General features: G+C 34.5%; 7 protein-coding genes and 1 pseudogene across 12 annotated transcripts; 4 read left to right on the top strand and 4 right to left on the bottom strand.

Annotated features, from left to right (window-relative positions):
• Positions 1 to 8,849: 8,849 nt before the first annotated feature.
• LOC123924746 lies at positions 8,850 to 13,567 on the top strand. The gene is made up of 4 exons (XM_045977711.1): positions 8,850 to 11,568; positions 11,851 to 11,954; positions 12,045 to 12,216; positions 12,391 to 13,567. The coding sequence occupies exons 1-4, from the start codon at positions 11,425 to 11,427 to the stop codon at positions 13,171 to 13,173; spliced, it is 1,203 nt and encodes a 400-aa protein (XP_045833667.1). The 5' UTR covers positions 8,850 to 11,424; the 3' UTR covers positions 13,174 to 13,567.
• Positions 13,568 to 14,569: 1,002 nt separating this feature from the next.
• Positions 14,570 to 16,264, top strand: LOC123923279 (ethylene-responsive transcription factor ERF054-like). 2 transcript variants are annotated; one of them, XM_045975969.1, is made up of 2 exons: positions 14,570 to 15,528; positions 15,575 to 16,264. In XM_045975969.1, exons 1-2 carry the CDS (start codon positions 14,679 to 14,681, stop codon positions 15,607 to 15,609), a joined length of 885 nt encoding a protein of 294 aa, XP_045831925.1. In that variant the 5' UTR covers positions 14,570 to 14,678; the 3' UTR covers positions 15,610 to 16,264. The 2 variants fall into 2 exon arrangements, with proteins under 2 accessions (XP_045831925.1, XP_045831924.1); XM_045975968.1 differs by having other exon boundaries at positions 14,570 to 16,264.
• Positions 16,265 to 18,221: 1,957 nt separating this feature from the next.
• LOC123921713 (probable polyol transporter 4) lies at positions 18,222 to 20,956 on the top strand. Of its 2 annotated transcripts, XR_006814172.1 has the most exons (3): positions 18,246 to 18,798; positions 19,166 to 20,636; positions 20,683 to 20,956. XR_006814172.1 is itself a non-coding variant. In XM_045974365.1 (2 exons), the coding sequence occupies exons 1-2, from the start codon at positions 18,585 to 18,587 to the stop codon at positions 20,542 to 20,544; spliced, it is 1,593 nt and encodes a 530-aa protein (XP_045830321.1). In that variant the 5' UTR covers positions 18,222 to 18,584; the 3' UTR covers positions 20,545 to 20,956. The 2 variants fall into 2 exon arrangements, 1 of the variants encoding a protein (XP_045830321.1); XM_045974365.1 differs by having other exon boundaries at positions 18,222 to 18,798; positions 19,166 to 20,956.
• A 3,849-nt stretch (positions 20,957 to 24,805) lies between these two features.
• LOC123921723 lies at positions 24,806 to 25,903 on the bottom strand. Its single transcript, XM_045974377.1, has 2 exons — positions 25,724 to 25,903; positions 24,806 to 25,592 (listed from the first exon to the last, which is right to left on the bottom strand). The coding sequence occupies exons 1-2, from the start codon at positions 25,833 to 25,835 to the stop codon at positions 24,931 to 24,933; spliced, it is 774 nt and encodes a 257-aa protein (XP_045830333.1). The 5' UTR covers positions 25,836 to 25,903; the 3' UTR covers positions 24,806 to 24,930.
• Positions 25,904 to 35,654: 9,751 nt separating this feature from the next.
• Positions 35,655 to 44,289, bottom strand: LOC123924350 (lanC-like protein GCL2). 3 transcript variants are annotated; one of them, XM_045977212.1, is made up of 6 exons: positions 44,004 to 44,289; positions 43,736 to 43,914; positions 43,529 to 43,640; positions 37,088 to 37,204; positions 36,659 to 36,976; positions 35,655 to 36,160 (listed from the first exon to the last, which is right to left on the bottom strand). In XM_045977212.1, exons 1-6 carry the CDS (start codon positions 44,187 to 44,189, stop codon positions 35,822 to 35,824), a joined length of 1,251 nt encoding a protein of 416 aa, XP_045833168.1. In that variant the 5' UTR covers positions 44,190 to 44,289; the 3' UTR covers positions 35,655 to 35,821. The 3 variants fall into 3 exon arrangements, with proteins under 3 accessions (XP_045833168.1, XP_045833171.1, XP_045833170.1); XM_045977215.1 differs by having other exon boundaries at positions 43,736 to 43,910; positions 44,004 to 44,145; XM_045977214.1 differs by having other exon boundaries at positions 43,736 to 43,918; positions 44,004 to 44,134.
• A 1,494-nt stretch (positions 44,290 to 45,783) lies between these two features.
• On the bottom strand, positions 45,784 to 47,668 carry LOC123923259 (expansin-A20). The gene is made up of 3 exons (XM_045975946.1): positions 47,356 to 47,668; positions 46,701 to 47,019; positions 45,784 to 46,294 (listed from the first exon to the last, which is right to left on the bottom strand). The coding sequence occupies exons 1-3, from the start codon at positions 47,489 to 47,491 to the stop codon at positions 45,991 to 45,993; spliced, it is 759 nt and encodes a 252-aa protein (XP_045831902.1). The 5' UTR covers positions 47,492 to 47,668; the 3' UTR covers positions 45,784 to 45,990.
• A 968-nt stretch (positions 47,669 to 48,636) lies between these two features.
• Positions 48,637 to 55,278, bottom strand: LOC123923634. Of its 2 annotated transcripts, none has more exons than XM_045976327.1 (9): positions 54,946 to 55,278; positions 54,147 to 54,259; positions 53,692 to 53,820; positions 53,467 to 53,582; positions 52,629 to 52,710; positions 51,686 to 51,745; positions 51,494 to 51,601; positions 51,132 to 51,177; positions 48,637 to 49,136 (listed from the first exon to the last, which is right to left on the bottom strand). In XM_045976327.1, the coding sequence occupies exons 2-9, from the start codon at positions 54,219 to 54,221 to the stop codon at positions 48,922 to 48,924; spliced, it is 831 nt and encodes a 276-aa protein (XP_045832283.1). In that variant the 5' UTR covers positions 54,222 to 54,259; positions 54,946 to 55,278; the 3' UTR covers positions 48,637 to 48,921. The 2 variants fall into 2 exon arrangements, with proteins under 2 accessions (XP_045832283.1, XP_045832284.1); XM_045976328.1 differs by having other exon boundaries at positions 54,147 to 54,253; positions 54,946 to 55,210.
• A 1,418-nt stretch (positions 55,279 to 56,696) lies between these two features.
• LOC123923163 lies at positions 56,697 to 60,019 on the top strand (annotated as a pseudogene).
• The last annotated feature ends 990 nt before the right edge of the window (positions 60,020 to 61,009 follow it).

Raw genomic sequence — 61,009 nt, 5'->3', positions numbered from 1 at the left:
ATTTTTCCCAAATTTAAAACACTAGTTGAAAACTTCTACCAACACAAAATAAAAGTCCTATACACTGACAATGGTGGCGAATACATTGGTCTTCGTCCCTTTCTAAGTACTCATGGCATAAGTCACCACACCACTCCCCCTCATACACCCGAACACAATGGCATCTCTGAACGGCGGAATCGGCACATTGCCGAAACCGGTCTCTCCCTCCTTCACCACGCTGGCCTTCCCCTCACCTACTGGCCTCACGCCATGACCACTGCAGCCTACCTCATTAACCGTCTCCCTACCCCAATCCTCGGGAACCAATCACCTTACTCTAAACTCATCCGCATTAGTCCGGATTATCATAAATTAAAATGTTTTGGATGTTTGTGTTTTCCCTGGATTAAACCTTATGCTAACCATAAACTTGCTCCAAAGTCTACTATGTGTGTTTTTGTAGGTTACTCAGCTGATCAACATGCATATCTATGCCTCGATCCTTCAACTGGACGGATTTACACCTCTCGCCATGTCAAGTTCGTCGAAACTGAATTCCCCTTCCGATCACTGGTGGCCCAACCGATCACGTCCACGACCTCACAGACTGGTCCACTCCAACTGCCCGTCTTGCCGACCATCGCTCCACCTACTGCGAGCACCAATCCCACATCCCCGGATACCTCACTTGTTGAGCCTCCCTCCCCGACTGGCATTTCCTCCCCGACCACATCCCAATCCTCGTCCTCAAATACAACGAGCAATGAAACGACCAGCAATGACCCCCCTTCCTCCTTACAGCCAACATTGCTCCCACAACCACAAACGACCTCTCCCCCCACAACGACCACTGAACCCCATGGCGGTGGGATCATCACCCGGTCCAAAAACAACATCGTCAAACCCATCCACAAACTCAACCTCCATGTCCGTCCCTCATCCCCGATGGAACCTAGTACTATTACCCAAGCCCTTCGTGATCCGGACTGGCGTTCCGCCATGTTGGCTGAATTTGATGCCCTACATCGCAACAACACCTGGGAACTCGTTGGTCGTTCCTCTGCTCAAAATTTGGTTGGTTGTAAGTGGGTCTTTCGCATCAAGAGAAATCCAGATGGGTCCATTGATAGGTACAAGGCTCGATTGGTCGCTAAGGGTTTCCATCAACGCCCTGGTTGTGACTACACAGAAACATTTAGCCCCGTCGTCAAACCAGTAACAATTCGGATCATCCTCGCCTTGGCAGTTCGACAAGGATGGTCCGTCCGCCAGCTTGATGTTAACAATGCCTTTCTTCAAGGGACACTCAACGAGGAGGTCTACATGGCTCAACCACCTGGCTTTGTTAACAAAAGCTTCCCTGATCATGTCTGTCGCCTAAAGAAGGCGCTCTACGGGTTAAAGCAAGCTCCTCGCGCTTGGTATATGGAACTTCGTGTATTCCTGCTCTCCATTGGCTTCGTCAATTCCACCGCCGATGCTTCTTTGTTCATTCAGCGGACACCACGCGCGACACTATACTTGCTCGTCTATGTCGACGACATCATTGTTACGGGGAGCTCCTCGACAGAATTGTCTCGTCTCATTGCTACACTTGCTGCCCGTTTCTCATTGAAAGATCTTGGCTATCTCAATTATTTCCTGGGTGTTGAAGTCATTCCTTCCGCTGCGGGCATGTTTCTTTCACAACGGAAATACATCACTGATCTCCTTCAAAAGTCGGGCATGACAGAAGCTAAACCAGCGTCCACTCCAATAACTGCTACTCCTCCGCTGCTCAAAAACTCTGGTGATCCCTTGCCCTCCCCGACTGAATACCGAGCACTAGTTGGAAGTCTCCAATACTTGAGTCTTACTCGACCAGACATTGCCTTCGCGACCAACAAACTTGCTCAGTTCATGCAGAACCCGAGCACCATGCACTGGTTGGCTCTCAAGCGCCTACTTCGCTATCTGGCCGGCTCTTGCGACAAAGGCATTTTCATCTCCGCGACTGCTCCCCTGAACTTTCATGCGTACTCAGATGCGGACTGGGCGGGTGACAAAGATGATTACATCTCTACCACTGGTTACCTGCTCTATCTTGGCGACACCCCCATCTCTTGGAGTTCCCGCAAGCAACGCTCGGTTGCTCGATCATCCACTGAAGCTGAATATAAAGCCTTGGCCGACACGGCCAGTGAACTCCTTTGGGTACTCTCTTTGTTCACTGAACTTGGTCACACTCCTACAGCTGGTCCTGTCATCTACTGCGACAATCTTGGTGCTACACATCTGAGTGCTAATCCTGTCTTCCACTCCAGAATGAAGCACATAGCCTTAGCTTATCACTTTGTCCGTGAAAACGTTCAACGTGGCCGTTTTCGTGTTTCCTTCGTCTCTACCAACGACCAGCTTGCTGACATTCTCACCAAGCCTCTGCTTCGCCCCCGGTTCGAGTTTCTACTATCCAAGTTGCATCTTTCTTCCAGGTCGCCCAACTTGCGGGAGGATATCAAGCATAATTAGTATTTAATTATTATCATTATTATTTTAGGATTTGTATAAAGTCTATAGAGTCAATCACCTTAATTATTGGAGATATTTGTTCCTTAATTATTGGAGATATTTGTTCCTTAATTTACTCCAATTAGGTTACTATACTTGTGTATATATACACCTCTTGTAAACTCTCAAAAGTAATGCAATATACAACTTTATTCATTCCTTTATAAAATGTTTGGATGATAATAAGGGTTATCCGATATATCTCATGTACAGGCAACAATGATAAGCTTCAAATTAAAGGTAGTAATTTATTTAATATATCTTAAACTTTGGAACCATTTAGTTGACAAAGGTACAGAAACATAGTGGAATAGCCAACTTGATTGATTGGATTTCAAGGATAAATTCGGCATTACATATGTGAAGGAAAGATCGCGAAGGCTGCTGCTTTTTTTAAAGTAAAGGAAAAATAATAATCACAATGAATGGTAGTAAAACTATCATTTTCACGTAGCAATGTTAATTAACGATAGTGTTGCTATTAACAATGAGGTGGAGGTCGAGAAGAAACATTTTTTGGTGGAACGAGGTTTAGTAGATGAGTGTAGAAATTTGTTAACTAATGTGTTTTAGGGTAATTAATTTGGATGATGTGTGAAATTAAAATCAAATTTTTTATTTATCAGTCAAATAAGATTATTTTCTAGTAATCACTAACGCCTAGGTCCGACCCAAGGGTATGTGATGCCTTTGCCTAGAGTTTCAATTTTTTAATTTTTTTTATCTATATAATACTGTCAAAAAAATAAATAAAAGACTATGTCTTTGGGTACATTCTTGTAGAGACTTATGTGTTGTGCGGTTGTTAGTTCACTTCCACTTTCTTTTGTTGGTTCTCTTAAATATATTCTATTCGTCATGATTCAAATTAATAGATTATTTTTAATTTATATAAAAAAAAGTATAGATTTTTTAAGGTTTTTAGTGTAAGAAGTGAATTATTTAGTCCTTTTGTTGTATAAGAAGAGTATATATAGTTATGAGTGCGGAGCCAAGACCATCAATGTGAGAATAAATATAGTGACCTCGACATTGATGATTGTTAGAATAATGACTGCAAAGTCATGATTGACGGTAAATGTCAATTATTTCAATATTGGGCATTACATAAGTGATAGCTTCTATGGCTGATGGGCAGAAACCCGAAACTTTGGATCAACGTATGATTGGGTCGAGCTCAACACGTAAATAGATCGAGCTAAAGCTGTCAAAATGGGCGGCCCGACCAATTTCGGGCCGCCCCAGTCGGGTTTCAGGCTTCGTCGGGCGGGGCTAAAAAGTCCGGATAAAAAACGGACTACCAAAAATAGTGTCCGAGCCCGGCCCGGTACGGGTTGTCGGGCTTTCTTGCCGGCCCGGTTTATTTATTTATTTATTTATTTTTACTTCTAGTGCTCAAACTCAACATTATAAATAAGATTAATAATTCTCGTGTTTCCTATATTTACTCATCCGCTACTTATATATATATATATATATATATATATATATATATATATATATATATATATATATTCTCGTGCGCCGTATTTTTACTCATCCGCTACCTACGAGTTTCTTGCGCCCTATTTTTACGCATCCGCTACTTACGAGTTTCTCGCGCGTCATATTTTTACTCATCTACTACCTACGAGTTTCTCGCGCGTCATATTTTTACTCATCCGCTACGTACGAGTTTCTCGCACGCCCTATTTTTATTCATCTGTTACGTACGAGTTTCTCGGGCGTCCTATTTTTACTCATCCGCTACCTACGAGTTTTTTGGGTGCCCTATTTTTACTCATCCGCTACTTAAGTTCAAATCATTCAAAACAAATTATTTATATTTATTTTTAATTTTAATTTTTTTTAATTTTAATTTTTTCGGGCATGCGGGCTGCCCGCGACACATTTGGGCTAGCCATATTTTAATCGGGCTTTATCGAACCGGGCTAAAAAGTCCGGAAATAATTCGGACTAGGATTTTCAAGACCGAGCCCGAAAAAAATTCGAGCTTGACATGCCGGCCCATTCGGGCTTGACCATTTTGACAGCTCTAGATCGAGCTATGCCAAATTGGACTTAGGCCGAGTCAACAACAGAAATAAAATTGAGTTCTAAGTAGATGTAGTAGTAGTGTATAGTATGTCGTTCTCCAATTCCATCATGCAACTTGTATAAAATTAAGGACAGGAAGGAAGGGACATATCCACCAAAAAAAAACATCTCCAAGTTGGTTGGATCCCAAACCTTAAATGAGAGAGGATACTCCCTATTGATGTGAAGGCATCCAGCTTGATTTTAAAGCAAAACAAAAACTGACTATTTTTTTGTTTGATTCAAATGAAACCAAATTAACAAAAACAAATAAAAGGTTAGAATTACTTCTGCCAAAAAAAAAAAAAACTGGTTGGATTTACAAAATGATTTTAATTGAAATTTATATGATTAATTAACTCAGGCAACCCAAATTAATTATGTGGTCCAGCTTGGTTATTAAATTGGTCTGGTATAAGTTGAGAAAAATTATCTTCCCTCCGCGTTTTTTTTCTCCCAAAAATTTTATTTTTGCTATTGCGTAAAAATTTTAGAATGCATTTTTCGAATTTTTTTTGCCGTTAAAATAATATTTGAACTAAGAACACTTTGCAAAACACGTTCCGAAGTTTTTCACAAGGGTAAAATTGGAATTTCAAGAGGAGAAAAGAAACGTGGGGAATAGAAATTTTCCAAGTTAAGGCTAGCTTTAGATTACTTTCTTCATGCTATTGACACAAGTCCTTCAAATTTGGATATATATATGCTTCCAGATCTACAATATTGATGTTCAAATAATTGATTGAAAGTATAATTGATTGAAATTGAAAGAGAGAGGATATTTTTTTTTATAATGTAGAGGGCTACTGCCTCAAAGAAAAAAACTAAGCAACAATCAATCTAGGGGTAGTGATCCCTAAAACATCAGTTAACATAATGTCCCTAATAGACAATCATCAAAATACATAACATTAAAATCGAGAGAGAGAGAGGGGAGAATTTATGATTAGTTTATGTTTTGAGAAAAAAAAATTATTTTTTTAATCTACGCGACTTTTTAATTTAAATAACATGCATATCGTTTCAAACTCCTCTCTCACCTGTAACAATCCTTTGTGAAGAAGTATCCAATTAGGTTTATGAAATATCGTCAATTTTTTTTTTTAAAAAAAAAGTCATAATTTTTTTTAATAAATATGCATCCTAAGGTTCGATCTCCCGCAACTACGATTAGGAGAGGATGAAATCACTTGATGCCAGAACTGGCCCCTGAACCAGATTAAATGGTTCAGTGAGCTAGATACTAGTGGTGAAAACAAAAAAAAAAAATCTTAAAATTGTTAAGTGAAATTTTGCGATCGTAATTCAAACATGACTATTCCACTTATATGTATTTAATATTATAATTTTGTCTATCTTCTATCTCGGAGTGTTTACCATTTGCTACCTTCATCTCTAATTATAAGATTTCATTGAAAAAATTGTGGAGATTAAGAAAATTGGTTGTGACATTAAAGTTATTTTTACTATTTTATCCTTCAAGAAAGAAAATAAGTTATTATTTTTCTAAAATATTTATTATAGATGGTAGAAAAATATGCACTTGAATTAAGGGTGTCTTGGTATAAAAATAATTAATGCCCTTAAAAATTTGAAAATGTTATAAACTAATGTAAATATGAGCAATAATATAGATGAAGAAGAGAGAAAAAAGAGAAATAATAGTGTATGTTATTCACTATTAGCATGTATGTTATTCACTATTAGCATTAGGGTTACAATATAGTGATACATAGTATCTATATATATGTAAGCATAATGAGCCAACTAGAACATCGACCTGTGCGGTGCACAGGTCTAATTAGCCGTAAGATATGTAATTATAAATTACGATATGATAATTGCAATAATATAAGGTATGTGAAAAATTTTGAGTAACATTAAATGATAGTTCAACAATAATTTTGGATAAATATTCATACAAATGAATGTATATTACGGAAGACTTCCTTATAGACCACATTCAAAGTCTTAGTCGTATCTTCGCCGCTATCGTCGATGATCAATATTTTAATCCTTCTCTAGAAGTAACTCTTGAAATCGCAACATACAGATGACCATGTGAAAAACACTGGCGACAGAAGATATATCCCAACATGCTTTAAAGATTATTAATAGTTATCGCAAAAGAAATCATTAAAGAAAATTGTCTCCGTTGAAATTTAAAAGGAATTATTACGTCAGATGGTGTCAGGGAAAATTTAGGTATGAAAACCTGATCAACAATATTACTTCCTGAAATATTTTTTTCTTCAAGAGCACGTTTTTCCAATCTTGTAATAATAAATCTTGTTCCATTACATAATCCTAATTTTTGATTCAAATTCCTTAATAAGATAACAAGAACTCCAACTTTAAGTTTCAACTTGTGATTTGGTAGTCCCGTCGTAAAAATCGTGTTAAAAAATTCGAGAGTATGAACATCATCCACTATTTGACCATCTACATTCTGTGCGAGTGGAGTATCATAACTCAAATATGTTTTTTCTTCACCAGGAATTAAATCCAACATATAATCATTTATTGCGTCGACTATTGAATTTTTAGGAGCTAATATAGCTCTATTTTGGAAACACGTTATATCGTTCATGTTTTGTAAAAGTTGGGGATATGTGCTTTTAACGATAGAAGCAAGATTTGTCAAAAAAAAACGATAGAAGCAAGAGGATCACCTGAATTTGGAATCAATAAATCTTATGGAATGTCAAGTTCTAAACCATCGTCATTGTCATCTTTAATTTCTCCATCGCCAACACCCAAAATTCATTCAGAAAACAATCTTCTTTGATCCGGAAAGGTTATGATACATTGTTAGCAAAAGAAACAAATGTGAATTAGTGATTTTTTTCGTAATTAATAATATAGTCACGTTGATATATACCTGGAGTCAACTACTATTTACATAAATATCACCATGATATATATATATATATATATATATATATATATATATATATATATATATATATATATATATTTTGTAGTAATACGATCAACCATACTCCTCAACATGAACAAACTTTTAAGTTCAGAAAGACATAAAAAAAGTATATTTTTCTTAGCATGTTTAGTTAAAAAAAAGTAACTTTTAAGTCCAATGATTTTTTTCTTTTCGTAAAAAAAAAAAACTATTAAAATGGTTAACATGTTTAGTTAATTAGTAAAAAATATTGAATTAGGATAAAAAAATTTAAATTTTTTCGAAAAACAAAACACTAAGAAAATGTATGATTTGATGATTTGCTAGATTTCTAATTATCGATTTTTAATTGTTTAAACTGTGCAATGTAATTTGATGGTGTTTAATTGTTGTATGAAATCTTTCCTATGAAAATCGATGGTTCTCATCAATTATTGCAAATAATTTTAATCACAATTGGTATACTTGCGATAGTGATTGAAAATATTGCCTTACATTAAAGGGTTGTGAGTTTGAATACTAGTCAAGACAAAATTTTATTATTTTTTAATAAAAATTGCAAGATAAAAATGAAGGAAAAACAAATTAGGTTTAGGGTTTGCTTGTGTCTACAAGCTTATAATATATAAGAGATAAGAGATTACATGAGTCAATAACCTATATGGACATCCACTAATAATATTCATCGAAAAAAGTTTTATAAAAAGAATAAAGTAAAATTTAAAGAGATCTTATATTTAGAAACCAAAAATAATATTTATCAATTATATACGTAGTTTTTAAAAGCATTCTAGATTGTCTACTTCTAGTCTTCTAGTACAAAGTGAGTGATGAAATAAAACATAGACATAAAAATGTCATTTTCAGCCAAACGTTTATATTGATTAAATGGAATTTTTCGACGAATTGATTTAAGCTGGTCAATGGTCAATAATGTTAGCCGGAAGGTTGCTTATTTTCGTCAAGCTTGACAGTCAAGGTCAACATTGCAAACACTAGTTCAAATGGTACAATAATTAATTGATTCACCAACAATGTAGTCACCAATAATGAATTTATTACTATTGATAAAAAAATAATGAATTTATTAAGTAGTAAGAATTTTAACTCCTTAAATAGATTACTAGTATTTTAAAATGTGAAACCGTAAATAATTTGAACTATCCAATCTTAAATAAACGGTGAGATTGCCAAAAAAAACTGCAAAAAATTTCTACTATCTAGGTCCTACAAAGTGGTGATGAGCACAACAACCAACCAACCACAAGCACTAAACTAAATCATATAAAATTAGAGTATTTTAAACATTAAATACATACAAATGACATTCATGCGCCCACCAAGCAAGAAAAATAAAGAAGAATGGTCAAACACACTATTACACCAATCTATACAACAACATTAAAATATCAACACATTATTCAACACAAACTAGAAGATAGCTAGAAACAACATATAAACAACCCTTTATATTGTACAAGAGACTATCAAAATTGTAATCATAAAAAACCCTCTTTGTGTTCTGTTATCTTTTGAGATTCAGTTGCTGTAACAACAATGGACACACTTGTTAGAAACACCACTCTAACTTTCAGCCGGAGATACAAATATGAAGTTCTTGGTTTACAAGGGAAAGAAAAGACTCTTAAGTCTATTAGCTACAGAAAAAGAAGAGCTAAACAAAGGAAAATCTTTCTCACAACTTATAAATTATCTTCTTTGAATCATTTTGTTGAGCCTAAGAAGCCTAAGATCAAAAGGGTTGCTGTTAAAGTTAAGAAAATTGTTAACTCTGTTTTGTTGTTTATGAGAACTGGTTCTTTTAGATCCTGTCGTTCTAAGTCTGCAATTTCTGCTAAATCACCTGTTCCAATTAGGAAAATCCTTTGAGATTAGGGTGATTTAGTAATTTCTTAATTTCTTCCTAGTGTTAATTATTTGTTATTGTTTGAGCAATAAGCAAAAGTTATTATACTTTATATGGTTGATCGATGATGATGAGATGTGAAGCACAACACTCCTGGGTTTAGATGTGTTACGGTGTCAAACATGCAACAATATCTTGACACCGACACTTATGATTACATTGATTTATGTCATTTTCTCAGATTATTATCAGTGTTGATCAATGTCCGTGTCTGTGTAATTTGTTTCATAGATGATGAGAGCTTGCTAGGATATATTATTGGTTATCAATTGTTCTGTAAATAAAGCTTAATCTAATATATATACTTTTACCATTCTAATATAAAGCTTGTTAGTTGTTAGTATATGTTAGTTTTGTCTCCTTTGCCAGGACTTGAACCCTGAACCATCTGCTCATTAACCCTTAGCTCAACTAGCTAATTATTAACTTCTTTGGTTCCTCAAACTTAAAAGACTGTCAAGATATCTGCAGCTAGCAATTCGGTTCTGCAGTATGTTAGAGTAATCTTCCATTTACTTACTTGATTACGAAGAAGAAAGTGGAATTTTGTTTCTATATGCTTACTTCGCCGTTGAAATATAAGAATTTTTAGTTAAATTGATGGCAGATTTGTTGTCAACCATATGCGCTCCACTTCTTTTCCAACCTTTATTTCAGACAACAAAGGTTGGAACTAAACTCCTTGACATACTACATTGCAAGCAAAGATATATTGAGCTTTACATTATGACAACGCCACAACAGTTTGCTTCTTCGAACACCATGAAATTGGTCAGTTGAAGAGATTGAACACATATCCGACAGTACTTATTTCTACTCTTCGAACGCCACAACAGTTTGCTTCTTACTTCTTCTGATAATGGCTTCCTCGTTCGCGAAGGCAACCATTGTGCTGATTTGATAGCTAAAGCTGGCTGGCTGCTGGTGCTTCTTCTGATAATGTCTTCCTCATTCATGATTCTCAGTTGTCTGGTCTCACGGATTTGCTTACCGCTGGTTCCTCCGCGACTTTTTGCTTAAGAGTGTAGTTTATGTTGTTTTCTTTTTGTTCTTTTGGTTCTCTTGCTTAGCTTTGTAACCAGAAATATAACCAAAATAGATTAAATGAAATAAACACAAGGAGTGTAGAAAATGCAATTATCTTGTTATCGATTCAAAATACCAAAATAGATTAAATATTTTTTTAAAAAAAAAATTAAAAATGAGGTACTATATAGTACATACAAAATCAGATGGAATATTACATTGCTCAATTGGTAGGAATACCGTATTATATGTAAAAACAGTTAAAATATGATCTTAAAATTTGAACTGTCCGATCAATCGGACGGTCCATATGTCTTGACTGCATACAATGTGACTGAACACAATCTAATTTCCAGTTATTCACTTTAAAAGATAAAATTCTAGTCACTAGTCAATTTGAAAAAAAATAATATTAAAGATACCCTAATATTGTATTATTGATAGTAGTATAAACAAAATCTAATCTTTTTTTAAGTGATAGTCTAAATCCAAATCTAATTATCATAAAAAATGAATACAGTTATACAGCAAAATTTGATGTGGGAAAATATGCAAAATTTACTACAGCAAGATGACAAGTGTTGTAAAGAAAACCGTTTGAAAAAGAGTGGAGGGAGAGAGTGATGCAGTTTTAACAAAGACACCACCACTACTTCCCTAGTTGGTTGTCCTGTTTTCAGTTTCATGCCTCTCAATCAACCCATGATCATCAACAATCCTATCCAAAAACTGTCACTCTCATTTTATATATTTCATAACTTCTTCACTCACTCTTCTCTCATTTCCTATTTTTTGCATTACTCTCATCATATTAACATGTTTGGCATCTCCTTTGGCTGGACAAAAGCTTCTAAATTGTAAATGTGCTACCATACAAATTTAGTTCACATTTTTTTAGTTTAGCTTCACCATTATATATATTTTTATTCTAAATTAAATATGTTTTATGAATTTCAGAAAGAAAGCAATAAAAACAGCAAGATGCAGGCTCATGCATTTGAAGAACAAGAGGCAAACAATAGCAATGCATTTGCGCAATGACTTAGCAAATTTAATACTCAATAGCCCTCAAGATATTGCTCTCAAAAGGGTATGTAAATTTATACAAAATTCCTAGTGTTTATTTATTTAGTTTTTTGGTAGATCATTTCCTAGTGTTTAATTCCATGCTTATTGTGAAAAATATGTATTATGTGCATGTACATTTTAAGTTTTTAGTATAAAAATCATCACAAAGAAAATTTAGTAATTTTTTTTTCTTTAAATTAACAACAACAAAAAATTTAATTTTTTTTTAAAATTTAATTTAACTTAATTTGAAAGTGAACTTAAATAGTAGTATATGCACATTTTGATTTTCTGGAAATTTCAGGTTGAGCAGCTTATTCAAGATGAAAGACTAATTGCTGCATATGAATTGTTAGATCACTTCTTTGAATTTATCCTTAAGCAACTCTCATATATAAGAAAGCACAAGTATGTATTATTTCTTATCTACCTTCATAAATTAAAATGTGATTGTCACACCTACCCTTTCTCATGATAAAAATAATAATTTTATGTTAGGGACTGTCCAACTGATATAAATGAAGCAATATCTAGTGTTATATTTGCTTCATCAAGATGTAGAAATTTTCCTGAACTCTTCCCCATCAGAAAGCTCTTCGCGCAACGTTATGGTAACGATTTTGTAACTGCTGCTGTTGAGCTTTTACCTGGAAATCTTGTTAACACAAAGGTAACTTTTTTTTCATTCTTTTAAACAATACTCCCTCTGGTTCATTTTATGTATCTGGTCTATAATATAAACCAGATACATCAGTTATTAAAGTCAAATGTTTCCGGAGATAGTACTACAATTTCATGTTATTAATGCATGTATGTATATTCATAAGTTTTTAAATCATGACAGTTACAAGAGTGCTTCTCAGTGAAGTTTGTATCTGATGACTTGAAGTATAGAGTGGTTGAAGAAATATCTAAAATGCATTCTCCTTCAAAAATTGATCAAGGATTGGTGGATTATGTTGACGACATTGATGAATGTGAGTATTTTTCATCAAAAGATAGTTGCAGCCAAGACCAAAGACTAGTATTATTCAATTCTAGTGAAAGTGAAATGAGTCGAGATGAATCGAGCACTGAATCAAGCATAAGGTCATCATCCTATGCTTTGCAAAAACGTGCGTCGAAAAAAAGATTAAGAAGAAGAACATCACCTTTACTTGAAAGAAAAGGTATAGTGGAAATTGGATACACTTTACATTATCAAACACCAAGTCCACAATCAAATTATCCCAAAAAGAGATTAAAGCAAAATTCAAACTCAGATTCATGTCAAAGCCAATTAGAAGATAGTGAAAGAGATAGTTTGGATTTTAACATGACTGAATGTAGCTGCAATTTGGATAGTCCTTGTTATTGTTTTGTTTACAATGAGATAGAAATGTTTGAGTATCAAGGAACCTCTTCTTCTACCAATGTTTTAAGTCCAAAGACTTGTGATTGCTTAACAACTACTCCATTCTTAAGAGCCTTGTCTACTATGCCTTCAAAATGGTTGGAAAATTACACAGACAATTTGTTAAGGACATTTTCATCTCCTTCTCAAAGGCCAAAACATGTTCATCCTAAATTACCAGAGTATGATGAATTTGTTGCTACATTTATGGCTCTTAAGAGAGAGCATGCTTAGAGTTAGAGTTAGAGGACAGTGATTTTGTTGTAGGGTAACAAAAACTATAAAGTAGAGTAGGTTTTAACACATTCATGTTAAAATAGTTTCTTTCTACCATTGATCCTTTCATATGAGATTTATAATGATTAATCATTTTTGCAGCCTTATCGAGTTTCTGTTAGCTTTTAGTTTTTTAGTCATGTAATAAGTTTAGGCTTATGGTCACATCATATTGGACAAGTCAACAAGAGTGGTCTAAAACAAGAAGCAATGTATGAACAGTTATAAGAAAGGAAAACACCTTTTTAACTATAGACCATAGCATAATTGCAATTTATGCTCTTGCTTATATCTATAATTTGTAAGGAGAAAAAGGCGGTAAAAGAGAAAATAAAATAAAATATGAGCATTGATCATGTACCAAGCAATTATTTGGATTCTCCTATGGAAATTTTAATTCTTTCTATCAGTTCTCTTTATTGAAGATAATCTTATTTGAGATATTATCGGATATTAAATATGGACATATTTTACATTGACCAAACCATGATTTCCGACAAAGAAAAAGTTAAAATATGTTCTTCAAAATGTGTTATATATTTTTATTAATAGAAGTGAGGATTACTGTTACCTTTTAAACTCATTTCAGGTCATCTCACATCCGATGTGAGACTCTTTTAACACAGTATTTCACGTCCAACACTATTTGGGTTTGATGCGTAAATATAAACGGTGGATGATATAGAAAACCTGATAGTAGCTGGTCCAACGTATCTTAAAGGAGACTCTGGTAGTCTCTTAAAATTATGAGTTTGAACCCGACTCAACTCTACAAACCGGCTCTGATACTATATTAGTATTGTCTATTTTATTCAGTATTCATGGGACTCTCTTAACATATTCAATTATGGGACAGGACAGGATCATGGTCCGATCAATTAGTGGAAGGAACAGTCAGTTGCAAGGTATTGGAGAACACCAGCATAATATCTTGGCTTTACCAAGTCATCATCCTCTGTTTCCGCACCATTGTTCTCACAAACAAACAATTATGTTACTGTATACTTTCCCTCTTCACAAATGCATCTACTTATTTTCCAACAGTTGGAAAGGTTAGTAGTTACTTCTAAGGGGAAATAAAATATAAGGAAGGACAGAATTACGACAACAAATATGACAGGGAACAGTGTGAAAATAATGTAACCATAATAGAGTAGTCAGCACATGTAGCATTTCATGCTAAAGAAGCAATGACGTGGGACCCAAGTTTTCTAACCAGTGACAAGATTTGTTTCATATTTTGTCTAATTCTTTCTGTAGTGATGCTTTCATTAATTAACACAAAAAAAGTTTCATTCTATTTCTATGATTTCTTATATAAACTCTTTTACTCTCATTCCTTCCCTGCATTGCATTTAACACTTACCAGACGTGTTTGTGTCAGTGTTATGTTCCGTGTCTGTGTTTATGCTTGATAAACTTGGTTTCAACCTCGTTGTGGTTTGCTTCATTTTTAATTAGCAATGAAGAGTGAAAAATCGACCGAAGATAAAAAGAGTGTTGATGAGATTACCAAGGTGATTAATGAAATTAAAAGTAAACAATGTGAGATGGAAAAGGGAAAGGAAAAAATGTTTGTTGAAGATGTTTCCATGCAACATAGTCCTCTCAAGAAGATTTGTATCTCTCAACACCAAAACACAAATCAATCATCCTCTCATCAAATTCCTTCATCTAAAATTGTTTTCCCTTTTGCTTTTGAAGGTTCTCAATATCCAATATCATTCCCACACAAATCAAGAACAACAAATTTTTTGCCTCCTTTTTCTCCACCTCTTCACCCAACATCACCCTTATCAGCTCCTAATTCTGTTTTACCTCGCCAACGACAACAGATTCAGAATAAGCAGCTTCTTAGGCCTCAAGCGCGGCCTTTGAATGCTGGAAAACTGTATAGAGGAGTGAGGCAACGCCATTGGGGAAAATGGGTGGCTGAGATTCGTCTCCCTCGAAATAGAACTCGTCTCTGGCTTGGAACATTTGACAATGCTGAAAATGCTGCCATGGCATATGATCGCGAGGCTTTTAAGCTAAGAGGAGAAAATGCTAAGCTAAACTTCCCTGAACTCTTCCTTAACAAAGATAAACCACCAACATCATCATCATCATCATCCACAATAGCTCAAACTCCGTCTGCTCCTTCGCTACATGAAAGTTCGAGTTCAACATCAACAAAATTCCAGAACCCAAATCAACCAGAATCGATTCATGACAAGTATAGCTTGCAAGCTATCAATGATTCTAAAACCGGGGAAAATAATTCACAGCTGGTTTTGGGAGAAATGGCTGGTTGGTTGGAGGCAATTCCAGCAGGTTGGGGTCCAGGTAGTCCTATATGGGACGATTTGGACCCCAACAGTAATCTTCTTTTGCAGTCACAGTTTCCTTTTTTGAATCCAAATCAGCAAGAATTTCATGTTATAAGTGATGCTGCTCGGAGACAACACGAAGATAACACAGGACCAGGCTCTACCTCTTGAGTCTGGTCCCTGATGGTTATTTTCTTGTGTTTATATAACGAAAGTTATGTCAGAAATATTTTTATACAGAGAAAACTATCCTTCAGAAAGGTCAAAATTGAAATTCTAGATGCATACTTCCGAACAATTTATGCAGTGCGGATGCAGCCTTCGGTTTCTGTTTGTTTCCGACTTCTATTTAGATGACTACAAGTGTAGAAGGAAACGTTTTAGTAATTTCCTTCTCATATAGAAGATCAAAATTCTGCAACTGTTGTTTATGCATGCTTTGCTTTCTATTATATTGATCTTCTTTCAAAAACAGCTTTCTATTATTCAGTGATAAAGTAGAAGCCACAATGAACATGTAATGCTATAGTCTGCTCTCTGGAGTTGCCATCAAGATCAAACTAAAAATGGTTTATTTTAGGTTTCTTTAAAAAATCGTGTAGAGAAAAAGAAAAAGAAAAAAAAAACCTTTTCTTTTGTTATGTCAAGTAGTATGAATAAGTGAAAGAATCTCGAATTCAAACTTCAATCTCCGCATATTGTAATATTCATACCAACTGAGTGCCCTTGTATAACAAAGTTTCTACAGTTAAAGGGCCATCATATAACATTAGAAAATTAGAAAATTTGTGTTAACCAAATATATCCTCTACCTAAAATTGCAGAGACTACTGATTCTCAAATTTTATAGGACCCAAATAAAAGTGGAGGATCGATTCTAGGACTTTATAATTTAAACTACAAGAAATTCGCATCATCTCATATAAACACTCTTTGGTGAATTTAAGCTCCTTTATTACATACTATAACAATGGTTTCTCAACATTTGTTAAGATGCCAATGATTTCTCTAACAAGGTTGGGAAACCAAAATAGTGAAAACAAATAGAATACTCTACCAATGATTCCTCGTTAATATTTTTACTATTTTTATTTTTATCTCTTATATATTTTTTTTAAACAGTCAAAATTAGTATTATTAGTTTTTGCTTTTATAAAAAAAAAAAAAAAACCACTCTCAGCCACCAAATCATCCTTACAACTTCCTTTTTATCTCATATTAATTAATAATGCTAAAACTCTTTACCGTAACAAAATTATTTAAAGTATTTCACATATTTTTGGAAAATTATTAATTTCAAATATTTAAAGGTAGAATAACTTTTGTTGACTTTTATTATAACAAAAAAATGTTGACTGTTCTTTAAATAAAACTTTTGTTGACTAAATCTCTTTGATTATCTTATTTTATTTTTTTACATAAAAAAATTCAAACCTTTTTATTAAACGATAAAGTGCAATACAAGGAAATAACAACTCAAAAATATAACGACAATTACCAAAAAAATAGCCACTTTAACAAACGCGTTTGAGTAACTATGTTCACTTGTCGGTTGTCGCTTTATGAATTTAACCACAAAGTTCAAATTTAAAGACAATACATTTTTAATCTTGAAAATTAATGAACAAAGTTTTGAAACATCAACATGTAAGTTGTGAATTGCATTTACTACATTTTTTGAGTCGATTTCAAATATGACATTATAATTAGTGAAGCCTCTTTGTTCTAACTCTTTCATAGCTTCAAGCATGACAAACAATTGATTCACCTTCAATTATAGAACACTTTCCTTGAACCCAAGAAATTTCAGGCATCACGAACTGCCCCATGTGATCTCTAACACACCAACCCACGCTTGTTTTGCCTAAACCATTGTGGAATCCCACAACAACGTTGCATTTGTACCATTCAAAATTCAGCTTCTGCCAATGTGTATAATGTTGTTGTTCGGCTTGCACAATGTTGTTTCAGAAGCTTTGCATTGTGCTCACCATTCGTTCCGTAAGTACAACGCTTTATCCCTTGAGTTATGTCTGGATCCCTTCATATTATTCCAAACATTGTTATTTCTACTATTCCACAATACCCACATCAACATTTTAAATTGTGCGGCCACCTCTCTAATGACAAATATTCATAATAACATCATTTGATGTGCTATAACGTTGAAATCCTGAAGCTATAACGCTCTTAATCCCAGCTATTTGTCGCGCTAAAATATGGTCATTTCAGTTAATTAAAAAATGTCAATCATTCTCATTACGATGCTCACAAAAAGGACATACCAAAGGGCAAGGGACACACCTTTCATTTAATCGGACTGGTTTGATAGACACACCCTTTACATATTCGTCAAAGCAAGTGTTTAACCTTTAGAGGAGTATTTAGTCCCGAAAAAAAAAACCTTTATAGGAGTATGCACCTTCCAAAGCCAATTCCAATCATATTGCATCATATTATAGGTCAAATTTATTGGTTTTTCAATATATAGACATAATTTTTACTTATAATAGTAACTATCTGACATTACATTTGAGTCAAACAACACAACAATTAATAATAAATTTAATAAAAATGCATTAAAAAGTTACTACTAAGCTTAGTACTTTGTTCCCGGAAAGCGCCATTTAAGCTAAATTAAAGTTTGGAATCAAATCATTTAAAACCTTGTTGTCAGCATAATCCATTCTCCAAAGACAAATCAAATATCAAAAATTTAAAATAAAAATAAATAAAAAATAAAAAATTGTCAAGTTGGGTTGCTTCTTTCTACCATTGCTTGCGTGACAAAAAGGGGTTGGCCCTTCTATTGTTGCTTAGTCACATTTTTTTGATTTCAACATTTTCATTCTCTCAGTTTCAGATCTAAAACCTCAATCCAACATTCCATGTTTTTCAGGTTTTGTTAATCTCAGATATTACTATGTCATAGTATAGTCCAACCAAAAAAAAAAAAAAACAACCTCGTTCAGACACAAAGGTTGCAACTTCTTCCTACAACTTTGTTGTCTGAACAAAACAAAAACGATAAAAAAACAAGTCTTTCACCAAATTAAAGAGATGATGTTCCAAGAAAACGGTAATGGTGAAATGGGTTTATCTGGAATTCCATTGGGAACAAAGAACAAGTACAAGAGGATGAGTTCTCAGCTTCCTGATGATAATGATGATGTTTTACACCAACAACAATTGGAAGATAAGAGGAACAGTACTAGGAAATATGTTATTGCTTGTGCAATCTTTGCTTCTCTCAACAATGTTCTTCTTGGCTATGGTATGTTTTCTTTGAAAAGTCTTTGACTTTGTTAATTTTTTTGCGTTGACTATGATCCTATTTAGATTGTTCTTGATGATAGTTTTTTATAAACAATTTAGATCTACCAATATGGTGGTTTTATTGTGGAGATGATTTTGAATTTGATTTTGAAATCTGAATCTGGGGCTTGTACTATTCTATGAAGCACGAATACTCCTTGAATTAGGCATGTTGACCCCTACACCGACACTTATAATTACCTTGAATTATGTTATTTTCTCAAATTATGATCAGTGTTAGTGTGTGTCGTGCCTGGTGTCCATGTTTGTGTTCGTGCTTCATAGGTACTATTAGAGAAGTTGATTTAGTTTGTTAATTTTTGCAGATGTGGGTGTGATGAGTGGTGCAGTTATATTTATCAAAGAAGATCTAAAGATAACTGAGGTACAAGTAGAGTTTTTGATTGGTATTCTGAGTATTGTTTCTCTATTGGGTAGTTTAGGTGGTGGAAGAACATCAGATATTATTGGTAGAAAATGGACAATGGCATTGGCTGCAGTTATATTCCAAATGGGTGGAATTACAATGACTTTTGCTCCGTCATATCGAGTATTGATGATTGGAAGATTGTTAGCTGGGATTGGAATAGGGTTTGGAGTTATGATTTCACCTATATATATTGCTGAGATATCACCAAATCTCACTAGAGGTTCTCTTACTGCTTTTCCAGAGATTTTCATAAATGTAGGAATTATGCTTGGTTATGTATCCAATTACGCGTTTTCCGGTCTTTCGGTACACATAAGTTGGAGAGTAATGCTTGCTGTGGGGATTTTACCCTCAGTGTTCATTGGCTTTGCTCTTTTCATTATTCCTGAGTCACCACGGTGGTTGGTAATGCAGAACCGAATTGATGAAGCGAGATCGGTGCTTTTGAAAACAAACGAAGACGAGAAAGAAGTGGAAGAGAGGCTAGCAGAAATACAACAGGCTGCTAGTTTTTCTAATTCTGATAAATACGAAAACAAACCCGTTTGGCGTGAATTGTTGTTTCCTCCTCCTGCACTTCGTTGGATGCTGATTACTGGTCTTGGAATTCAGTGTTTTCAACAGATCTCAGGAATTGATGCCACTGTGTATTACAGTCCAGAAATTTTCGAAGCAGCTGGGATTGAAGATAAATCAAAAGTTCTAGCTGCTACTGTTGCCGTAGGTATAGCAAAGACAGTTTTTATTTTGATCGCCATTGTTCTTATTGATAAAGTAGGAAGAAAACCCCTTCTCATTACAAGCACAATTGGGATGACAGTTTGTTTGTTCTGTATGGGGGCTACTCTTTTATTTTTCGATAAAGGGCCATTTGCGATTGCATTGGCGGTTCTTTTTGTTTGTGGAAATGTGGCATTCTTTTCAGTTGGACTCGGCCCTGTGTGCTGGGTTTTGACATCAGAAATCTTCCCTTTACGAGTGCGTGCTCAAGCATCTGCACTTGGAGCTGTGGCCAATAGGGTTTGTAGCGGCCTTGTAGCCATGTCTTTCCTGTCTGTATCCAAGGCAATTTCTTTCGCCGGAACGTTCTTTCTGTTTTCTGCTATTTCTGCTCTTGCCATTGTCTTTGTTTTCACAATAGTACCTGAAACCAAAGGAAAGTCATTGGAACAAATTGAGATGATGTTTCAGAATGAACACGGGACTCAAGAAAAAGAAACGGAGCTAAGTGATGTTGAACAACTAGTGCAGAACAAAACCGAATTAACAAATTAGTTAATCATTCCACACATTTACATGACTCTGATGGATCTGTCTTTCCAAAGCTACGCATATTTCATCTGTTATGTCCACGGCTTTAAGAATCCCACATGTGTGACTCCGCGAGAAGAGAATTCTATATCTGATATAGGACATGAGAAAAACTGAGACAAATTGCATTCTTATTGTATACTCAAACTTTTACTACTTGTACAATTTTTCTGTTTCTTTTAGTTGCATTTAAGTCAATAATAGGATTGTATATGCATGGAGAAATTTTTGGTGGAGATGATCCTGTCTCCACAGTCTTTTGAGATATTCAGAAACAGTTTATAGTACTATATCATTAGCCCATTTTACAATGTACTCCATGATGGATGTAATTCATATGAAAATTCTTTAATAGATTAAATTCTTTTAAATATTAGTATCTTGATTGTTGTCTTTTTTAGACTTTGAACTCTAGAAGCATACATTGCTCTCGTTAATTTTAGCGTCTGTTGGGAGATGTCAATTCTTTAAATAGACTTTAGTACCTCAAATTTCAAGAGATTAGTCTCTGACTCCCCGACGAACTTAACAGAATTTTTTGTAGATGTTAACACTATTATATATATTATCAGTATATGTATACTTGTGGATCTACTTATAGCAAGAGTTTGTTGCATGAAAATAATAGTTAATGGTTACTACACTTTTTCAGTCAAAAAGAAGGTTGTTATACTGTCATAGAATTGATTTTATCTTAATACTACTCTGTCCCAAAATATAAGGGAAAATTGGTCAAAGAAAGTTGATGTATTTGGTTAAAAATTTGGACTAGATACATCAACTTTGGTTGACCAATTTTCCCTTATATTTTGGGATGGAGGGAGTATATTTTTATCTTTTTAGTTAGTTTATAATATTTTTCTACTTATATACAGAATCCCATTAAAATGTGAAAGGGAAAAGAATGGAATAAAAGAGTGGCCATTTATTTATTACAACCCCATGAAGATTGGATATTAGGTAGACGACCGACACTAAAATAATCTCCCCAGTCCCCACCACAAGAATCATGATTGTTGTACCTATCACGCCCTTTTGTTCAGTAACTCAGTTTAACAACTAGCAAAGAAAAGTGAAATAATTTTTTTTTTTGTGGATAGGCGAAATGACAAGCCATTGAAAACTCACACACACACAAAGTAGAGGATCAGGGTTCGAACTCCGGTCATGACATCTGACACTGCAATTTCGGCATTTCTGCCGGTCGAGCTAGGATTTGTGGACAAGTGTAAAACAATTTTATTATACCAAAAGAAAAAGGCATGACTCGTGATAATACTCAAGAATTTTTTTTTAGAAAACTGTAATCATTTGTATAGTTATTAATCTACCTTGTTATAGCAACCACTAAGACTACTCAATCTTAGATTTCTTGCTCCCAATCTTAGATTAATTTCTTGTCCCTACACAGAGGGCTTCAACCAGATGAATCTTCACCGGGATTTTCTTGCCCCAAACTACGTCTAAAATTAGAAGACTTGCTTACCTTAAACTAGGAGATTTCTTTCATGTTTTCTCTTCCGACCCCGTGTTTATTTTACACTCCCTGAATTTCCAATTTTGCACTTGCAAAAAACTTTGGTTTGTAGAAACTAAAGTTTTTTTTGCCTTGAAAATAAATTTCAGTTTTTAAAAACCGAAATTTACTCTGAATTTGTACTAGAAAAAATTCAGTTTCTGCGAACCAAATTTTTCTGCAAGAACAAAATTGGAATATTGGAGGTTTAAAAGAATCACGAGATAGGAAGAGAAAACATCGAATTCTTTTACATAGAATTTGCTTACAACAACTTAAAGAGAGGTAAACAAAAGTTAAACGCAATTTACAAGTGTGATAACTTTTCTAAGAGAATATTAGTACTTTGTTATTGTTAGTTATAGTTTTAGTCTCTTATTTTTAATCTTTCACTAAATTTGTCCCCTATTTTAAAATCACCCTGTTTTAATTCCTCCGTTACATTTTTGTACTTAACAATAATGATTTATCATTTTTTAAATAATGTGCCATAGTGCCATACAACTTGAAAAGTCATAAAATTACAACAACAAAAAAAGAACTTATTAAAAACTTCAGTTTTAATTTAAAAAGTTAGTCAGTTTTTGTAATTTAATTAATGAAGTGTAAATAACTAATCTACTTGGATAAATCTACATTATCATATCAATTGTATATAATGTCATTTAAAATATGTTAAATCACTATGTTTAACAGTTTAAGTACAAAAATCTAATAGAAGGATCAAAACAGTGTAATTTTAAAATAAGAGGATAATTTTGTGAATGAGTTAAAACAGAGGGATTAAGACCGTAATTAAGTCTTTGAACTTATAATGTATGGTAAATATTTTCTTTAAGTGTCGATACATCGTTATTATACTCTAGATATTTATAATTGAGCTTTTCATTTTCCATCGCATTCTTACTCCATCTTTTGCAAGACATTTTCTGACCACTGCTTCCACACTCAAAAATCACGATTTATACAAGTCGTCAAAATCAGATTTCAAAAGTAAAGCATAGAGCGAGCACAAGGCTTAGCGATGATGATTAGGAGATGTGGTAATTTACCAGTGCGGCGGAACAACCAGCATCGTCGTATAGTCAATGGACGAAGGAGAGGATGGCGTTGCTTTTTGTTTGAAGTAAAGAGTGACTGTGTGTGTGTGTGTGTGGGAAAGGGAGTGACGGAGGATGTAGAGAAAAGAGACCCTGACTCTGGTTCAGGATGACAAACTGCTGTATACAGTATACACAATTTCAATTGTTTATATAAGGCTCTACTTACTTTTTTGGCAAGGAGCAATGATTTCGGGGCATCTACGGAAATCTTGCAGCTGCTGTGTGACTGTGCCACTAGAAAGAGTGCCTCTGCTATCCAGAAGCACCCCCACAAGGACCTCTACCTTACCAGATTGTGTAGCACTTACAATACCCATCTGGTACAATAACTTTTATGCTCCTTCCAACGTGTTGATAGAATATTATGATCCCATTTCAGGATCCTGGGAGGGCTGAAGCAGATTTTGGCCACTTTACTGTGAAAAATCAGTGGTTGCAACAGCAACTAATAATCAGGAAAACATGGAATTGTTTATCCCATCAACTCCCCCAACACCATGGCTCTCTGATCAATACCTTCCAACCTATGCATCAGTATATGAAAATTTTGAATTCAAATATGCACTGCAGATTCCTTATATATATAGACTACCTTTGTTCTAAATATTTTCTAGACTGATAATAATTATCCATGCGGGAGTCAATGAAATAGTAGCATAAGTGACCCGAATGTTATGCTATATTAGGTTTAATTTTGGAAAGCTCCAAAAGTATCTTGAAACCGAAGAAACTATCCTTTGGATCCCAAAGGAACAAAACTTGAAGTCAAACAAGCCCTATAATATAACTTTTCACACCTTTTTACCTATTAAAACACACACGGAGACATCCCTTATCAGGTATTCTGGTGTAGACAATCTTTATCCTTTTATGCATGAACAAATCCCAGAGAAGGTGAACCAGCTCATCATTGAGTTCCTTGATAAAAAAAAAGTATCTAATCTAGTATCTGCTTGTAGGCTAATTGAACGTTTGATCAAGGTTGGTTTATTTTCTAGGCTGCATAGTATTACAAACATTGTGCAATATCTAACTGTAGTGGAGAGGATTCATATCAAATGAAATCCAAAACTTTGATCTCTGGTTGATGGGGTGAGTATTTTTATATAAAACAGATTACTTGATATAAACAAGAAAAAAATTTAGGGCTTGGTAATTTAGTCCCTGAAATTTTAATGAAATTTCAAAATGATCTCGAATATAGAAAAATCTATGATCACATAAAACAACTTTAGAGACTAAATTGACTGACCTAAATGAACTAATGCAATCAATGTTTTTCAATTTGATGAGTTATTCTGATGTATCATTAGTTTTAGGGACTAAATTGTCCGTTGTCTACAATCGGAGATTCACTTAAAAAAATTGTAATCAATGATCAGTTTTAGTACACAATTTTCATTCAAAATAGTCTAATTCTACCCCAAAAAAAAGTAGAATGTGAATGCCCAAAATGAACAACCATTCCTTAACTCCAATCTCAGTGCATTCTAGGTTAACAACTCATTTCTTTCGTAGATTGCAGTGTGGTTCAGTATAAAGCAAGAAACACATGCCAATGAGTAGTGGAAGCAACAAAAAAATAAATCAAATTAACACAAAATGCAAGAAAATCAATGAACTAATAGTTATGACTTACGAATCCTAGTTGGTGAATTCACATAAACATCAAAGTGAATGAACAAAAGTAAAAGGGTTCAAAATTCAAACCAAGTAAAAGAAACCCTTTTGTCATGTATGCACAAGCGAAAGGCTGCATATCAGTACAATAGCATAGACAGCACAATCGATGAAAACAGCATCAACCACAGTCTTTACCACCATGCCAATTTCCAATGTTTTAGCAAGTTGATTCCATTGATCAGAAGAATCGGCGCTGCTCTGTCTTCTCCTCGACCTCTCATCAGATCCTCGTTGTTTTCCAGTAATAATTTTCGCAACAACAAAAGTTGAATTTGTTAGCAGAACCAAGTAAAGTGGTCTAAAGCTTATCACAGTATTAATCAAAGAGAATCCTAGATAAGATGCAACAACCAATAGAGCCACTATAATCGAACAACAAAGACGTGTAACCCTCGAAGCATCAATTGCATTACTCACATCACTCGGGATTATGAAATTGAAACTTCTAGGCTCCTCGGCATGCGGTTGTTGCCGGGAAATTTCATTAGATGAATATGGAAGTGTTGGTGATAGTGATTGTGGTTGTACATGTACATTTTCAGGTTCAATTTCAGAACTTGGGATTGTTGAAATCTCACTCTCACCGCGTTGAATTTCAGAACTAGGTTCAATTTCAGTTGGTGTTTGGGTTATGCTTCTATCAGAAGCAACGTGATTCTGCAAAATGGAATTCGAGTTTTCTTCTTCTTCTTCTGCGTGAGGCAAATTATCTGAAGAAAAGCGATTAAAATTGAAATTTAGAATTAGTTATAAAGCGATTAAAATCTAGGGTTTTGAAATTGGGGAAGCAACAAGAAAATTGAAATTAGAGGATTGAAAGAAACAAAAAGTAGGTACTGACCGGGAGAAGGGAGGGTTTGGATTTGACCCTTGATGAAGGCTAAACGGTCGGATCCTTGTTGGAGGATTCTTCTTCTTCTTCTTTGGGACTCTCTGCTGTTTGCTTCTGCCATTTTTTCTTCCTTTCTTCGCTCTTCACAGTACCAGTTTGTAGTATATATTAGGATTTAATTACATTTTTAATCCTTTATCTTTATTTTAGTTTAGGTTTTAAATTGGTTCATTATTTTTTAAAAATTTGAAGTTGATCCCTTATCTTTTCTACATGTTTCATGTTGGTCGCTCCCGTTAATTTTTTCACTTTCTCCGTTAAATTTGGACACGTGTCATCTTTTCAAATGTGATTTCCGTTTGCCACGTGTCCAAATTTAACGGAAAAAGTGAAAAAATTGACGAAAGGAACCAACATGAAATCTGTAAAAAAAAATAAGGGATCAACTTGAAACTTTTAAAATATAAGGGACCAACTTAAAACTTAAAATAAAGATAATGGACCAAAAATGCGGTAAAGCATATATATATTATAAATCTAAATTTGTTTTTTTTAAAACCACTAAATTAAATTAAATATAGAAATTATTGTCGAGTGGTTAATGAGTTATGTTTAAAATAAATTATTGGTGAGAACATTTTTTTGATTAGACTATTTTATCAGATAGTGAAACTCTCAATTATCGAATCACTTTCTCTAAAAACAAGAGATTAATAATAAAAAATCCACTAAATTTTATAATATTTTTTGACAAAAACCTGCTAAATTATTTAAAGGACAAAACTTATATGCATTTCTTTAGATGCAATTTTTCCCGTTCCTCTCATAAAAAGGTAGTTATTTATATTTTTTAATTAAAAAAAGAAAAAGAAAATTGTTTTTAAATAAAAATAATTTCTCCCATGTATCCAGCGCAGTAAAGAACTGTGTATATAGAACTGTACATAGGTTTGGTCCTTATTTAAAAACTTTGTAAAATGTTCTCAAATAGATCAGGGAGATAATGAAGGAATATTTTAAATGGTTTTGGCTCTTTTAATTTTGACTCGTTAGTTTTTACCATAACTTCGATACATGCGGTGCACGGATCTAATTTACCTAATATTAACAAAAATATATATATAATAATTGTACGTAACATTAAAAATTAGTTCAACAATAAATTTAGAAAAATGTTCATACAACAGAAATTATAGTATATTACGACATACTTTTTTATAGGCTAGGCTACATTGGAAGTCTTATTCGTATCTTTTTCGTCTTCGTCGATAATCAATATTTTTAATCCTTCTCTAGAAGTAACTCTTGAAATCGCAACATACAAATGACCATGTGAAAACAATGGCGACGGAAGATATATCCCAACATGCTTAAGAGATTGTCCTTAACTCTTATTAATAGTCTTCGCAAAAGAAACAATTAAAGGATATTGACTTATTGAAATTTAAAAGGAATTCTTACGTCAGATGATGTTAGAAACAATCTAGGTATAAACATCTGATCACAAATATTACTTCTTGAAATCATTTTTTCTTCAAGAACATGTTTTCCCATTCTTGTAATAATAAGTCTTGTTCCATTGCAAAATCCTAATTTTTTATTCAAATTTCTTAATAGCATAACTCCAACTTTAAGTCTTAAACTTGTGATTTAGAAGTCCCGACATATAAATCGTGTTAATAAAATTGGGAGCGTTAACATCATCCACTACCTGTACATTGTGTGAGAATGGAGTATCATAACTCAAATATTTTTTTTTCACTAGGAATTAAATCCAACATATAATCATTTATTGTGTCGACTATGGAATTTTCAAGAGCTAGTATAGCTCTATTTTGGAAATATGTTAAATCTTTCATGTTTTGTAAAAGATGTGGATACGTGCTTTCAACGATAGAAGCAAGAGGATCACATGAATTTGGAATCAGCAAATCTGATGGAATGGTTCTAAATAATTGTCGTTGCTATCTCCAATTTCTCAATCGCCAACACTCAAAACCCATTCAGAAAATAATCTATTTTGTTCAACGTTTGTACTTGAAGCACCACTGAGAAGCCTCGTGTTTATACTCAATGTTAAAACTTCACAAAAATTCCAAAGAACCGAAGAATTAATAGTAGCATGAACAACTTTTGACCTTGTACCTTTGGGTATTACTGGTATAATTTGTCTGAAATCTCCGCAAAAAATAACAGTTTTTCCACCGAAGGGAATGTATTTATTTTTCATACCACGAGACTTGAGAATGTCTTTTAAAGTTCGATCAACAGCTTTGAAGCAGTGTTTATGCATCATTGGTGCTTCATCCCAAATAATGAGAAATATGAGAGATTTTGTAGTTCAAATTTATTGAAAAATAGAGTTAACATATTAGGATTCTTGACTTTTATCACGATTGAAACACATGCTTTAGTGGTTGAAAGACTTATTGTAAGCAAGAGATACAAGTTTGATTCTCATTGTAGACAAATTTGTATTTTTAAAAAAAAAAATATAAAGCTACAATAAAAAGAGACGGAAAATGAGAGGGAAAAGAATTAGGTTTAGGGTTAGCTTATTGCAAGCTTATAATATATATAAGAGATAAGATATTAACACTTTGATTCAGATTTAACATTTTATGGACATAATTTTAATCATAATTGGTCTATATATTATAGTGGTTGAGATGTTATATTGTAATAAAGGGAAGGGATGCGGGTTTGAATCGTAGTCAAGACAAAATTGTATTTCTTTTTTCAATAAAAAGCTGCAATATAAAAATGGAGGAAAAAAAATAGATTTATGATTTACTTCTATATACAAGCTAATATTATATAAGAGATGAGAGTAAGAGGACAATTATGATACTAAAAGATATAGCACTTCATTAATTAGAATATGTTTAATACAATGTGATGTGTCTGTCAAAATTTTGGGAGTAGTTGAAAATATATGGCTGTCATAATTAAATTATTAGCAATTTTATTTGTTAGTCTATAAGAAACTCAACGGTGGAATTGCTATAGTGTTCACGTATGTAAACATATATGTAAACACAATATGAGTACAATAGGTTAGTTGCTTTCTTTGAAATTTCTTAGTAGATTTCAAGAGTATTCTAAAAAATGACTAGGGCTAAATACTGTTGGTATTTCAAGTGTGAGTTGAGTCCCACATCGGATGAAACAGTGAATGTTGAATGGTTTATAAGTGAGAGGACCCATAAACCTAACACCTTAAGGTTTTGGGTTAAAGTGTGGTGTCCAACTCACTTGTGTAGTTGTTCAAGGCCCGATGTGATGATCCCCCGGACCCCCTCATTACCCGACAGTGGTATCAGAGCCGATGGTTGTTGATCCGGCTCCTTGTGTCGAAAGTCTTCCTGACAAGGTGTTCAGGCGGCGTGTCCCGTTGAGGCCAAGCAACAGCGGTACAAGTGGATGAAAAAGCTTCCGTTCGAGGAGGAGCATGCCCAAAAAGTAATGGATGGACTCACAGTGAATGTTGAATGGTTTATAAGTGAGAGGACCCATAAACCTAACACCTTAAGGTTTTGGGTTAAAGTGTGGTGTCTAACTCACTTGTGTAGTTGTTCAAGGCCCGATGTGATGATCCCCCGGACCCCCTCATTACCCAACAAATACACTATTTACAATATATTGATATTGATATCTTCATTTTCCTCCTAACCGTCTCCTTTTTATAGACCATCACTCCATTAATGGGTCTCTCTTTGGATTTGGATGTTCAGAACAAATAAGTTATGACTCTGATATCCACATGCACTCGTTCGTACAGGACACGTTGAGCTGAGGCACGTGTAGCATGGTTGAGCTGAGGCACGTTGAGCTGTGCAGATCAAGTGGAGTTGGAGCATGCGTGTTCACGTCACTATGTTCATTTATAGAAGATGTGTGGCGGGCCAAGACGGGGTCTCGATAACTTGCTTAGTTGAACGAAGTATTGAGCTCAACATCTGAATGACTACGCTGAGCTTGTCGTGATGCAGGTTGGACTCATCATGACCTAAATGATCAAGGTGGGGTAGATATATTGAAGGTGGAGCTCATGAACTCGGTGATGTAGACATCTCTTCTTAAAATTATTCTTTTTATTTATTTTAATAAATTTTTGACATTATGTTGACCAATTTTTTTTTTTTTTTTACATTATCAAATACTCCCTCCGGTCTTAAATATAAAGTTTGCTTTTTAGATTCATTGAAAATCTAATGTATCTGGCCTATATTATGAACCAAATACATTAGATTCTCAATAAATCTAAAAAGTAATTTTTCTCTTATATTTAGTACCGGGGGGAGTAATAAGTCTATGAATTTATCTATCAATTCCATTACCTTATCCTTACCCATGAGTTTCCAACATTTGATCCTTTTTTTTTTTCCACCCTCTAGTTTCTAAGGGAAGGGGACCCTAGTAGTCCAGAGTTCGGGGTGAGTTCTGGCATCAAGTGGTTCCAGTCCCCTCCCAAATGCAGTTGCGGGGGATCGAACAATGGTCCTCCCTACCAAGTTCAGCGCCAATCACCACTGAACCAACTAACATTTGGTTTCCAACATTTGATCCTTAATTGACCTAGGAGTGGTTCCCGGGCACCCTAAAAAAAAGGTTATTAAAAATCCCAACTCTATCCCTTGGAAAGAAAAAGGTAGCACCGAAGAAAGGAAAAAGCAAGATGGTGGTTTTTGTTGTTCCCGCGAAGCGAAGATCATTCGCTTGGAGAATGAAGTGGGTCAACCTCTTTTTGGCTTCGGTCAAACACTTTTTATCGCTGGTTGAGCTTTCTAAACACAAAGTAGGAAATAAGAAAATTAAGATATTTTTGTGTCAAAATAAAAGGGAATTAATTAAGATTTTTTAAAATAAATTTTGTGATGTACTCATGGATATATTGTTTATATTATAACTATATATATATATATATATATATATATATATATATATATATATATATATATATAGACACACACTATACTATATACGATATTTCATTCAGGCACTCACTAGTATTTCGCTTAGTTCTACAAAGAGCATGTCTGAGAGCAAGATTTACGAAGAAGAGAGATCCCAAAAGATCCATTATTTGATGAAAGAGATGTTTCACGTTTGCTTTGAATGCGGCAGAACCTTCAAAACTTTGCACGGTTTGCATATCCATGAAAGTTCTCACAGTAAAGCACGATGTGACCAATGTGGAGAAATATTCTCATCCCCTCAAGCTTGTGGTCGTCATAGGAGTACTCATCGAATAATCGAATATCATCCACCACCACATCCACCAATTCCACAAATACCATTCCAGTGCAATTATTGTACAAGCAAATTTTCTACTGCGGAAGAACTTGACAACCATGTGGCTAACCGTCACCGATTTGAAGATTTGTGGAAGAAAGGTTCGAGCATGCATTGATTATATATTTTTCAATAATAAGTCAATTATTTTTATTTATTATAGTTTAGGGTATTAACTTAATAACTACTAGTGTACAAACAACCGGCCGCCACTTAGAAGAAAACCCTAATTCGTCTTGCTTCTTTTTTCTTGTTTATCGATTAGAGAGGAGTGATTTATGTAGAATTAAAGTAGAATTTTTATTTTATTTTATTAATTTAATTAAGAAATAAAAATAAGAGAAAATAGTTTTAGGTAGAAAGTAGAGCTTTTAGTAAAATTAAGGAAATAAGGGGTGTACCGTAAGCAATAGAATTATTTTGTGATTGTAGTAGAATAGCCCAATAAGCATATGTTTAAATAGAAAAGGAAATAAGGTAAAGGGAGAGTACGTAGAATCCTTACCCTCTTTCCTTTTTCTCTTCTTTTTTTCCTCCCTTCCTCCATGATTGAATTTGTTTGGAGGTTTTGAGGGTTTGTTTATAATCCCTCTTGATTTCTATTATCTACTATATAATAATTCGTCTATGTTTATGTTAAAATTCGTGTGAAATAGTTGTTTCAATTCTGTAATTAATATGGATGTTGTTATTTGAAGGTGTTAAATATGATGATGATTTCGTGAATTTAATGATGTTAATTCTTAAATAACCGATTATCCCAAAAACTTAAGCTGTTAGGATAGAGCCATATCAATGGTTTTATATTATTTCTAACACGCCCTCTCACGCAAGAGCCCATTTGGGCTTGAAACATGGATAATGCATAGGCCCACCTACCATATGCTTAAATCCCGCTTTTTAATTAGAAAGTGAGGGGAGCGGGGATCGAACTCTGGACCACTTAGTCATAGAGGCTGTGATACCATCTTAAAATGGTATCAGGTTTCCGTTATCGGGCTACCTACCGTTTATATCCACGCACCAAGCCCAATAGTGCTGGGCGTGGGGGTGTGTTAAGAGTCTCACATCGGTTGAGAGATGGTCTGACTAAGTGTTTATATACTAGAGGCAATCCTCACCTTACAAGCCGATTTTGTAAAGATGAGTTAGGTCCAATACTTATTTCTAAGATTAATTATTGACTTTTTATTTAAGTTAATGTGTATTCGATGTGTCTTAACCGTGTATTTTGATTTATGTAATTTTGGTGTGCTATGGAATCAAAATCAGAGTTTTTAGGATACTTCAATGATAGAATTGCATTATGCATTTTTTGTTTCTAGTTCTTTCGCCTAGCGAGAGTGGAGGCTCGCCTAGTGAGTCCTCCTGGGAAGGGAATTATTGGTATTGGGGATGAACGCTTGCCTAGCGAGGAAGAACCCCGGCTAGTGAGACAGTAGCTCGCCTAGTGAGTAGTGTTTTTTCCAGAAAAGATGAGCCTCTGCCAGAGCTCACATAGAGCTCGCTAAGCGAGCATGTCAGGATATGAAATTATTGTTTTATTCGATTTTTTGTGTGTAATCCTATTCTGGTGTTTTAAGATGTTGTTATGATGTTTCCTTAGCGTTCTAGTTTTAAAGATGATGTATCGATTGGTTTAATTTCTTTTAACCTTGATAATAAGATTATGCCGAGGTATATGTTGTTGTATTGTTGTTATTGTTGTGTCGTATCCATGCATCATGTTGAGTCATATGTTGTTGTTATGCTGAGTTGAATTGTTCAGTAACATACATCTGACACTGGCTTGGGACCTGGAAATGTGCTCCTCCTTAAGGTTTTAAGTTCGATTCTCACTAGTGTCAATTTGGGTGGACTAATTTAGCTTCTTCAAAAAAAAAATAATCATACATCGACATTCAAAACGTTTGTGCGAGTCTAAGGATTGAATACATTGCATAAATGCCTATATGTGTATGTATGATTTGTTGAGCGTGAGCTACTTTCTTTATTGTATATGTTTGTGATATTATAGTTGTGTGCTTGATTATATGATTGATGAATTGCCATTAACATTACTATCCTTGCTGTTTATGCACTATAATTTATATGAATGTATTCTCACCCTGTTTCTTTCTTGTGTGTACTCTACTCAATGGTGCAGATACTCAACTAGAGGAGTAACCTAAGCTGCTCAATTTCAGAGGATGGTGTAGTTAGCCGTCTTTGTCTAGCTTATTATTTAAGTCATTTAGTTATTGGAGTCGCTCTGATGGTGTAACACTAGGAGCGGTGAACTGATCTAATAAGTTCTATTTTGAATTGCATTTGTTTATTTGAATTAAAGATATTATTTCCTTTATGAAGTTATTATTTGAGAAGACAATTAAAGTTGTTGAGTTTTAGAGTGTTTTGTGTTGCAAAAGTTTAAATAATTGATGAATATGCTATTAGGGATGTCAATTTCATCTGTAATGGGGAACCCCGCAGGGATTGCTCTGTTTGGGGACCTAAAGAGGGAATTATTTTTTCCCATGGGGATGAAGGAGAAAGTCCTCTCGAGAGAGGTTTAGGGACGGGACGAGATTTTATCCCCGCCCCACGGAGACTCTGTCCCTAAATTTTTTTATTAAAATAATATTCATAAATGTATATTTAAGCACTTTAAAAAAAATTTAATTTTAAAAAAAAGTACTTTATAAATTATTTTTTATTTTATTTTATTTTTATTTATATTTTCATACAATATGTATATACATTTGTTTATATATGATATTTATTACTGTTACAAGACTCACAATAACATTTTTTTTTATTTGTTTTATAACTAAACTTTACTATTTTGGTTGAAAATAATGGACATTTGATACTTTTTTAAAGGTTGATGGATCTTCACGGGAACTGTGGGGATCCGCGGGAATGGGAAAAGAGGAAGAATACTCCCCGAAGTAGAAAATGGGAACGTGAATGGGGAACATTTTAAATGGTGAAACAATGAGTGGTAAAATATCCTCCGCTTAATCCACGTCCCGTTGACTTCCCTATATGCTACGCTGAGTATGTGTATGGGTGACACCCTATGTGAATTATATTATCAACATGTTTTTATTTTAAATTAAATATATGCTTGGGGTTTAGGGTATTATCAGCATGTTTTTATTATATTTTGAATTTTATGTTTGGCATCTTGGGCTTTAGAACACTCGAACAAATTGTGCAAATACCACTTACGCTCGAATATAATGATATAATATTTTAAATATTTAAGATAAATAAAGATAACACTTAGGGATTCTTAAGTAAGATAGAGAATTGCATATTTGAAGTTGCATTTGCTTTACCAGAGGGATTCTTAGTAGGGAGAGGTGATTAAAATGAGGGTAGTCAAATCTCTAGAGATAAATTAAGACCTAAAAAGTTATAAGAGAAACTATTAAGAATATCGAGAGAATAATTAGCTGAATTGAAATATGATATATGATAAAAAATTATGACATAATTTGATCCATGGAGTTGATCCTATTTCATTGAGTTTTATTTTTTTTCAATTTCATTTTTCCATTTTTTTATCGAGTAGTAAACTTTTAATAATGAATTTATTATAAATATTTGGAAATAATATTTTAATTTTTTTATTAAAGACTTAATTATTACTTTGTAAATTTATCCACTTAGTTTTATATAGTCTTAATAACCAAACACTTTTATTAATAAAATCATACTCTTTTTAAATAAAAAAAATGGAAATTAACAAAACTAGATAATGACCGATGGTGCAGCTCAAAGCAGTTATGATGGTGTTAAGCTTCTACGGTGGTTTGTGGTGGGAAAAGGTACCTGCAAAATAGGTTAACACCCAACGCTAAAGTCAGTATGTGATCAAGGACGATTAAACGAAAAGTAATTCAATTGTGTACCTTTTCCACTTCGTCTGCTAATCATTTCTCTTTGTAGTTGTTTTTGATCAGATGTAAAAAGTGTTTTCTGCATTAGTGAGGTTGCACTCTTGTGAGTAGTTTGTTCATGCTTTAAGCCGTTTTCAGTCCCAACTTCTCTCTAAGCATGGAATCTCTCCCCACGCCCTTTTCTAAGATTAAGAAGTCTTAAAAGGTGGCTTGATTTATTTCATTGGATTTGGATGTAATTTTACGAACATCCCAAAAAAGCGCAAAGGCGGACCCTTATATTTCTAGCAATATAGTGAATTACATAATAATAATAATAATAATAATAATAATAATAATAATAATAATAATAATAATAATAATAATAATAATAATAATAAAGGGAAAGAGCTGTATTATTTTGTTAAAAGGTTAAATTGTTTAAAGGTTAAAAAATTCAAAGACATGTCATTCCAGAGAGATTGAATTCTCTCCTTCTCTCTCATAACTCTCTATCTCTCCCTTAATTCAACTCTCTCTCTTGATTATATTATTACTTTTCAATGAAGATAGAGGGTAAGATTAAAGGAGAGACAGAGAGTTAAGAGAGGGAAGAAAAGAAAAGAGGAGAGGATCCAAATCCCATTTCAGAACATAAGACATAATTCATAAGCATTCGGCACAGGAACAGGCCAATATTATCACTGTCTTGCACAAAATCTTTTGTAAAGATGGCACGAGGAAAATCATGAATAAACAAGCATGTACTGCGACGAACATACAAAAAGTAAGGAAGAAATTGACATAAAATGTTGAAGCACAGTCCACAATTCTCACATACTCAAACATATAGAATAGTATACTTTAGCTCTTCTCTGTTCTTGCTATATTACAGTGAAATCACCTTGGTTATGTAACAGTTATCCCTTCCAAAAGATGAAGATTCTCACAGTTCATAAGCAGGAAATTTAGACTGGGAAGGATCAACCATGTCCAAAAAGAGATAAGCCATGCCTCCCACTCCTTCAAACAGCGAATAAGGTCTATCACCTCCATGCATTTCACCTTGAGATATTAGATTATGAGCTCTATCAAGCAAAAAGCATGCAAAAGCTTTGGCTCTGTATAAATACTTCACGTTTCCGGTAAGTTGGTAAAGTGACAGGAAGACATATGCATTCCCACTAATACCATGACAAATCCCAACTCGCTTGAGCAAACCGCGACTCCAAACCACCTCTCCTGCTTCAATAGCTGCATCCAAGAATTCTTTATCTCCAAATACCTGAGTATTGTTTTTCCTAAAGTTAGAAACGGTAAATGATAGAGAAAAAAACATCATGATTCCTACATATCATTTTTAAAAATGGTTTGTTGACTCAATTTTGGCCTCAGCTCAGCATAAGATTTGTTTGACTTCGCGATCACGACTGAGACCACATCAGCTACATTTGACTGTGGTTATAAGCAATATCAAGGATCGCGACACAACCATCATTTAAAACCTTGTTCCTGAATGCTATTTGTATGAGAATTCTCAATATTAGAAACAAATGAGATTGAAAGTCCAATAGTATACTAGCAAATGCATGGCAATAAAATCTAGAGTAGTTGTAAGTTGTAACATGAAAAATCATCAATAAAATCATGAGTGTTTAATCCACCTCAACAACAAATGCAACAAAGTGATTCTTTCACAAACCATGTTGCAACATGCCAGCGATCATTCAATTTCATCCGAGAAAAACATGTTATTAAGGGAAATATTTAAACAAGTTTTGACCTTAGCTGCTTTGACAAGTGTGAGAGCCACTCCAGGAGCTCCATGACACCAATGCACAAGGGCATCCCTCTTCTTATCTTCTTCGCTAACAGGATAGTTTCCACTACGAAAGCAGATACGTGTCATGTATTTAAGAGTTTCCCTAACATCCTCAAGCTCATCAGGCTTCAACTCCATATCCATAAGCACATGCATAATCCCAGCCAATCCATGTGCAGCACCCCAATATTTCTCTCCATACCACTCAAACATCAAAGGACATTTTCCTTTACGACCCAATGCCCTTCCATTTTTTATAATCTCATTCACAATTGGGGCCTGAAAACAAATTCATAAACACAACCACATTGTATTTATCGACTCTGTCCCAATTCAATGAAAAACAATTTAACAAAGGGAAAAGTAACAAGAGTTGGAGAAGAAACTCACAGTATAATTGGAAGGAACTGTTCCCTGACCAAGATGCTTGTTCAAGAACAAACATGCCCATAGAAAACCAACTCTCCCATATAACAGCTCATCAGGAAGATCCTTTGGTAGATTAATCTACACCCAACAACCAAAAGACGCAATTTAAGCAAGTAGAGCTTCGGTTTGTTAAATCAACAAATAGAGTTTTGGATTTGACAGTTTTGGCTTCCTAGCACCAAAGGTTGTGGATCTTCGTAAAAGAGTTTAACGGGTCATGCATAGAAAATGTTGTGTCTCCCAAGTCTATAAACGTAGTTTTTACGAGGATTGTCTTGTTTTTGATTTGAAAATTTCGAAAATAATGCTACTGCTGTAAAATATTATCGGCTGAGTCGCGGGTGAATACGCTCTCTTTAAGACGTTTCACGGTATTACTCAAATTGTGCAGAGTAAACTATCAACCGTGAAGTCTCCAGGATAAAACAGCCTTCACAATTTTAATACCGAATTGCCACTGCACTGTAGAATTCGGGCAGAGATACACCCTTCTATTATGAAAAATAATGAAAGCAAAGACTGCTATTTATAATGCAGTTTCAGAACGAATTTGAATAGTGGGGAACTGATTTTTCTACATTTGAGGAATCAGATGAATTTCAAAAACAAATCACATGTGAAGACAAATCACAACCTTTTTCAGAGTTAGGAAGAAATACATCTTCTGTTGCCAACGTTTGAAGTGCAGGCCTTCAGCTTTGAAGACTTGGTTTCAGGCACAATTAACATGTGCGAAATTAAAAACTCACACACTTAAAGAAAAAATAAATTTTTCTTTTTCTTATTAAAAATTAATATATCACCTAGACCCAAGCCCAAGCCCAAGCCCGGCCCGGCCCGAGCCGGCCGGTCGGACGGACGGCGGCGGCGGCGCGCGCGCGTGTGTGATATTCAGCATTGTGTGTGGTCTCCCTTTCTTACAAAAGTGGGTACCCCAAGGGCACACCCTTGGTTGCCACTTAGTGGTATATAAACACTACCAAGTAGTGTGATCTTTCCAATGTGGGACTCAAAGAGTCTTTTTTCAATTCACACTATGCATGGTTCCAATACTTGTGTTTATTTCAGATACCAAGTTCCTTCCAAATTCTCATCATGTTCCAACAATCCCCCACTTGAATTTAAAAAAGTTGTTTCAGAAGTAAGATTGTGCATAAGCAAAGGTGACGCTTGTCTTGAACCTTTACATAGCGAGTAAGAGCCCGATTTAACAAGAGTGACGCTTGTCTTGAACTCTATCTCGGATTTTTCTCAAACCGCACACAACCTCTCTTAGGGTGTATTCTTTGGCCCGTGCGTTAATGGCCCTGCACGACTATCCCGTTTCATGAATGATCTAGGAGTTCGCCTCAAAACCCCATAGGAACCGGCCTCAGTTCCACATTCATATAGGTGAGTCTATCTGGAGTACTCCTGAAGCTTGGTACTCCACTCATATCAGAGTCTAGATCTCATTAAGAGTTTCTATTAACTCAACCTTTTACTTCTGCTTCAGGATTCATGCTTCTTATCTTGCATGTTCACGTCCTACCACTCACAACTTGTTGTTTACCCATTGGAACCTAATTCTTGGGATCTCCAGTCTTTTAGGTTGGGTTACCATTATGAGCAATTCATAGGCATTAGTCCTATTTTTACATTAGTATTATAGACTTTCTCTTTAGTCAGTCCTTTCGTCAAAGGATCCGCTAAGTTTTCATCAGTGCGTACATGATCCACTCTTACAGCCCCTTTAGAGATTGACTCTCTCACTGTGCTGTGCTTCCTTCTAATTTGACGTCTTTTACCATTATAAAATCGATTCTTAATTTTAGCGATAGCTGCAGTACTATCGCAGTGGATCAACACAGCTGGCATAGGTTTTTCCCATAGGGGAATCTCAGATAACAAGCATCTCAACCAGCTTGCTTCTTCACTTGCAGTTGCTAGTGCTATTAATTCAGATTCCATAGTGGACTGTGCCAAAATGGTCTGTTTCTTAGATTTCCAAGACACAGCTCCTCCGGCTATATTAAATATAAAGCCACTAGTTGCTTTGGAATCATCTGACAAGGTGTTCCAATCAGCGTCACTGTATCCTTCAAGCACGGCAGGAAATCTCTTATAATGTAATCCGAGATTCATGGTTTTTTTAAGATAGCCCATGACTCTCTCAATAGCTTGCCAATGCTCATTACTAGGTCTGCTAGTAAATCTGCAAAGAAGTCCCACGACATAGGCTATGTCGGGTCTTGTACAATCAGTGGCATACCTAAGACTACCAATGATGCTCGCATATTCAGTTTGTCTAACACTTTCACCAGTGTTCTTAAATAGTTTTACACTAGCGTCATACGGAGTGTTCTTTTCTTTACAGTCATAGTAACCATACTTCTTTAAGATCTTTTCCACATAATGTGACTGATCTAGGGATATTCCCTTCTCAGACCTGGTAATCTTGATTCCAAGAATCACACTTGCTTCTCCGAGGTCTTTCATATCAAAGTTGTTACACAACAGTGATTTCACAGCATTTACGGCAGAAAGGTTTGATCCAAATATGAGTAAGTCGTCTACATAGAGACACATGAAAGTGCAAATGCCATTTTCGAATTTGTAGTAAATACATTTATCACTTTCATTTACTTTGAACCCATTCGACAACATTAAATTGTCAAACTTTTCATGCCATTGCTTAGGAGCTTGTTTTAGACCATACAGAGACTTATCTAACTTACAGACTTTATTTTCTTGTCCGTGGATCACAAATCCTTCAGGTTGTTCCATATAGATTTCTTCTTCTAAGTCACCATTTAGGAAAGCGGTTTTAACATCCATTTGGTGTAAAGTTAAATTAAAAATTGCGGCAATAGAAATAAGTACCCTTATGGATGTTATTCGAGTGACCGGAGAAAAAGTGTCGAAGAAATCTATATTTTCTCTTTGTCTAAAACCTTTGGCGACAAGGCGAGCCTTGTACTTTTCTATAGAGCCATCTGATTTTAGTTTCTTTTTCAAAATCCATTTACAACCAATAGGTTTGCAACCAGGAGGCAAATCTACCAAATGCCAAGTTTTGTTAGATTCTAGAGAATCCATCTCATCGTTAATAGCTTCTTGCCATAAATCTGCATCCAGAGATGACAATGCTTCTTGAAGATTTTTAGGATCTTCTTCTAAAGTATATGCCGAATATTCGGGACCATAGTCTTTAGCTACTCTCACTCTTTTACTTCTTCGAAGTTCAATTTCAGTATTGTTGTTGCTCTCAGAGTTTCTTATCACAGGAATGTGACTTGATTCGGTGCCCCCACTATTTCTTAATTTGAAAGGAAATTTATCTTCAAAAAAATCAGCGTCAACTGATTCTATGATTACTTTAGCATTCAGGTCAAAAAACCTGTAAGCTTTACTGTTTGCAGCATACCCTATGAATACGCATTCATAGGCTCTACTAGCAAGTTTAACTCGCTTCGGGTCAGGTTTCCTGACATAAGCTAGACATCCCCAAGTTCTCAAATAAGACAGGTTTGGTTGTCTTTTCTTTAATGTCTCATATGGTGAGATCATTTTCTTAGACTTAGGGACTCTATTCAGAACAAAGCAAACAGTCAATATAATTTCCCCCCACCAGTGTGAAGCAGCGCCTGAATTTAACATTATAGCAACAACTAATTCTGTGAGAGTTCTATTTTTTCTTTCTGCTTTACCATTCATTTCAGGGGAATATGGTGCAGTCGTCTCATGTATAATTCCATGTTGTTTATAAAAATCATTAAATAAACTAGAATTATATTCAGTTCCTCTATCACTACGTAATCTCTTAATTTTCATACTAAATTGATTTTCAATTTCATTTACAAACACTTTAAACACATCAAATGCTTCACTTTTATGTTTCATTAGATATACAAAGGTGTAATCAGAACAATCATCAATAAATGTGATAAAGTAACGTTTATTATTTCTAGTCAAGGTTCCATCTAATTCACATATATCAGAGTGTATTAAATCCATTGGTTCAGATTCCCTAGTTACTGACTTATGTGAACTTTTTGTTATTTTTGCTTGACTACAAAATTCGCATTTTTCTACATCATCAAATTTTAATTTTGGAATTAAGCCTAAGTGACTTAAATTAGATATTGATCGCGAATTAACATGACAAAGTCTAGAATGCCAAATATTAAAATCACACAAGGAATAAACAGAAGTAGAAATTTTATTCAAATTCAAATTGAGATCAACATTTAACTTAAACATGCCGTCAGCGGCGTACCCTTTCCCAATAAAAATACCATTCTTAGTGATGGTATACAAATCAGCCCCTATAGTTTGACTAAACCCAGCCTTATTGAGAAGAAAACCAGAAACAAGATTCTTTTTCATATCTGGTACATGCATAACATCCTTCAGGATCAGAGTCTTTCCGGAAGTAAATTTCAGCTCTATATCTCCAATTCCAGCAACTTCAGAAGTGTGAGCATTTCCCATCTGCACCTTCTTGTTCTCAGCAGTAGTGTATGTTTTGAACATAGCACGTTCATAACAGACATGGCGAGTTGCACCAGTGTCTATCCACCAACCATCAGTAACACCGATCATATTGATTTCGGTGATCATTGCAGCATATGCCTCTTCTACGGCATTCAGATTAGCAGGCCTTGGCCTTGATTTGTTTCTACACTTTTTTTGCCATATGACCCGGTTTCCAGCAATTAAAGCACAGAAATTCACCAGCATCATTCTTTGGAGGAGGTGGTGGAGGAGGTTGCTGTCTAGCAATAGGGGCCTTAGAAGGATTCCCATTCTTAATCCGAACAGGTGCAGTACGGTTCTGATTCTTGAAATTTTTGCCCGTAGGCTTCAGAACCGCAGCAGCAGCAGTGGATTTCTTTTTGTTGTTATTGGAGACAACCAGAATTTTCTCTTCTTCTTTCATATCTTGCCTGCGAGATTCTTCCTCAATACGGAGGCGAGTAATCAAGCTTTCAATTGAAAATTCTTTAGTTTTGTGACGAAGAATATTTTTAAAATCTTTCCAAGAAGGGGGCAGTTTGTCAATAATAACAGCAATTTGAAACTGTTCATCAAGAGGCATACCTTCAGTAATAATTTCATGTGCAATCTTCTGAATTTCATGAGACTGCGCTTCAACAGACCTTTCATCAACCATCTGATACTTTAAGTACCTGCTCACAGCATATTTCTTTGCACCAGCTTCTTCAGTGTCATACTTTTTGGTCAGAGCCTCCCACACATCTTTAGCAGTATTGTATGATCGATAATAATCATACAAGTCATCAGCAAGTCCATTAATAATATAGTTCTTACATAAATAATCATGTTCTTTCCAGAGGTGTATCTCTTTTTGCAGCTGAAGCTTTTGAGCTTTAACCTGTGCTGCAGCAGAATCAATTTGATCCTTATCTTTGTCATTCACAGGTTTCTCACCACCATTGGTGACAGTCAATTCATTCGTTCCAGAAGCAGAAGCATCAGGAAGAACAGGTATGTCCTCATTGAGTTAGGAAGAAATACATCTTCTGTTGCCAACGTTTGAAGTGCAGGCCTTCAGCTTTGAAGACTTGGTTTCAGGCACAATTAACATGTGCGAAATTAAAAACTCACACACTTAAAGAAAAAATAAATTTTTCTTTTTCTTATTAAAAATTAATATATCACCTAGACCCAAGCCCAAGCCCAAGCCCGGCCCGGCCCGAGCCGGCCGGTCGGACGGACGGCGGCGGCGGCGCGCGCGCGTGTGTGATATTCAGCATTGTGTGTGGTCTCCCTTTCTTACAAAAGTGGGTACCCCAAGGGCACACCCTTGGTTGCCACTTAGTGGTATATAAACACTACCAAGTAGTGTGATCTTTCCAATGTGGGACTCAAAGAGTCTTTTTTCAATTCACACTATGCATGGTTCCAATACTTGTGTTTATTTCAGATACCAAGTTCCTTCCAAATTCTCATCATGTTCCAACAGATTGGTTTTGCCATACAGAAAAGGTTAGCGGCACAACTTATTTCCCCTTTGTCTATCATCATGTGTAATTATTTTAATTATATATATGATTAGTTGGTAAACTAAAGTTATGATTTGGTACTCTAGTCTTGGGATGTAGATTACCAATTTACCGCTTACATATTTCAACCCAAAATCCATAACAAAGCTATCAAACACCTACACATACACTGGACACCACACTGACACTAGTAAGAAAATACAAGTAATTGAATGTAAACTAGTTAAGTTTTTTTTTTCTTTCTTGAATGACAACTCGCTAGGACTTGAATACTGGACCTCCAATTCCTTAACAGCTCGACCAATTGAGCTAGCCTTCCCCTCCCCTATAAACTAGTTAAGTGTCAAAGCTACATTGCTACAAAATAGCTCGAAACAAAAATAAACAATCATACCTTTAGGAACTGGGTCAAGTAGTACCTCAAAGACTCATCATCACCAGCATGTTTTGCAGCCACAGCTCCAAGAGCACAAACACCAGCACGGCCACAAATAAAGGTCACATCTCTGCAAACAACCCAATAATAATTCAAAGATTGAAACTTTACATAGACCCACCAGAGAAAAACAAAACAAATTGAAGGGGTAGTGAAATACAGAACCTAGAAAAAAGAGAAGCAGCATCACAAGACTTAATAATCTGAGAACAAAGAGTTAGATCATTGGTATTGCGAGTTACGTGGTAAGATTTGAAGAGTAGAAAAGCAGTGCCAAGAAGACCACAATAGAGAGTGAAATCAGTAACACGTTGACCAGTTATGCCCCAAGTTTCCATCACTATCTGACTGACACAAAAACACAAACATGAGTAGTGTGTTATATTATATGAGAAAAAGTGAAATGAGAAAGAGAAGATTGATAATAGGGTACGGTTTCTTTGAGGTCTAAGGAAGCGCGTTTGAGACGCTCGGAGAGTGGAATATGTGGCATGGCGAGAAGCTTGTGGAGTGAGTCACCGGTTGTGACGGTGAGGGATTCTTGGAGTTCTTGTTGAGTTGATGGGGTTGTTTCGGGTATGAATTCGGGCATCGGATTTGGAAAGAAACGATCTGACATGGCTGAGAAGTGTAGAAAGAAGAAGGCGCAGAGAGATAAGTGAAGAAGAAGAAGAAGAAGAAGAAGAAGAAGTGTGGCGTTGCCATTTTGATTCTGATTTTGACTTACGTGTAAGTCATTTTCTTCCACCTCTTTAATTAATTTGGTTTACGTGTCACTCAAAGAGCTAATGCTATTTTTTTTTTATTTTTTTTTACAAATGTTATTTTATTTTTGTTTTCTCAAAATTGTCATTTTTTTTCTAGTTTAAAATTTTAACAAGAAAGTTAAGGTGTGTCTTAAGACACATATTAAAAAACTTAATATAAAAATATTCACCCGAAAATTCGTAGTAAAAGTTAAAATAATTTTTTTTAATGTAAGTTTTTCACTTTTTATTTTATTTTTGATAATTAAGTTTTTCACTTTTATGCTCTTAAACAATGTCTCAATTTAATAAACTTACATTTCATATATACTAAGTTGGCTAGACTTTGAATAAAAAATATAGCGTAAAAGCATAACAAAAAATATGCCACAAATGCTCACATAAAACTAGATTATCATTGAATTTCACATATCCCAAAAACAACATTTTTAGCTCATGATGAGCAAAGATAAAAATAGAGGCAAAGAGCTTAGATACATACATATCCATTACAACATTAAGTGAAAACTCAAAGCAAAAACTAATGGTGAAAGAATGGAGTTGAGAAAGTGATGGAGGTTGTCAAACCTTTCTTTCTAGGGCTAGAACTTTTGAGCATTAAGGTTTATGAATAGCCCAAAAAATACGTCATATTTATTTGTTGATCCTAAGATAGTACAATTCAGCACATGAGCGACGCCAATTGTCTTGTCCTTGTTAAACGCCTCTTATCTTTTGTTGATCCTAAGATAGTACAATTCAACACATGAGAGCACAGGGGCGACCCCGACTGTCTTGTCCTTGCTAGACACCTCTTATTCAATTCGAACCGAATAAGCATGGTGCGACACCAAGTATAGCCATAGCTAAGTTCCGCACAAAATCAAAAGTGAAATTCACAAAACACAACACCTAGTGTGCTTGACTAAATTACTTAATAATATACTTTTATTGACTCAAACTAAAATTGACCACCATATTGGTAGGAGAAAGTTCAATAAAGGCTTAAATATCTCACATAAAGTCATCGGTAGCCAATAGTTTGATAAATTAAACAATTGAATATGTTGTGCGCCAACACTTAATTCAGAATATTACATGTAAAGCTGTTTGAATTGAATTGAGAAGTAAAAGTTTGTCATTGGTATTGTGAAGCTAATTTTTGTGCACATGTATTAACAAATATGAGTTGTGATCTTAAGTGACACTGGTTGTATATCGGAGACATGTCTAATTCCTATCTATCATTTAGTTTTTGCTCATGTTGTTTGAGTTTATACTCCTTGTGTGATTTTTATATATATATATATATACCCACGGGTCTCACAAAATTTATGTGACCTACATTATTTGGTGGTATAAAGTTTAACAAAAAAAAGAAAGTGTATCGGAAATATTACGTTAAAAAGTTAAAAAGTGTTTTGATAGCTCTCTTCATTGGTAAAAATTGTTTTTTGGTTAGTGGAAATGTAAGAAATTATATTGTATAGCATTGGCCCAAACTAATTTATATTACAAAATGTTCTTTAATAATAATCATTTTCAATCACACTTGAACCATTCTTTGATCATGAATCATGAACAAATATACTTACTCAAGGTCTACCATAATTCCATGAATCATTCTTTGTAGCTTATCCTATATAGATCCCTAAATGTAACCATATTAAAAGCCTAAAATTGTTTTCCTTGAAATGTCTGTCCAAATTGCCAGTTTTGTGGTGCTACATTGTAAGATGTGAGTGTTTTTCCAGTGCTGCTGGTTACCTCAAAAGATAAAGGCTGATGTTGAAGGTTAACATTGCAATGCCAATTCATTCCCCAATTCCTTGCCATTGGTATCCATCCTGTTCTAGATCCCTTCACTTTCACAGCAAATACTTCACCTTCTTGCCCCACATTAGTTATTAGGACTTGATAGAAATGAGAACTTCCACTCATTGTGAATTTTAAGCCACCACTTCTTTCACACTTCACTCTGCATCACATTTGCACAAATACAAAGGATATGTCTGTATCTAAGAAGAGTAGAAACAAAAATAATAATTTTTTTGGCATTTGTCCGACACGTGTCGTACAAATGTCTTACAGGTGTTGGACATCGATCCAAAGAGTGTCGGAGTAAAGAAAAAAATGTTTTTTTTGGACACCTGTATAAGCTAACTGACATGTGTCATACGAGTGTCATATGAATGTCGGATTCGGACAAAGATGCGTGTCAGACACTGCGATATGTCTAATCATAGAGAAGTTCGTGCTTCATAAATACTAACACTTGTAATTACATTGAACTATCTCATTTTTTTAAAATATTATTAGTGTCGACGTGTAGGTATATGTGTTTGTGCTTTGTAGCGAAAAACAGTGTTTAAAAAATTATCTACCTTCGATATTGAATCGGAATAATATCAGCTTTCCTCTTGGCAATTTCAGCAAATGCAGTTTGTGACAACTCAAAATGTTCTCTTGGAAAGTTACACCAGCCACCATAATCAATTGAGAGTCCATAATTAGGAGGACAGAAATCAGTTGCAGTAACAATTACAGAAGGACTTCCAAGCACACACCACAAAATATGATCAACACATCTTATCTCATAGCAAGCACCACATGTACTTCCTCTGTTGAACAAAATTGTGCTTAATCCAACACTGTGTTTTCCATAGCTAGCCTTGTGTAGATCTCCATAACCACAAGCTCCTTCTGCACAGCAACAACCATGTACATTTGACAAAACAAGACTGTTAATGTTGTTCTTGTGCTATAATATATACAACAACCTGCCCGTAAGCATAGCTCAATCGGTAGGAATATTGCATTTTATATGGAGAGACCAGAGTTTGAACCCGAATTTCTTCTAGTTACTAATCTTTTTTAGTGTGTGTTTAGTATCACGGTGAATATGTCAGCATCACGACGATCCACCGTGAATTTTCAAAAGCTACACTCTTTAGCTTATGAGATTCTGGCATATCCAACGTGATGCCAAACGGTTTAACCAAAAATATACAAGAACCAAGGGAGGAGCAAGTAAAGTACCTGTAATGAGAGATCCCTCTGTGTCTTTGGCATAAGTTGCAGTGGCTTTCTTCCATTCTTGATCCTTAAAAGCAGCAATGTTGTTGAGTGAATGTAATAAAATCAAGTAAAGAAATGTGGACTGAAGAGAACCCATTTTAGACTACAGCATTTGGAAGCTGATTATTAACACTTAACTTTAAATTGAAATAATTTACTTTTAAGTGTGTTTTGTGTTTTTGTCATATGTTGGACTAAGATAGAAAAAGTGGTTCTTTTTCTAACTGCAAATGAGGATGATCTACTTGCTAGATTGAGATATGAGTGTTGACAAACTTTACCATTGGAATACTAGGTTTACTTTTCTTCCAAAAAAACAATTTAATACTTTATTTTATTAAAATATTTAAAAAATAAACCACTATCTTAAATATTAAAGATTTCAATTAATTAAGTTTTAATCCTACTCAATGATGTTATTTAATATACTTCTATTATTTATTTTTTAAAATAAAAATATTTCAAATAAAAACACCTTAGAAGGATTTTGGCAGTAGGATCATGAAGTGTTTTTAATTTTAACTAAGATTCTTAGTAGTGGTAAGTAACTAAGTATGAACCAGAACAAAAATTTGCCTTGATTTTCAATGGTTTGTGGTGGGACATTGAGCCAAGCCGAGAAATAAGGTATACTGATTATTTGCTTATTCCAAGGAGTGTGTCCTTGTTCTGTTTGGTTTGACTTTCTTACAATTTTCTCTTCTTTTTAGGCAAGTAGTGGAGCTGCAATTTATAGTAATTAATTTTATACTTTGGGGGAGAGAAGGGTTCGAGCTTTGTAGTTATGGCAGACCACACAAAGCGGAAAGCTCTATAACACATCAGTGTGAAACATTTGACTGCCAAAGTAAAACTCCAAAGGGACACTTCATAATCATTTTGTTCCCAAGTACTGCCTGTAACATCCCTGCATGTTTTCTGAGATTGAGGACTTTAATCAATTATCAGTTTCCTTTTACTTCCTTGTTGTACTATTATGTTGAAGGAATTTCATCATAGTTAATTGAGGACATATATAATAGTTAATGGTCATTCTCATTGTTACGATTGAAATAATGAACTAATTGATACCGAAATCTGACGTGCTTCATTGTAAATAAACTTAGAGGTATCCATGGTTGGATATTTTTACAAACCAACAGACCAAAACCAACCACTTAGATGAATTTGGATTCATATAGTCTCATAAACATAACCATATTTTGTTTTACAGGAGGGCCATCTTTTTAATATACATATAAATTTTCCCAACAAAATATATAGTATATTATTGATGGCATAGTGGTTTGTTCATTTCGATTTTGCTTACACAAAATCAGAGTTCTAATATGGCATTTTACAATAATATTATAGTTAAATGGAAAATGCAGGAATCTAACTTGCATCATGATTCGTGGAGCTGTGCTTCTTAATCATTAGACCACATCTCATGTATCTAATTTTTCACATTTTCTTCTAAAGGAATTTCATTATAAAGGCTAACTCATTGTTCTGATGCGACAACAAACTGCGTTTCCTAATTTAGTCTTAATATTCTTTGGTGAGTAACCGCTTCTCTTCCTCCTCTAACCTTGCAAGCCATTTGAATCCAAGATCACATCCTGCTTTTACAGCTATCTTAAATTTTTCTTTTGCCATCTCTACTGGATCAACTGCAATAGTTTCTTTGTTCTTTCCTCGTTTTTTAGCAGGCAAACCTCTCTTCAAACTGAATTTTATTAATGATTCTGGAATTTTGACACCTGAGGCACAACAAGACATCATAAAGCTGCATGCATGAAACCCACCAGATCCAGCCAGAAAACAAAAGTACCATGAAACAAGCCATCTAAAAGTAAAACCAAAGAAGATTTTATTTGTTTTAAGGCCTATCTTACTCATCTGGTTTGCCGTAGAAGTTATAAGAGCAATCCATAGTGGTCAATTTATTGGTTTTAGACGAGAGACATAATAAAAGGTTGACATGATAATAGTTTGATATAAAAGACTAAATATTAATTCTTAAGGATCCACAAATTCAACCCTAAATAAATAAATAAGTTAAACAAATCATAATAATATTAAGTAATATAAATATTAATTGCAAGAAATAAGCTAAAATACTATAAAATTATAAACCGACTACTCTAAGAAATAAACTAAGATGCTCCATTAATATAATATCAAAGATATTATATATTATAATATATTTTCTTATTCCAAGTGCAAAACAGAACACACTTAATAAGGTAGTAGTACTATATTACATTTCCTTGATTCAAAGTGCTACAGCATCAATTAAAATTCAACCAAGCAGGTAGTTAGAACTTATATTTGTCTTAGTACCATAACTATTGTAATGGGGGAAAGCACAGGCAAGCTAATAAATCTTCCCGTTTTAGGAAGAATGTGAACTAAGCAAGTTATTAACCAAATATGTTAGAACTTCTATTTATCAACAAGATTGTTGCTTCCAGTAGTTTAGAATCTCTAGATCAATTCATAGACTTATGTTACTAATTACCATGCCTGTTTGACTCCACTTTAGGTTGTGGCTTGATTATTCTGCCCGGAATTGTTCTAACTCTGCTACAACTCCAACCTATTTGACATTATTTTCCTCTATACCGACAAGGCAACGCCTAAGCTAGAGATGTCTATTACATGTTCTTTAGGTGAATTATAGTAGCGTCAAGAGACATGCAACTTTCCTATTCATTGTCATGACTTTAAGTTTTATAAAGTTTGGTGAATCATCTCTTACTCGATTAGGAAGGTCTGTTTTAAGGGTAATTGTTCTTCTGCACACATTTACCCATTGCACATAAGTATTCAATGATGTACTGAAGTTTTGGCATCTGACTTATAGACACTTTATCCTCTTTACTTTCAGCAATCACAATCAAGTATTCAAAATTGTGTCAACTTGTGGTGCATACGAGTACACGATGTTGCTGCCTTTAGACAAACTCGTGCAAGGCAAAAGTCACAAATGGTGTGGGCACAGCAGAATTGCAACAGAAAGCTGCGATGTAAGTGGGATGGTGCTATTCCGGCGATTAAGTGAAGGAAATGCGCCGTAATTTGCCCACGAGCTGGTTCTGGAAAAATGCAGACTTGGCTTAAAAACCATAAAAATGTGTTTCCTAATAAAACAAGGCAGATATTTTGTATTCTATTTTCCTTTCACATGAGCTTTTGTATTCTCACTTTTACCTACACCTTTTCTATTCTCACGTTTTCTTATTAAAAACGTGTAAACTTCTAACTTGTGAAATTGGTAGGATCTTACGATGATCAGTGATATGATCCCTTGATTTGCGATTGTGTGCCCCCTTCCCATCCTGGGTACTAGGATCTCGATTTTAACTACCTTCATAATGAATAACAGAAATCTTTTGTAGAACTACTCAATTTCAACCACCTTTTACATGTACTGGTAAGCATTACAAATAGAGAGGTAAGTGACTATAGTTTCTAATACTACGTATGTACTTTTATTATGAAAATAAGGTCTTATTATCAGTAATATACCCCACAACCAAGTAATGGTATGCATTGTCGGTGTAAAAATAATTTTTTTACACATTCTTCAAATCACATCTCACCACAGAAATTGTGGAATATTTTAGAAATTAACATAGCACAGTGGCATAATGATGAGGATTGGATACATGATTACAAAATTTTTACATTGACAGTGCATACCAATTAAATTCTAAATAAAAATGGAAAAGAACACAGGAAGACAAGCTGACCTTTAAGAAGAAGAGATCCACATGCAATAGCTGCCCCAGCATGGCCCTACAAATATATGGATAAAATTAAAAAAACCAAGGTAAAATCTTTAAACAAGCAACTAATAATTAATCGTGTTTACACTTGTGAACGAGATGACAGTAATAAATTTATTCGGTTAAACTCATGTAGATTAAGATAAGTTTCTTATACAATAATCAAACATTTTCATGTGCAAGATTAAAGTACTTAAATTGGCTAAAATGGGATATTAGATCATTTTATAAATAATCAGGAGTAAATAAATTTAATGTCTTTAGCTAGGTAAAACATGATCATGCAAAATATATATTTGTTTAAATCTTATTAATTGATATATTACCTTCTCTGATGCCCTATGGAAACACCACAACGCTGAAGCAGTATCTTTCTTAACACAGTCGCCAGTCAAATATACAGTGCCCAAAAGGTAAAGAGCATCTGGATGCAACTGGAACGTATAACATATACCAATAAGGTTTTCTCATACATACTGAAAATATGGCAATGATCCACTATCCATAGGGTAACATACCTGGTCCACAGCTTTCTCCAAATAATAAAAAGCTTGTTGATCTGACTGGACATCATCATTCTGTCACCAAAAACATACATTTAAAAAATCTCATTAAAAAAATCTTAACTACAACCCAGGATCATCATACACATCCTAAAGTATCCAGTTATGAAACGTGAAAAAAAATACTCAAGAAGAAAATCACATAGCAGAAGTATTCTACTCAAGTAGAGTCTTAGAAGTCGAGCATAATTGTACAAATGTAATCGGGCAAGAAAAAAAACAAGGAACCACTATTGATTCGCCATTCAGAACACATAATATCCCACCAAGCTGTTGTGTATATGCACATTGGCCCACCATTGTCCTCCCCAAGGTCATATACCTCACTTGTTAACCACAAAAATAAAATACAACCTAAATCTACAGTAAATAAATTTCCAAAAAGTAATGGATAGTCATGTGATTTGAGGAGGCAAGGAAAAATGATTCAAGTCATTGACTCAAAATCTTTGATAGAACTCGTAAATCAAGGTAACGAAACTGTAGTTTAATTATGGAAAAGATTGAGCACAAAGGCTCTACAATGGTGGAAACACAAACTGAAATGATAAACCAGAGTTCTAGAACTCCTACCAGAGCACTAGTGCTCCTACACTAGAGAGATCTCTCTCCTAAACAAAAGCTTATCAATCTTTCTGAATGCCCTTTCTCACTCCCTTCCTTTTCTCTTTTATAACTGATTTTCTCCCCATAAAAAGGCCACTAACTCTCATAAAACACCACTAACTCTTCTCCCCCATCCTAATTAATTCTAGAAGATGATTTCGTGTGAGTGTGTGTGGTTTGGGCCCAATGATTGGGCCCTCAAACCTATGGGACCCTAGTGTTCTATCAATCTTCAAGTTTGGCTATAGTGTACTTAAATGAGTCCTCACAATATAAGGTGTAGTAGCCTCACCTGTACTCTTAAATGACAACCCAATGCATATTGTGCATCAGGATCACCCATATCTGCTGCTTCTACCAATAATGCTGCCGCTCTGTTTCCAAGCGAAAAAAGAAAATATGATCACATATTAGTAGTAGATATGTTTAACAGTATTTTCATGTGACTTGAAAAAGAAACAAGTTAAAAAATCTCAGAACAGGATCAGGGGTAAGGTTCAATCAATGGGAACTGTTTAAAAGGGCACTGAAAGAACATGAATCAAACCACAAAACTAATACGAATGTCATTGATGACAAAAGGAAAAATCAATGGTGTGTCTTAAACAGCTAATTCATACTAAAAATTTGAGATTTATAATTATTGAAGCATTCAATTCCTTATAAAGTCTAATGTTTACTTTACCCTCCCTGTGGATATAGCTACTCAGCTGAGTTCAAATCAGAAAGTAGATTAACACAAACAATTTTATAGCAATAATAATAATAATCAATACCATAGTATAAAAGAAACTCAAAAAGTAACTACCAATTTTTGTCGAACTTTTTTCTGTAAAAATTTGCCCTAGACAACACAATTTTTATCCAAATTTAAATTTCAAAACATGGTTTTTGAAATTAAAATTCATGCGTCTAGATACATAGATATTATGAAACTGAAACAAGTGAAGTGAACCAAGTTAAATATATATACAACTAATGAGTCTGTCTTTTTGCTAGAAATAATAAAAACAATGAATGATAATAAATTATAGATATGTTCTTGGCATAGTATAGATGCATTTCTTTGACGGAAAATATGTAGACAAGAAGAAACAAAACATAAATGGAGGATAAAAAAGTTAACTTACACAGCCTTATTTTGTCCAGGAACATGGTATTTCATATGCAATCTGGCCAGCCAATACCTAGCATGAGTATTGGTGTTGTCAGCCTCCAAAGCAAGCTCAAAACTCTCCTTTGCTGTCTATTTATGAACCTCAAATAAGCAAGGGTCGTCTATGTATTGTTTTCACATATAAAATCTTAAAATAACAGAACAAACGGTAGAAATAGGTTGAGAAAGCAGTGATTACGTTAAGAAGAGGGATGAGACGCCTATCATTGAGCTCACAATAATCAATGACTCTATCAACCTCCTTCAAAGCATTCCAGCCTTTGGCAATGAACTCCATGGCTTTCTTGTTCCTGCTATGCAATCCTCTCTGCATATAATTTCAACCATATATAAGCAAATATATGTTGAAACCCAATTGTAGTCTAATTATCTAGAGCACCAACAGTTGTCACTGGTTAGTTTGTTAGGAGAGGGGAAAATTGTTAGCAAAATTGAATCTTGAACGTCTTCTCAATACTCCTTCAGCGTCCCAACCTTTCCCACCCCGTCCCACTGGGCTAAATCTTTGAAGACACCAACACTCCAAATTGAATTGGTATCCGAGACTAACACGACATTGAGAGTCAATCACTTCTATTATTTTCCTTTCAAATTATAATTGGTGTCAATGCATCAAGGAGTGTAAAAACATACCTGTTGATTGAATTGGAAATGAGAAAAAGTGGAGGGCTTGGGAATGAACTTGGCCAATAATGCCCTAGGCAACATCTTAAAAACAATGAGATATCAAATGAGCCTTCCTGTAACTTAGAAACAAACAGCAAAAGCATATATCCGTCAATATAGAACACATATACCCAGTGGCAAAGCCAGGACCCTGGGTTAGGAGTGCAAACTATTTGATTATTTCAGTATTTTTTAAGAAACCAAACTATGGGCTCATTCAGGTTGACTTTTAGGTTATAAAAAATACTTTATGCAAATAAATAAAAAAATTATGTTAATTCATAAATTGTCATTAACAAAAATTGTATCTTTATAAGCTGTTTTTTCATAAACTACGCTGAGAAGCTTATGAATAATACATAAAAGATTACTTATTTGCATAAGTTGTTATGCCTAAGCTCAAAAATAAGTTAATCCAAACAGACCCTATATTTAAAAGAAAAATCATATCAGGAGATAGAGATATGCTAGGATTATGAAAACATTACATCCTTACAATCCATAATCACCTAACAATTCTGATATCAATGGACTAACAATCACAAAAACCCTTAATTTGGAAGAATAACACAACCCCCCCCCCCCCCCCCCCCCCCCCTAATTTTCAATATATGAAAACACTATAAATGATTTCACAACACAAATATATTAATAATAGTTCCAATTACACAATTCATTGATCAAATTAGTACAATTAGAGTCGTATTAAAAAACCAAATAAAAACCCCTCCCTAAACAATAGAGTTTCTAATTTTTTAGATTGTACCTTGATGTTATGCTCACTGTTGGAAGTGAACCATAAGAAGTTGCTTGGTGGATTGGATTGCGTTGCGGTTGATGGAGGAGGGCAGTGCTTGCAGAACCAGACAGGTTTGCGCTACTGTTAGAGAGTCAGAGAAGGAACAGTTCGCACCACACACGAGGGAGGTTCGAGCAACTGCACGAGACAAGGAGAAGGGGGTGGTTGCGGGTAGCGCAGTCGTTGTTTATTTGCACCTGACTTGATAGCGAATAGACCTGGAAATGGATCAAGTGCAGTCAAACTTCATACAGTCGCTACATAATGACCGTCCGATCGGTAGAGGTTTTAAGAAAATTTTTGTTAATTTTTTAAATATAGAATTTTGTTTTAAATATGATCATTTGATCTAACATTGAACGGTTAAGATGTGCTGATACAGTGCAGTCACTGTGATGAGTCAGTGCATCACAGTCGTCTGATTGAAATCAAACGGTTCAGATTTAAATGTAGTTTAAATATAACAATTCTGATCATTAAATATAAGTCGTCTGATCTGGATCCAACGGTTTTAAATTCAGTGACTGCACATGCAGTCAAGGGTGCTGACTGCACCCAATCCAGGTCCGACGAATTTACTCTTGGAAGAATGCATGCAGTAGTCTTAAAAAGAATAAATTATAAATTGGAGTTTAGCAGAGAGATAAGTAGTATTTGAATAAAAATTGTTTTCATAGGAATTGAACTCGAGTTCTTCCAAACGATTCGTTCTAAGGCATTAACCGGTCACTTTAATATTAGGAGTCTCATATTGAGTTGATTATAGAGTCATATGCTAGGTCTGTTTCCAATCATCCTGTTTTTAGTTTGTCGTGCCAGGTGAGCAAATGGGTTCTTAGGCAGTGATTGCAGGTCATTTTCCTTGGATGTTTTTTCTTTCCGCAGAAAATGCTTGAATAAAATGATGGTTTTCGTTATAGCTCATTTCGTCCGCGGGGTGGGGAAAATATTGGGAACTGGGTTAAAGTCCATTTTTCTATCTTTTTAGAGAACTCTAAAAGGATTTTTTTTTTTGAGTTGTTGGACTAGTTTTGAACCTTCGAACATAATGTGACTATTGTAACTTCACATGTGCCTAAGTCCTAATAATTGATGCTTTCATTGAAAGCTGAGCCACAAAAAAAACTACCTATAAGCTGAATTAAGATGATCCACTGAATATTGTAGCCATTGTAGACGTCGCCTCTTAAAAATGTGGCATTGTTAGGAGTCATACACATTAAGTAGATTAAAGTGCTCAATATAATACTTAAACCATTAAACTCTCCTTAGTCTTTTAGATTAAAGTCTCTGCTTAATTCTTAAAAGAACAACCTGCAAAGTGACTTAAAATATGTTAATAAAACTTTGACTAAGAGACATTCTTAGTTAAAAACAAACATATCATGTTATATTTTACAACCAGTCAAATCTTCTTATTAATAAATAAAAATATCACAGCTAAGCCTCTCTATGAACCATCCTTCTACTATTGTATATTTTATTCTTTTACTCTTAATTTATCTTAATAAAATGGATATCAAATATATCTACATTTTGCAACGTTGAATTTGAGATTGCATATTCATTTTTTTCTATAATTTGCAAGTTGACTTTGGGATTGCATATTCATTTTTTTTCTAGATTTTGCATAGTTGAATTTGTTATTTAAGTTGTGTTCATTGATCACCATTGTACCATCCATAACTGCAACTTTGCTTCATCCACATCCCTAAAAAATGGATAGAAATTACCAAAGTTTTGCTATTGCTATTCTATCCCTTTTGAGTACATATTTCATCTTATGTTCTTGTAGCCATTCATCACATTTTGGTTGCATGGAACAAGAGAGAAAATCACTTCTTGAACTCAAAGGAAGCTTCAATGATCCATCATTTAGACTTTCCTCTTGGAAAGGAAATAACTGTTGTAATTGGAAAGGTATAAGTTGTAGCAACATTACAGGACATGTTGTCAAGATTGACCTTAGAAATCCATGCTACCCTCAAAGAGGAGGACAATATGACTCAAATTGTCTCTTCTCAAAGTCTAAGCTTGAAGCTCAATATATCCATCTTTCTCTCTCAAAGTTCAAATATCTCACTTATTTGGACCTTAGTGGAAACAATTTTAATTCAAGCTCAATACCAAAGTTTTTCAACTTAATGAATCAGTTAAAATTCCTTTCTCTCTCAGATTCCCATTTTAGTGGCATGATCCCAAATAATCTAGGAAACCTCACAAAACTATCCTCTCTTGATCTTAATTAGCTTCAATTCTTATTTACATTCTAATGACATCTATTGGATTTCAAAACTTCCATTGCTTCAATATCTTTACATGAGTGATGTTTTTCTTGGGAAGGCGAAAAATTTATTCGAGGTACTAAACATGATTCCTTCTTTGATAGAAATAGACTTGATGAACTGCAGCTTAACCAAAATGCAAAGTGATGATTATCAACGTGTTAGTTACTCAAATTTTTCTAGCATCGTGTCGCTCAATCTTGCAGATAATCGACTTGATGGTTCAAATCTTAATGTTTTTAGAAACATAAGTACTTCAATTGAAGTTATTGACCTTTCAAATAACAGTCTTAGTTCAGTTCCAATTTGGTTAAGTAATTGTGCAAAACTTGTTTATCTCTATCTCGGAAGCAATGCTCTTAATGGTTCGCTTCCATTGCCTCTTCGAAATTTGACTTCTTTGACGTTGCTCGACCTTCCTCAAAACAACATTGAATCTGTTCCATTGTGGTTAGGAAATTTACAAAGTCTTTTGTATCTCAATCTATCATGGAATCATGTAAATCATATTGAGAGTTCTGTACCATCAATTCTAGGAAATATGTGTCATCTTTTGTCACTAGATTTGTCCGGAAACAGACTTCAAGGAGATGCACTCGTCGGTAATTTACAATCGACAGGATGCATTGGATTTGATTTAGAGGAACTAGATTTGACCAACAACAATTTCAATGATCAGCTGCCAACATGGTTAGGACAACTTGAAAATTTGGTAATCCTCACACTTCAGTCAAGTTTTTTCCATGGTCCTATTCCAAAAAATTTCGGAAATTTGTCAAACTTGGAATATTTAATCCTTGCTAACAATCATTTGAATGGAACTATTCCAAACTCTCTAGAAAAATTGGGAAATCTAACCATGTTAGACATATCCAATAACAATTTATTTGGGGGTCTTCCTTGTAGTATAACAAAACTTGTTAATCTAAAGTATTTACTTCTGAACAATAATAATTTATCTGGGACTCTTCCTAATTGTATAGGACAATTTGTCAATCTAAGCACCTTGCTTATTTCTTCTAATCATTTTTATGGTGTAATTCCTAGGAGTATTGAGAAATTAGTTACTCTACAAAACCTTGATGTGTCAGAAAACTCTTTGAATGGTACTATCCCACAAAATCTTGGTCAACTTTCAAATTTGCATACTCTCTATCTTAGTAAAAATTATTTGCAAGGGAAATTTCCTGATAGTTTTGGTCAACTTCTGAATCTCATCAATTTAGATTTGTCTCTTAACAATTTGGAAGGCATGTTTTCTGAAATAAAATTTCCTAAGCTACTAGCTTATGTGAACCTGACCAATAATCATATCACTGGGTCACTTCCTCAAAATATTGCTCATAGATTGCCCAATGTATCTCACTTGCTTCTTGGAAACAACCTCATAAATGATTCCATTCCAAATTCGTTGTGTGAAATAAACTCTTTGTACAATCTTGACCTTTCAAGAAATAAATTAGTTGGAAATATTCCGGATTGTTGGAATTCAACTCAAAGATTGAATGAGATAAACCTATCATCTAACAAATTATCAGGAGTTATTCCAAACTCGTTTGGTCATCTTTCGACTTTGGTATGGTTGCATTTGAACAATAACAGTTTTCATGGGGAGTTTCCATCATTCTTGAAGAATTTAAAGCAACTGTTTATCTTAGATATTGGAGAGAATCAATTGTCAGGAACTATACCTTCATGGATAGGTGAGATTTTCTCCTTAATACAAATTCTAAGATTGAGTCAAAACAAGTTCCAAGGTAACATTCCAACACAAATTTGCAAACTTTCAGCTTTGCAAATCTTGGATCTTTCCAACAATATGTTAATAGGCTCAATCCCTCGATGCATTGGAAACCTTACATCAATGATATATCGAAAGAAATCACAAGTTTCGATAACTCCTGGAGAAACGAGCTACTTTGAATGGTATGAACAAGATGTCAGCCAAATCATTAAAGGAAGAGTAGATCATTATACAAGAAATTTGAAATTGGTGTCCAATCTGGATTTATCAAACAACAATTTGAGTGGACCTTTTCCAAAAGGAATAACTCGTCTTACTGCTTTGCGAGGCCTAAACTTGTCGCACAATCATCTGTCAGGTGAAATTCCTACAACCATAGGGGACATGAAGTTACTTGAATCTTTGGATTTCTCTCATGATCAACTTTCAGGCTCAATTCCATCGACAATGTCTAGTTTAACTTTTTTAAGTTACCTAAACTTGTCCTACAACAATTTTTCAGGACCAATTCCACAAGGAAACCAATTTTCAACATTTAATATTGATCTATCTATTTATGCTGGAAACAAATTTCTTTGTGGTGCACCATTGACAAATCATTGTGATACTGACAATAGAGACAAAAGAGGAGAGGATGATAAACATGATAGGGATGAGAAATGGTTGTTTTACTTTGTGGTAGCACTTGGATTTGTTACTGGATTTTGGGTTGTCATTGGAGTTTTGTTGTTGAAGAAGGGTTGGAGGCATGTTTACTTTAAATGCATTGATGAGGCAGTGCACAAGTCCGGAAGAGAGTTAGCAAGGTTAAAGAAACGATTTTCAGGAAACCCAGTTGATTAGTGAAACATCATTGTGATTATGTGGGTTGTTTGACTGAAAATGTATGTATAAAGTGGTTTTTTTTTTTTTTTGTAAACCAGGTATCCTAAATGTTCTTAGGTTGTATAAAGTGTATTTTGATTGCACTTACTACTTCACTTCTATCTAAAATCTAGTTTTATAATTTGCACAATAAACTAACTCTTTTATTCACAGATATCAGAATATAACAGCAACAATGTACAATGTATATAATCTCAGCGATTTTCCTTTTCCTCCATCTATCTCACCCCCAAATTCTCACACTTTCCCCGCACTACCCCAAATCGATTAGGCTCCATTTGGCATCACCCGAAACAATGGAGGTTTTTCATCCAAAGCGTTTGTTGATTTTGGGTAAGCGGGAATGAGAAAATAGTGAGGAGGGAAAGGAAAATAAGTGGGATTGTTTTTATCAGGTTTGTGGCGGAATGTTTTCCTCACAAATTATAAAATTCACATTAGGGCCGGAATAATTAAAGAGGGATTAATTCGACATAAATTTTCTAAAAAAATTAAGGAAAATGTTGACATGTGCGCTAAGGACACATGTTAAGAATATAAATATAGTAATTTTTTCTTGAATTTGTGCATTATACTTAACAGTAACACCACTGACGCCTCAAAGAAATCACAAACAGTCGTTGTCTAACTCAACCGCTTTCCTCATTCGTCCTTCAACACTCGTTGCCGCCTAACATCCTTCTTATTTGTTTATGCGTCTTCTCTTTTGGTTAAGATTTAGATTTTGTGGTGGTGGTGTAAGGGGTGGTGCTCGCCTTCTATACCATCGTGTGTCTATTCTATGGCCGTTTTCGACCGATGGTTTTAGAGGTAAACCCCTTTATGGGGTCGGTTTCCATTTCGTCACGGGGTTGTTTTCTTGGATCGGTTTCTGGGATCGATGATTCGGATTGGTTGGTTCGTTCGTGGCTGCCTCGGGTTCACCATGAGTTCATGACTGTTTTGCTATCTCGAAAGAGTCTTTAGCCTGTTGTGTTGCTGTGATTCGTAGCAAGATATATGGGTACGTGAATCGGTCCGTGTTGACGTCCGGTTCATTCGCCATCTTGAAAGGTCCAAGTTTTGGTGGTTTGCTGTTTTTGCATGGAGTTGATGACTCTAGGTTCACTTCTGTGTT

This window comes from Trifolium pratense, linkage group LG4 (assembly GCF_020283565.1).
Source record: "Trifolium pratense cultivar HEN17-A07 linkage group LG4, ARS_RC_1.1, whole genome shotgun sequence".
In the NCBI taxonomy this organism is placed as follows: Eukaryota; Viridiplantae; Streptophyta; class Magnoliopsida; order Fabales; family Fabaceae; genus Trifolium; species Trifolium pratense.
Note: the sequence above shows the minus strand (reverse complement) of the source record. Positions and strands in the feature narration are given on the sequence as shown.

What these genes read in the sequence shown, in the direction of transcription:
- LOC123924746 (XM_045977711.1), top strand. Translation starts at nt 11,425, where the DNA reads ATGAATTTCAGAAAGAAAGCAATAAAAACAGCAAGATGCAGGCTCATG. An exon ending in TCATATATAAGAAAGCACAA is followed by an intron (nt 11,955 to 12,044) that starts GTATGTATTATT and finishes ATTTTATGTTAG; the next exon opens with GGACTGTCCAACTGATATAA. An exon ending in GAAATCTTGTTAACACAAAG is followed by an intron (nt 12,217 to 12,390) that starts GTAACTTTTTTT and finishes AAATCATGACAG; the next exon opens with TTACAAGAGTGCTTCTCAGT.
- LOC123923279 (XM_045975968.1), top strand. Translation starts at nt 14,679, where the DNA reads ATGAAGAGTGAAAAATCGACCGAAGATAAAAAGAGTGTTGATGAGATT.
- LOC123921713 (XM_045974365.1), top strand. Translation starts at nt 18,585, where the DNA reads ATGATGTTCCAAGAAAACGGTAATGGTGAAATGGGTTTATCTGGAATT. An exon ending in CAATGTTCTTCTTGGCTATG is followed by an intron (nt 18,799 to 19,165) that starts GTATGTTTTCTT and finishes TAATTTTTGCAG; the next exon opens with ATGTGGGTGTGATGAGTGGT.
- LOC123921723 (XM_045974377.1), bottom strand. Translation starts at nt 25,835, where the DNA reads ATGGCAGAAGCAAACAGCAGAGAGTCCCAAAGAAGAAGAAGAAGAATC. An exon ending in CCAAACCCTCCCTTCTCCCG is followed by an intron (nt 25,593 to 25,723) that starts GTCAGTACCTAC and finishes GCTTTTCTTCAG; the next exon opens with ATAATTTGCCTCACGCAGAA.
- LOC123924350 (XM_045977212.1), bottom strand. Translation starts at nt 44,189, where the DNA reads ATGTCAGATCGTTTCTTTCCAAATCCGATGCCCGAATTCATACCCGAA. An exon ending in ACTTGACCCAGTTCCTAAAG is followed by an intron (nt 37,205 to 43,528) that starts GTATGATTGTTT and finishes TGTTGGGTGTAG; the next exon opens with ATTAATCTACCAAAGGATCT. An exon ending in CACTTGTCAAAGCAGCTAAG is followed by an intron (nt 36,161 to 36,658) that starts GTCAAAACTTGT and finishes AACAATACTCAG; the next exon opens with GTATTTGGAGATAAAGAATT.
- LOC123923259 (XM_045975946.1), bottom strand. Translation starts at nt 47,491, where the DNA reads ATGGGTTCTCTTCAGTCCACATTTCTTTACTTGATTTTATTACATTCA. An exon ending in AGAGGGATCTCTCATTACAG is followed by an intron (nt 47,020 to 47,355) that starts GTACTTTACTTG and finishes GTTGCTGTGCAG; the next exon opens with AAGGAGCTTGTGGTTATGGA. An exon ending in ATTCCGATTCAATATCGAAG is followed by an intron (nt 46,295 to 46,700) that starts GTAGATAATTTT and finishes AATGTGATGCAG; the next exon opens with AGTGAAGTGTGAAAGAAGTG.
- LOC123923634 (XM_045976327.1), bottom strand. Translation starts at nt 54,221, where the DNA reads ATGTTGCCTAGGGCATTATTGGCCAAGTTCATTCCCAAGCCCTCCACT. An exon ending in ATTTCCAATTCAATCAACAG is followed by an intron (nt 53,821 to 54,146) that starts GTATGTTTTTAC and finishes AATTATATGCAG; the next exon opens with AGAGGATTGCATAGCAGGAA. An exon ending in GTTGTCATTTAAGAGTACAG is followed by an intron (nt 51,746 to 52,628) that starts GTGAGGCTACTA and finishes TTTTGGTGACAG; the next exon opens with AATGATGATGTCCAGTCAGA.